General features: G+C 42.9%; 5 protein-coding genes across 8 annotated transcripts; 4 read left to right on the top strand and 1 right to left on the bottom strand.

The window, feature by feature from the left end:
- The first annotated feature begins 17,107 nt into the window (after window positions 1-17,107).
- Window positions 17,108-19,383, top strand: LOC121398053 (E3 ubiquitin/ISG15 ligase TRIM25-like). Its single transcript, XM_041576601.1, has one exon. The coding sequence runs from the start codon at window positions 17,123-17,125 to the stop codon at window positions 18,881-18,883; it is 1,761 nt and encodes a 586-aa protein (XP_041432535.1). The 5' UTR covers window positions 17,108-17,122; the 3' UTR covers window positions 18,884-19,383.
- Window positions 19,384-24,066: 4,683 nt separating this feature from the next.
- Window positions 24,067-25,997, top strand: LOC121398047 (E3 ubiquitin/ISG15 ligase TRIM25-like). The gene has a single exon (XM_041576582.1). It carries the CDS (start codon window positions 24,096-24,098, stop codon window positions 25,824-25,826), a length of 1,731 nt encoding a protein of 576 aa, XP_041432516.1. The 5' UTR covers window positions 24,067-24,095; the 3' UTR covers window positions 25,827-25,997.
- A 2,027-nt stretch (window positions 25,998-28,024) lies between these two features.
- On the top strand, window positions 28,025-32,145 carry LOC108703760 (gastrula zinc finger protein XlCGF57.1-like). Of its 2 annotated transcripts, none has more exons than XM_018240057.2 (2): window positions 28,025-28,167; window positions 30,163-32,145. In XM_018240057.2, exon 2 carries the CDS (start codon window positions 30,274-30,276, stop codon window positions 31,873-31,875), a length of 1,602 nt encoding a protein of 533 aa, XP_018095546.1. In that variant the 5' UTR covers window positions 28,025-28,167; window positions 30,163-30,273; the 3' UTR covers window positions 31,876-32,145. The 2 variants fall into 2 exon arrangements, with proteins under 2 accessions (XP_018095546.1, XP_018095547.1); XM_018240058.2 differs by lacking the exon at window positions 28,025-28,167 and adding an exon at window positions 28,171-28,310.
- A 2,663-nt stretch (window positions 32,146-34,808) lies between these two features.
- Window positions 34,809-37,773, bottom strand: LOC108703771 (gastrula zinc finger protein XlCGF26.1-like). Of its 3 annotated transcripts, none has more exons than XM_018240074.2 (2): window positions 37,661-37,773; window positions 34,809-36,862 (listed from the first exon to the last, which is right to left on the bottom strand). In XM_018240074.2, exons 1-2 carry the CDS (start codon window positions 37,694-37,696, stop codon window positions 35,696-35,698), a joined length of 1,203 nt encoding a protein of 400 aa, XP_018095563.1. In that variant the 5' UTR covers window positions 37,697-37,773; the 3' UTR covers window positions 34,809-35,695. The 3 variants fall into 3 exon arrangements, with proteins under 3 accessions (XP_018095563.1, XP_018095565.1, XP_018095566.1); XM_018240076.2 differs by lacking the exon at window positions 37,661-37,773 and adding an exon at window positions 37,294-37,532 and having other exon boundaries at window positions 34,810-36,862; XM_018240077.2 differs by lacking the exon at window positions 37,661-37,773 and adding an exon at window positions 37,008-37,272 and having other exon boundaries at window positions 34,810-36,862.
- Window positions 37,774-61,421: 23,648 nt separating this feature from the next.
- Window positions 61,422-64,384, top strand: LOC108703806 (zymogen granule membrane protein 16). Its single transcript, XM_018240122.2, has 4 exons — window positions 61,422-61,471; window positions 61,753-61,796; window positions 62,373-62,505; window positions 63,845-64,384. The coding sequence occupies exons 2-4, from the start codon at window positions 61,754-61,756 to the stop codon at window positions 64,161-64,163; spliced, it is 495 nt and encodes a 164-aa protein (XP_018095611.2). The 5' UTR covers window positions 61,422-61,471; window position 61,753; the 3' UTR covers window positions 64,164-64,384.
- The last annotated feature ends 7,150 nt before the right edge of the window (window positions 64,385-71,534 follow it).

The raw sequence follows: 71,534 nt of genomic DNA, 5'->3' as shown, positions 1-71,534 counted from the left end.
AGGGGATTAGTCTGAATTTGAGGTTTAAACAATGCAGGGGCTAGTTAAGATCTGTAGTGATACCATTTAAAGTTTATACATGGTAAGCAGACACAGCAGGCAGGTGGGGGCCACACAAGGGGGTCAGGCCGCCAGTGGTACAGCCCTGCTCTATAGCATTGAAATCTTTCTCCCTTGCACCTGAGTGAGGGAGGGGGGTTGTGGGCAGGAGTGCCTATGCACCCAGGCCTTGTAAAAAAAATTCTGGCTGGGGGCCTGGCTTGCTGTTGTTACACCCCTGATCATAATTTTGTAACTAAATCATTGTTTTTGAAAATGCATGCACTTCCATAGATACCAGAGAATGTGCTGTAATCAATTCCCTCACTTTTGTACAAAATCCAAAATAAGCAATAGCCGTTGGACAGTAGTGATAAGAGAATTATTTCTCCAGGCATGGATTTGTGGTTAAAGTCTGCATTCCGCCATCTGCAAAAAAAATTTTATGAAACTGCTGCAAAAATCCGCCACGACATAGAACTCGCCAAAACAAAATTTTTGCAGAGATTTTAATGCATTGATTGCCCGTTGATTTTAATGCATTTGGACAAAAAACTCACAGAGACAAAAAAGTGCATTTAATGCATTTGGAGTGACAAAAATTATCACGTGCGGAAAAAATCTTTTTTGACTTCAATACATTTCGCAAATGTTTTGCTGTTTTGCAAGCCATTTATAGGAAACTGCTGTTGACACCAAAATCTTGGATTGTGATCAAGAATAATTTTGTTCTGTAAAACCCCAACTTGATTCAGTTTCACTTCAGTTTCTGCTTTCAAACATTTTGAAGGGATATTATTTCTGTAACTGCTCACATGCAAGGCTGGAACTCCTTCAGGCCAACCACTGTTACATATTATTGCTTTGTGGCCTTTTGCAGCCTTGAGAAATGTATGTAGCACTAGACTGATAACATCTTAGCTTTTGTCTTGAGTCATACCGGCCTCACCGGAAGATATGTAACCACAATATAACAGCTAATCTAGCTTTTCTCTTGAGACATGCCAGCCTCACCGGAAGATATGTTACTACAATATAACAGCTAAGTTTTTTTGCTGAAGAACTAGGAGAACTCTGTAAATTAGGCTTCAATAACTAGTACCAGTAGAACACCGGTTACACTGGACTCTCTCACCCAGAGTGGGCCTTCGCACAGTGGAAGAGGAAGGTAATGGTGTTGTTCAACTACACCTCCCATGCTGCTATGCAGAAAAGACAGAGGGCGCCAGAGGTTCTTGAAAATAACAGAACAAAAAGGGTTTATTGAACATCCACAGGGCTTACTCACATCACAGTGGTTCAGAGACAACACATCACATACAGATACAAGGCCTCCTAAGGCCATATAAAAAATATTTAAATACAATAATCCCCTGTCTAAAAAAAGAAAAACAGGGTTTTTTGTTACAAAGTTATGATCATAAAATTGGTAAGCCGCCATACCACGTCAAGGTAAACCCCATACGACGGTCCCTAACCTGTTTACCTGTGATCAAAATTTAAAACCTTGGTTTCAATCTGGACTAGATCCTCCCCCACCACCTGCTTATGCGGCTTTTGAAGGGGAGACTGGCCAGACCAACGCCCATTTAAAAAAAAAAAAAAAAAAATGTGATTGTGAAGAGACTATAATGAAGGCAAAGTAAAGTTGTATATATAAGTGCACACTTGTGTGTGTATGTGTGTGAGTATAAGTATGAGTACAGGTGTGAGTATAGATTTAGAGGGAGATGAAAAAGGAAAAGCTAAATGTGGAGTGTAATAGGTGTAATGTAATGTGTGTGGTAAGGTATTGGTAAGGCGAGAAAGCGAGGAAATTGCAGGCTCCCAGTTTCCAGGAAGATGGACAGAAACTACCCTCCCACCACCTTTACCGACCCGCTGGTTCCTGCGTTCCCCGCAGCCTGGGCCTATGAACGGAGCGCCGCCGGGACCCAGGTAAGAGCAGGCGCACAGCAAAGTCCTACGACTGGGGCCTTTTCTTTCTAAACAAGCTAACAGTACAGGGAGCGGCTTAAAAGAGTGCGGTGGTAGCAACAACCACTACAGGCCAGGGATCCTCCCTCACTTGCAGGCCTGAGCAACCCTCCAGGTGTTCCCTGTCACTCAACCCGTGTATGTGCCAGTTATTGTTGCACTTGTACCTGCTTCCCTATGTTGTGCAGTTCCTAAAGTGCAGCTGGAAGTCTACAGGTTGGACACCCTGGCTCTGCATTAACATATGTAATCAGCCTTGTCATTATTGTGTGGGGAGTGTGTGTATATAGTATATGTGTGTGTCTTTGTATGATGGTGTGGGTAGAGAGTTTGTGTGTGTATATAGTATATGTGTGGGGAGTTTGTGTGTATAGTATGTGTGTGTGATTATTTTGTGGGAAGAGTGTGTGTGTTAAGTATATGTGTGTCTATGTGTGTATAATTGCTAGTGGAAAGTATATTTTGTCTCAGCTGAAAAATATCTGTAATATAAATCCACTGGGGGGGGACAAATTTTCAGTGATTTAGTTTGCGCTGTAGTGATTGTAGCATAAAGGGTCTTAGTTGTGTCTAGGCTTATACTCGAGTCAATACGTTTTCCCAGTTTTCGTAAGTAAAATTAGGTACGTCGGCTTATACTCGGGTCGTCTTATACACGAGTATATACGGTAATTGGCTTATCCAGATAATACTAAGTGGGGTTAGACATGACAGGCTATATCGAATCTGAGATTTAAACCTTCTGGTCCCCAGTGTGAAAATCCAGAATGCTTCTCTATGGAGAAGCTTCTCCATTAGATTACCCCCTCTATAGGCAGGCTCAATTTTTTCTATGCCCTGAATATTCAGATATTTTATGTCTCCATCGCTACAATCAAAAAAATGTCTAGACACTACTGTGGAGTTACTCCGGGAAACTATATGATTTATGTGCTCCCTCATTCTGCTCTTTAAATTTCTCGATGTACAGCCAACATATTGTATACCACATTTTGAGCAACTTAGTAGATAAATGACAAATTTTGTATTGCAATTTATGAAATGATTCATTTTAAATGATTTTCCTGTGCTGTTGCTTACAAAATCCTTAGAGACCAGTATCCTTAAATGTCTTGAATAAGAAAATGACACATTGTTTATAACAAAATTGTTTAATTGTGTATCTGTTGCTTCTGATAACAATACAAACACAGAGGGGCAGATTTACTAAGGGTCGAACATCGAGGGTTAATTAACCCTCGATATTCGACTAGGAACTAAAATCGTTCGACTTCGAATATCGAAGTCGAACGATTTAGCGCAAATCCTGCGATCGAACGATTGAAGGATTTTAATACAACGATCGAAGGAATATCCTTCGATCAAAAAATCACAGGCAAGCCTATGGGGACCTTCCCCATAGGCTAACATTGAGTTCGGTAGCTTTTAGCTCCCGAACTAGGGGGTCGAAGTTTTTCTTAAAGAGACAGTACTTCGACTATCGAATGGTCGAATAGTCGAACGATTTTTAGTTCGAATCGTTCGATTCGTAGTCGAAGTCGTAGTCGAAGGTCGAAGTAGCCCATTCGATGGTCGAAGTAGCCCAAAAAACACTTCGAAATTCAAAGTTTTTTTAATTCGAATCCTTCACTCGAGCTTTGTAAATGTGCCCCAGAGTGTTTGGAAAACACCACTGTCTTGCAGGAAAGTACATGGAAAAGAGTACATTTAAACTGCAAAATAGGTGTTGCAGAGGGATACTTGGCTCAGGTAGGGTTAATATTCCCTCTCAACCAGGTAATTAAGTGGCAGCTGAGAGAGGATCTACCTGGCAATGTAAAAGGGCTGTGTGAGCACAATTCAGGGCTCTCCAGGGAAGTGAGGGGCTGTGAGAGACAGAGCTGGGCAGAAGGAGCTTTTCTGCCAGCAAGAGAGTTCCAGAGGTTGGAGCCTAAATCCCTTGTGAGGAAAGAAAGAGGAAAGGACTGGCAGAGGCTGGTGAGTCTGAGTCCCAGGAGGGGAAGCCAGCAGGGCTGAGTGTGAAGCCCAAATACTTCAAAGTGCAAGAGGGTGAGAGTTTCCCTTGATGGTGAGCGACCAGAGGGGGGAAAACCCTGAATGTTTTGCAGTGTATTTACTAAACTGTACCCTGCATGTTCTACAGTGAAGTTGAACTGTAACCTGAACATTTTTCTGTTGCCTTTTTGTTGGGAATGTGCAGTGCTTAATAAAGCTGTGTTTATGAATACAGCCCTACCTGGGGTTAAGTTCTCCTCTCTGGAGGCAGGACAAACAATTAATGAATTCCTAAACTCCTCCTCTTCCTGTGTCTCCTTCCACCCTCAGTTTTTTGTTTGTCCTGCTCGGAGGTGGACACCTACATACATCCTCTTCGCATTTTTTTTTTTTTTTATTTACTTTTCATTTTATTTTTTTGGTTTATTCAGTGTGCTCTTATCTGACTTGAGCCCCCTTCTATGGTTGTGTGCTTTGTCAGTGTATTGAGCCCTGCTACACATATCTTCACAAGGTGAGCCCCCCTTTTATTGTGTGCTCCTTAATATTATGCGTGTTTAGAGCCCTACTGTATTGTGTGCTCCGCTTTTGTAGCGTTTACTGGCCAGTGTGAGCCCCATCCCTTCTTATGGGACAGGTGCGCTCCACTACATGCTAAGAAGCCAGTGTTTCCCTCGTGGAATTATTCAGAATGGCCAGCGGTTATTCCCCCGGCATCCTTACAGCCATTGCACAAGGAAGCGCAGCCAGAGTCTCCTTCTGCTGAAGGAAAGCCGCATTCATACCTGTAAGGAGAAGTGCCAGATATGCGACCTCCTTCTACGTCGCTTCCGCTCGCACTGATCTCTGTTAAGTACAGATTTCTACTCAGACCAAGTCCAAGTCTAAAGCAGCAGTGCCTATCCCTTCTGATTCTTCAGACTCAGAATCTTCTGACCATATTCTGAACATAATGATTCCAACTCTACTGATTCAGATTCTTCTGCATCAAATGAGGCCGTCTCTACTAAGCAACCTGACGATATAAAATTACTCCTCAAGTATCTTTGCGATACTTTAGAGATCAAAGAGACTCCTTTACCAGTATCTAAAGTAGACAAAGTGCTAGGTAACACACTCAAAAAAACCAGAGTTTTTCCCACTAGCAAATCCGTCACCCAAATCATATCTGATGAATGGTCAGAACCAGACAAAAGAAATACTGTCCCACAAAAGTTTCTCTCTAAATATCCAATTTCGGATGAACACAAATACTTTGGTGACAAATCACCTAAAGTTGATTCGGCCATAGTACGTCTATCCAGAAATACTACACTGCCATCTGAGGATGCTGGATTCTTCCGGGATCCCATGGATAAAAAGATTGAATCAGCTCTACGGAGGGATTTTATTCATCCAGCTGCAGTTTTACGCCCTGCTTCTGCTTCTCTCAGCGTAGCACGCACAGCAAAATTTTGGTGCCAAGAACTTAAAAAGTCTACGCTGGCTAAACATTCTGACACTTTGGCAGCTTTAGATAAACTCTCTCTTACCCTCTCTTTTCTCAGTGATGCTTCACTAGAAATCACAAAACTGGCTTCTAGAGCTTCAGCAGCATCTGTAACGGCTAGACGTGCTCTTTGGTTAAGACAATGGTCTGGGGATCCGCTTCCAAACACAAATTAGTATCCTTGAAGTTTGAAGGGACTCAATTGTTCGGTCCAGAACTCAAACAGATTATCGCAGAAGTGACAGGCGGAAAAGGGGCATTCCTTCTTTAAGGTAAAAGACCACACAAGACAATACACAAGCGTAACTACCATCATAGATCCTGGGGCTCTTACTCCAGGCAATCCAACCGGGGTAGACCTAGTTCCAACACCACCAACAAGAAATTCAAGCCATGGCAATCACAACAGAAGAATACAAGGAAAGGGTGACCGCCCAAGAATCAGGACTCCTGACTCAAGCGGAGTCGAGACTTTCAAGGTGGGTGGCAGACTACAACAGTTAGCAACCATCTGGCAAACCTCCATTTCCGATCCATGGGTCCTCAATATTGTTTCTTCAGGCCTAAAAATTTACTTCACCAAATTCCCACCAGCCTCCCGGTTTGTACCCTCAAAACAACCTTCAGATCCTATCAAGGCAGCAGCCACCATCTCAATTCTTCGAGACCTTCAGGAGAAAAGAGTGATAACATTGGTGCCTCCTACGGAGCACTTCCAAGGTTTTTATTCAAACCTCTTTTTGGTACCAAAGAAGGATGGTGGTTTCCATCCAGTACTGAACTTGCATCCACTCAACAAGTCGGTCAAGTACCAAAGGTTCAAAATGGAGACAGTTCGATCCATAACAGCAGCAATTCCAACAGGCGCATTCATGACGAAAGTAGACCTGAAAGATGCGTACTTACACATCTCCATACACCCAGATCACCACAAATATCTCAGATTCTTCCTAAACCAGCAACACTTCCAGTTCCAAGCAATGCCCTTCGGCTTAACCTCAGCGCCACGAATATTTACAAAAGTCCTAGGAGCACTGGTGGCGGTAATTCGCTCATTGGGGATACACATCTATCCATATTTGGATGACATCCTCATTTTTGCAGAGTCCAATCAAAAAGCTCATCTAGCTACGCAACTTTGCATTCAACATCTGACACAGCATGGCTGGATAATAAATTATCAAAAAAGCATTCTCACTCCAACTCAAATTCTCCCGTTCTTAGGTTTAGTGGTCAACGCCACTCTTCAAAGCCTTTTCCTTCCAGGGGAGAAGATTCATCATATTCAGTCAGTGATAAGGTCACTACAGACAAAATCGGCAACGGCTTTCGCCATACTGCAACTCCTAGGTCTCATGGCATCGACCATAGACGCAGTTCCATTCGCAAAGTTCCACATGAGACCATTGCAAAGAGAATTTCTTTGTCAGTGGAACAAGGATCATCAGGATCTTTCTCAGACAATGTCATTATCCAGGACGGTATTATCCAGTCTCCACTGGTGGTCCGAGGAAGTCAATCTCTCCAAGGGCAAGCCTTGGCATTTACCAGCTCCGGTGGTTATATCCACGGATGCCAGCCTCAAGGGCTGGGGAACGGCTTGGCAACACCGTTCTTGTCAGGGCCTGTGGAACCTGCAGGAGCAGAAATTTCACATAAACATTCTGGAAATCAGAGCTATATTCAATGCCCTCATCCATTGGTCACAACTGCTAAGAAACACCCATGTCCTAATACAATCGGACAACAGTACCGCTGTAGCATACCTAAACAAACAGGGGGGTACAAGGAGCGCGACAGCACTGTCAGAAATATCAAAGATCATTACATGGTCCGAAACACATTCTACCACTATAACAGCCATTTACATCCCAGGTCTACAAAATTGGCAGGCGGACTATCTCAGCCGCAACACATTGGACCCTGGCGAATCGCAGCTCAAGAAATCAGTATTCCAACTCATCGTCAACAAGTGGGGAACCCCCTGCGTGGATATCATGGCATCCAGACACAATTGCCAAGTACCAAGATTCTTCTCCAGGATCAGGGACCCAATGGCAGAGGCTGTAGACGGGTTAGCTACTCCTTGGGTCTTCAAGATGGGTTATGCCTTTCGACCATTGCTGATGTTGCAGCGGACACTCATGAAGATTCATCAAGAAAGCCTACCTGTCATACTAGTAGCACCGCACTGGCCAGCTCGCTGTTGGTTCACGGAGGTGGTAGCAATGCTAACAGATCATCCATTTCGATTACCTGTCACACCAGACCTACTGTCACAAGGTCCCACCTGGTATCCAGATGTCCACAGGCTGAGTTTAACGGCTTTTCTCTTGAATCCAGTATCTGGAGCCAGAAGGGATTTCCGCAATCAGTGATAGATACGTTGCTTTCTGCAAGGCGACCAACTACTACTGCCAAAGCTTATCACAGAATCTGGCGTATCTTCAACTCGTGGTGTGTGAATAATTTAGTTTGGAGGAATTGTACATCTCCTCACATTCTACAATTTCTACAAGAAGGATTCAATAAACAGTTAAGCATACCATCACTCAAGGTACAAACGTCAGCACTAGCAGCACTATTTCAATATCAATGGGCTCTGCTTCCAGAGGTGAAATTGTTCTTTCAGGGTTTATACCGTCTCAAACCACCAACGAAAACACCTATTCCTCCTTGGGATTTGAATTTAGTTTTGGAGGCGCTTAAGTCTGCTACTTTTGAACCCATTGATTCTGTGGAAGTTAAATTTTTGACTCTCAAAACAGTTTTTCTTCTAGCGGTGGCTTCCGCCAGGAGAGTATCTGAATTAGCTTCCTTGTCGTGCAAATCTCCATGGCTCAAGTTTCATCCAGACAAAGCAGTTCTTCGTCCTAATTCGGCCTTCTTACCTAAGATGGTATCAGCCTTTCATGTCAACCAAGACATTGTCATTCCAGCCTTCCATGTTAGGGATTCTGATCAGTCAGATGAGATCACACATCCTTTGGATCCAGTCAGAGCTGGAACATCTGTAGACATACAGATCTATTCATCCTATTCGGGGGTCATAAAGCTGGTTCCCCTGCTTCATAAAGGACCATAGCTAGATGGATTGTGGACACAATTTCTCTATCTTATACACAGGCAGGAATGCCCCCCTATTCAGTTGAGGGCACATTCCACTAGAAAGGTCAGTATTTCATGGGCCTTCTTTGATGATGCTTCTTTAAAAACAATTTGCCAGGCAGCCACTTGGGCCTCACCTCACACATTTTCCAAGTTCTATAAGTTTGATTTGTTTAATGCAAGCCAATCAGATTTTGGCAGGAAGGTGCTACAAGTAGCAGTAGCACGTAGCTAGCTTCCTATAGTTCAAAATTTCAGTATTTTGTTACACATGTCAAGTTTTTTCTACCCTACCCTTTTTTAGGACGGCTTTGGGACATCCCCAGTCGTCCTGCACTGACAGGTAGGGCCGTATGCATAAAAGGAGATTTACTTACCTGGTAAAGCTCTTTTGCATAGGCCCGTACTGTCAGTGCAGCATCCCGCCCTTTTTTTGGTGTGGGTGTCGGTTGCTGACGCTCCTTAGCTAGTTAGGGAGTTAGTTCTATGTTTGCTGTGTGTCTCCATTCACAGACTTTACAACCAACTGAGGGTGGAAGGAGACACAGGAAGAGGAGGAGCTTCAGAATTCATTAATTGTTTGTCCTGCCTCCAGAGAGGAGAACTTAACCCCAGTCATCCTGCACTGACAGTACGAGCCTATGCAAAAGAGCTTTACCAGGTAAGTAGATCTCCTTTTTTGTCCTAAACCTTGGTGTCCCTCTCTCTAAGCTCCAAAATCCTACGCTACCTGCCTACCAAACGCTAATTCCCCCATAAAAGTGCATGTGCAGGCCAGTGGCATGTCACAATATACTTTGTATGAATTTGCAGGGTATACACAGAAGGAATCTCTTCAAATTGACTTTTTTTATGAACTAAACTTATTGACTTAATGAGGTTTGATTCACATGTATGACGTCATATCTAGGTGCCTTTTTTGAAATGGGATGGGCTATGTCTATAAATATGAACCCCAAACACTTGTAATTTATCCTTGATAAAGACCCAGGCATGGGCCAAAATGTTGGCTGCACAAGTCTGAATAAACACTAATTTTCTTCACTGAACATTGGAGTGCGGGTCCCTGTCTAATTGCTATATGCTTAAAATTTGACCCAGCACCCACAGTAACTTAAGACTGGATTAGAGTGTGAGCGTTTACCGGCTTGTGTAAAAGGAGAAGAACAGATAATCTAAAAGCATTGTGCAAATACTTTAGGGCAAAGTTATAAGTAGCTTTCAAAGGCAAAATGATGATAGATGTAAACAAATGTTTAATTTCTGGTGTTAGTATCTCTTTAATCTCTCTGCCTACAAGCTGAATTCAACGGAGGAGACGCTGCTACAGAAAGGCAAAGGATTCCGGCCCTCAGTGAGTTACATTCAGTTTCAACATGTTGTTGACAATTTAAAATTCTCTAGACAATTACATAGTAACATAGTAAGTAAGGTTGAAAAAAGACACACATCCATCAAGTTCAACCTTTTATTTTTTTTTTTTTTTTTATCTGCCTAACTACCAGTTGATCCAGAGGAAGGCAAAAGACCCATCTGAAGCCTCTCCAATTTGCCTCAGAGGGGAAAAGAATCCTTCCTGACTCCAAAATAACCCTGTATTCCCTCACTTGCTAAACACTATCCAACCCCTTCTTATACCTATCTAATGTATCAGCCTGTACCCCTGATTCACTTCCCAGCTCTCCCTGTAACACCCCTTTCCCTTCTCTAATCTCATTGGCTCCCTCCTGTCTGCTGGGAGGAGCTACTGGTGAATAAAGCATCCGACCCTTCCTTGTACCTATCTAATGTATCAGCCTGTACCCCTAATTCACTTCCCAGCTCTCCCTGTAACACCCCTTTCCCTCCTCTAATCTCATTGGCTCCCTCCTGTCTGCTGGGAGGAGCTACTGGTGAATAAAGCATCCGACCCTTCCTTGTACCTATCTAATGTATCAGCCTGTACCCCTAATTCACTTCCCAGCTCTCCCTGTAACACCCCTTTCCCTCCTCTTATCTCATTGGCTCCCTCCTGTCTGCTGGGAGGAGCTACTGGTGAATAAAGCATCCGACCCTTCCTTATACCTATCTAATGTATCAGCCTGTACCCCTGATTCACTTCCCAGCTCTCCCTGTAACACCCCTTTCCCTCCTCTAATCTCATTGGCTCCCTCCTGTCTGCTGGGAGGAGCTACTGGTGAATAAAGCATCCGACCCTTCCTTATACCTATCTAATGTATCAGCCTGTACCCCTGATTTCACTTCCCAGCTCTCCCTGTAACACCCCTTTCCCTCCTCTAATCTCATTGGCTCCCTCCTGTCTGCTGGGAGGAGCTACTGGTGAATAAAGCATCCGACCCTTCCTTATACCTATCTAATGTATCAGCCTGTACCACTGATTCACTTCCCAGCTCTCCCTGTAACAACCCCTTTCCCTCCTCTAATCTCATTGGCTCCCTCCTGTCTGCCTGGGAGGAGCTACTGGTGAATAAAGCATCCGACCCTTCCTTGTACCTATCTAATGTATCAGCCTGTACCACTGATTCAGGGAGACAATTCCACATCTTCACAGCTCTCACTGTAACAAACCCCTTCCCAATATTTAGCTGGAACCTCTTTTCTTCTAATCGGAATGGGTGACCTTGTGTCAGTTGGAAAGACCTACTGGTAAATAAATCATTAGAGAGATTATTATATGATCCCCTTATATATTTATACATAGTTATCATATCACCCCTTAAGCGCCTCTTCTCCAGCGTGAACATCCCCAATTTGGCCAGTCTTTCCTCATAGCTAAGATTTTCCCTTTACCAGCTTAGTTGCTCTTCTCCATAGGTGGATTCAATAAGGCTAAGGGAGGCTAAGCCTCCCCAAACCTGCCTGGCACCTTAAAACAAACTCACTCCGTTTCTGACTGCTGGTTGATACCTTTAACATCGTGGAAACCGGTTCTGTTGTAAACAGCTGCACTCTGATTGGATCTTATTCCTCATGGTTTCCCCAATCAGAATGCAGCTCTCTTGACTGACAGTAGAACTAGCCAATCAAGTCACAGATAAAGGTGGGGGTGGGGTGAGATTTGGATCATCAGAAGTCACTGCAGAAAGGACTGACAAGAAGGAACCTCACCAGAGGTGTAACTAATTTGCTACAGATTTCAGCTTACTCAAACAGGTACAGTACTAAACTGGAAAAGCTCTAAAGGCTTAAACACTATCTGGAATAAAATAGTTTCTTTTGTCAAAGTTTTTTTCTCTCAACTGCCACCTATAATATCCCTATCTCCCTTGCTCCAATCTTGAATTAACTCTTTCCCCATGAAAAGCAAATTGTGCATTTTATGTTTTTGCGCTTGTTTTTTTTTCCCTTACTTTGTTTATTTTAGTCAAAGGGGTGTTCACCTTGAAATTAACTGTCAGTATGTTATACAATGGCCAATTCTAAGCAATTTTTCAATAGGCCTTTATTATTTATTTTTAATAGCTTTTGAAATATTTGCCTTCTTCTTCTGACTCTTTCCAGCTTTTAAATGGTCACCCCATCTAAAAAAACAAATGCTCTCTAAGGCTACAAATGTATTGTTATTGCTACTTTGTATTATTCATCTTTCTATTCAGGCCTCTCCTATTTATATTCCAGTGTCTTATTCAAATCAGCGCATGGTTGCTAGGGAATTTGGACCCTGGCAACTAGATTGTTGAAACTACAAACTGGAGAGCTGCTGAATAAAAAGCTCAATAACTCAAAAACAACAAATAATAAAAAATGAAAACCAATTGCAAATTGGTTTAAGAATATCATTCTCTGCATCATACTAAAAGTTAATTCAAAAGTGAACAAAACCTTTTAAGTCTGTTAGTTAGTTAGTCAGACATTCTGAGACAAGTTTTAATTGTCTTTCATTTTTTTATTATTTGTGTAGCTTTTCAGTGTGCAATTTCAGCAATCTGGCCCATTTAATACAACTTATTTGCCCTTGATGCTGCTGACTGGCATTACTTGCTACAGACAAGTTTATTATCTACAAGGACTCCAAGCTCCGTCTCCATTATGGATTTGCCTAGTGCAGTCCCATTAAGGGTATAAGTGGCTATTTTTACATCCCATGACTTTACATTTATCAACATTGAATCTCATTTGCCACTTAGCTGCCCAGATTGCCAGTTTGTCAAGATCCTGTTGCAAGTGCCACATCCTGGATGGAATTAATTGGGCTGATAGTTTTGTCTCATCTGCAAACACTGATACATTACTTACAACACCCTCCCCTAAGTCATTAATGAACAAGTTAAATAAAAGTGGACCTAATACTGAGCCCTGAGGGACCCCACTAAGAACCTTACTCCAAGTAGAGAATGTCCCATTAACAACCACCCTCTGTACCCGATCCTGTAGCCAGTTTCCTATCCATGTGCAAACGACTTCATTAAGCCCAACAGACCTTAGTTTAGAAAGCAGTCGTTTGTGGGGCACAGTATCAAACGCTTTGGCAAAATCCAAATAGATCACATCTACTGCCCCCCCCACTGTCCAAAATCTTACTTACCTCATCATAAAAAGCAATCGAATTCGTCTGACATGACCTATCCTTCATAAAGCCATGCTGATTGCTGCTCATAATGACATTCACTAGGACAAAATTTTGAATGTGATCCCTTAACAAGCCTTCAAATAATTTGCCCACCACAGATGTCAAGTTTACTGGCCTATAATTGCCAGGCTGAGATCATAATCCCTTTTTAAATATTAGAATGACATCATCTTTTCTCCAATCCATAGGCACCATACCAGATGAAAGTGAATCTGAGAAAATTAGAAAATAGAGGCTGGTCTAAAACTGAACTAAGCTCTCTTAGAACCCGGGGGTGTATGTCATCAGGCCCTGGAGCCTTGTTTACATGAATTTTTATTAAAGCTTTATGAATCATATCCTGAGTCAGCCACTGACTAGATTGAGCTGAGCCATTAGTGCAGCTATAAAGTGAGCCTGTGAACTCAGACTCCTCTATTGTATATACTGAAGAAAAGAACTGTTTTAGCACATTTGCCTTTTCTGTATCTGTTACAACCATACTGGTACCATTATTTAATGGAGCAACACTCTCAACCCGCATCTTTTTACTATTAATATATTTAAAAAACTTTTTGGGGTTAGTTTTAGTCTCCACCGCAATTAACTCTTCATTTCCTTTCTTTACCTTCCGGATTGCTGATTTACATAATTTATTATAGTGTTTATATTCATTTAATGCAGCTTCTGTCCCAACAGACTTGTAGTTTTTAAATGCCTTTCTCTTCTTTCCTATTAACTTCTTTACTTCTGTATTAAGCCATTGTCAGGAACTTACCTGTCTTCAGCGCGATGCTGGTCTTCAGCACGTTCCATTGATGTCAAGAATTGTGCGTTGCGATACTGGCGCCGGGGATTCGTTTAGCACAGCTTATTGACGCAGGTGACCTTACTTCTTTCGGCACAGAGTTTCTCCCAGTGCTCGTACATCGTTTTTCCTGGCTCAGTGACTTCTGATTCTACCTGAACTTTGGTTTTGACTTTGCTATTGCCTATTTGACTACTCTCCTATATTAACCCTTGGAACCCTACTTGGACTTGATTTACTGTTGCCAAACTCTGCTTGCCATATTGATTACGCCTCCTGTGTTAACCCTTTGAACCCTGCTTGAACTTGATTACTTTTGAACTCTGCTTGCCACTGACTACGCTTTCGCCTTGACCCCTGATACTTCGCATGGACTTTTGACTATCACTGCCGACCCTGTTTGCCTAATTGACTCGCTCCAGACTCAATCTTGGGAACCTTCTTCCTGTGATCTTCCATTGTTAACTTGGACGCCTGTCTGACCTTTCTGTGTACTGAGTTAAGTGGCCAATCTTATCACCTGCGCTGATCGTCATATCTGCCGGCCACGCTGAAAACATCTGTCCGCGGCTGACACTAAGGTGCTTGCTGAAACTGGTATCCTGTGACTCTCTTCTCTGCTCACAGCTACTTCCACAGCTAATCATAATCTCCCTGTACTCCTTACAGCAACAAGACCCTCTACTCCACAGGTAGGTGGATCCTTCCAGGACTCTTAGGCTCCAATACTTACCTTCACTAGCCTCCCTCTGTACCTAATTGAAGGTGCACTGTTGGGGGGCTGTAAGGGGTGTCTTCCTCAATGCCAGTGGTCCTTCCTGGTTCAGTAAGTCTGACAATATGTCCAAGCCATATCAACGGGAACCACTTGAGGAAGCTAGTATTCTAGAGACTTTGTCCCAGCAAATGGCAGCCCTGATGCAAGCTGTGCAAGATTTACAAGGTTATCTGTCCACCTTGTAATCCAAAATCAGAAGTTAAAGCAGTGTGAGCAATTGTGCACAGACATAAAGGTGAATTAGCATGAGTTTAAATGCAGCATTCGGTTGTGTTAGGCGTGTAAACCCTTTAAAACATCGAAACAATAGTTCATTAATCCCATATTCCCTTAAATAAATGACACTTCCAGACCTTCAGCCTCTTGAGAAAGCCACGCTTGTGGCCAAACGGTAACACAATTACAGATGTATTATTCCGGCATAAGAGCATATCAGTGCTTCATACTAAGGAGAAAAATGACAGAATAACAATGAATGCACAACTGCCTTATAGCTAAAACCTACTGTAGTTACATTACGTACAGGTATCTTCCAACTGTCCTGATTTTCACAGGACAGTCCCGAATTTGACAGCTCAGCCCACTGTGCCGGATCTGTTTTCAAATGTCCCACATTTCGCTTTGATCTCCTGCAATGAAGAGCCAGGAAAAGTAACAAAGTCGCCAACTAAATGAGATAAGGAGACTTCAGCAAAGCCCAGAATACAGAATGCCTGTACTTAGAAACAATTTGTAACTAATTATAACAAGTCTCTTGGGGGAACTAAAACTTTCAGCTGAATGAGGAATTACACCTCTGTAAATAAGGCATTAAAGACGACTCTAAGACCCCTAGAACTGTCTTTCCACAGCCTGCCAAATGAAAGTGTGTAAAAGAGGTCTGGTATAAACATTTTCACAGCACTATGTGCAGCAGATCTTTAACTCTCTTTTGTCAGATGCTGAGTGGTATACATTAGATATTGGCTGTATAACTAAGATTCTGTGTATCTGGCATAGTGAATGTCTCTCCACAGCCAGTGCTGGGAATTCCCTCTGGCCCTGCTCCACTGCAGATCTCTTCAGGCATGTGCAATAAAGACGTCTCCAGCCAACCCAGTAAATTAGAGGGTGGATTGTCTGTTTTGTAAATTTGTGCTTCAGGGGTGTGAAACACAGGGAGGGGTGTTATTCTGGGGAATTATTTCCGTCTTTAACATCATGACTTTCATCTTTCCACCATCTTTCTTCTTTTGATCAGAGTTGTTTGTGTACTTTAATACCCATTTCACACCAGAGAGAATGGCACTGTGCTGAGGAATATTGTGGTGGCACCTTTAATCAATAATGTAGTTGCTCTATGTGAGTCAGAAAAACCCTCCCAAACCGTAACCCTACCTCCTCCATGCTAAACTGTTGCATTAAAGGAAAGATTATATGTAAAGAACAAGAGTGTGCCAGTGCATTAAACTCTCTTCAATATATAAGGAAATTAAGTCTGCAAAACCCCAACTAGTCCCACCCATCTGTTCTACTTGCTGCTGCCTCCTTTCCCAGGCTGTGCAGGGGAGCCGGTGGCACTGAGCTCACTGCACTGTAGGAACCAATCAGCAGCCAGCAGGACCTTATAGGGAACTTGTGTGACTGCAGGGCTGTTATTGGCTGTCCCCAACCTATTGTGCTTCTGAAAGGGACCATTAAGACACACCCATCCTTCATTTGAAACAAGGACCATAGCACATGTATCCTACATGTCTCCTTTAATATTGTCTATTTCAAAATACTTGTTTTATTTAGATACAAACTGAGGTTCAGCTCAGGGATCAGACTGTGAGTTTTATTGGGTAAAATGCAGGTAGAGAGGATAGGAGCTCCAATAAAGGAGTCATTCTTACAAGTAGCAATACTATTTATTCCCAATTTAAATCAAGCACCATATAGTATTAATCGCTGCCTACATGACAAAGATGTGTCCCCTTTAAAAGGAAATAGATCTGTATTGCTTGAAAACCCAACCTGATGCCAATGAGATCTTCTAAATATTTCCTATATGCCCCTATCAGTTACCCAGCAGTGCATCCCTCAGCTCTTCCTCAGGAGTGATACTGAGCTTGGAGCAAATGTAAATAGTGCCTTAGCCTATCAGGAACAAGAGTACGAGGCAGAGCTGGATGCACTTTCAGGTCCAACAGGGGTACAGAATGAGGGAGCTGCAGGGAGTCAATGGTTCATTTTGAAAGAAATTGTTGGTACCAAGTAGATTTTCTAAGCCATACTGACATGTTATGATCTTTAATTGGTTTGTATCACTTTAAAGTCACAGAGTCACACCCAGCCCTCTAATCTTTATTTGCTCTCTCACTAAAGAATTTAGTTTCATTTCTTCTTCTCCTTCCCAGGATGGCGGCTGTTGATGTGAGAGAAGAGCTGAGCTGCTCCATCTGCCTGAGTATTTATACTGACCCTGTAATGCTGCCGTGTGGCCATAACTTCTGCCAGGACTGCATTGGGAAGGTGCTGGATACCCAGGAGGGATCTGGGGGTTACACCTGCCCTGAATGCAGAGAGGAGTATCAGGAGCGCCCTGCCCTGCACAGGAACAGGACTCTGGGTAACATAGCAGAGAAATTCCTTCCTACTCAGCCTGAGCCGGGGGAGACTGAGATCCTCTGCACTTACTGTGACTCTCCTGTACCTGCTGTTAAATCCTGTGAGCAGTGTGAGACCTCCCTGTGTGATACTCACTTACACAAGCACAACAAGTCTGTACAACACACCTTAACTGAGCCCACCTGTTCCTTTATGGACAAAAAATGCTCCTCCCACAGTGAATTCCTGAGGTATTACTGCTGTGAGGATGATGTCTGTGTCTGTGTGTCCTGCTGTCTGACCGGAGAACACAGGGGCCACAGGGTGGAGCTGCTGAGTGAGGCCTCTGAGAAGAAGAAAGAGAAACTGGGGAAAGTTCTGGGAAAACTGAGCCAAAAGAAAGAGAAGACTAAGAGAAGAGTCCAGAGACTACAGGAGCACAGGAGAGAAGTGGAAGAAAAAGCAGCTGGAGAGACAGAGAGAGTCACTGACCTGTTTAAGGAAATCAGGGAACAGCTGGAAGCCCTAGAGAAGCGACTCCTGAGTGACATCTCCAGCCAGAAAGAGGAGATTTCCCTTCAACTCTCTGATCAAATCAAACAGCTGGAAATAATGAAGGACGAGTTGTCCCAGAAGATCCGTCACATTGAGGAGCTGAGCAACATGGCAGATCCACTCACTGTCCTACAGGAACGGGAATCACATGGAGCTGCATTCTGTGGGACTGAGGATACAAACTGTCATTTTGAGGTTACTGTGGGTGAGGAAGATGATTTTGATGTTACTGTGGGTGAGGAAGATGATGATAATGTTGATGAGGAGTCTGATGTTGAGGTAGAGGAAAACTATTCTGACAAGGAAAACACTGACTATGAAGCAGAGGGAAAATGTGATAAAGAAGATAAAGGTGAGGAGACAGATAATGAGGATAGAGAGAGAGATGATATAAAGGTCCCTGATACAGGGAATCTGAATAAAGGACTGATCTCAGAGACATTACTCACAGGCTTAGCTGCCATTGTGACTGGGGTAAAGGGAAGAATCTATGGGCAGGAGGCTACAGACCTGTTACTGGATATAAATACGGCCTATAGACGTGTTGCTTTATCAGAGGACAGGAAAACAGCAACTTGGTCAGAGACTGACATTTGTTACCCCAACACACCAGAGAGGTTTATAGAATATTCCCAAGTGTTAAGCAGCAGGAGTTTCCCATCTGGGCGACATTACTGGGAAGTGGAGGGAAGTAAATTTGGGAAATGGGATATTGGGGTGGCCTATCCCAGTATAGAGAGAGAAGGAGATGAATCAGGTATAGGGAATAATATTCATTCCTGGAGTTTGTCCAAATATTGTGATGAATTTACAATGTTACATAACTCTGTTAAAACTCCTGTATCTCCCACCTGTGAGAAATTCAGAATCTCACTGGACTATGAGGCCGGACTTCTGTCCTTCTATGAACTGAGTGAGCCAATCAGACACTTACACACCTTCACTGCCTCCTTCACTGAACCCCTGTACCCTGCATTCTATGTGTATGACAAGGGCTGGGTGAGAATCTGCAACTGATCCCACTGATCTCTCCCCAGCACAGACACTGTCAGTCTCATTCTCTTCTCCCTATAGATTATTTGTACTGGAAATCTTAAAATAAATGACAATCAGGACAGAATAGGGACACAGGTTTTGTGCATAAAGCTTCAACAGTGCCATTTAAATGGGGAATACTCTGATTATAATTTGTTTAGGGAATTACATATCACAGCAGAACAGTGTAAGGCTATCATTCTTGTGTAGAGACGTCCCCTTCAGTCCCTTTATATAATTATTTAGAAATAGATCGGCACCTATGTGAAATTTTTTTTTTAATGAATCACCACGAAGTACAGAATTCTCATGGGATTATAATTGTGATACTTTTACACACTTGTTAAATTGGCATCATGTTACTTTTTCAGTGGTGTGATCTGATTACACACATGTTCAGCCAAAGTCTCTCATATATATACATGTATGTAATACAGACCATTTCCTAATGTTTTTGGCACAAATAAACACTTTCAAACCAATCAGAGTGCTGTAATGTGATTATTCTGGACACACCATTTCCCAGGCACAGGGCGACTGCAGCAAGTCAGTTCTATATGATTTTGATGTCAGGGATCATATACACAAATCATTTTCTCATTTATATTGACACAGATATTTGAATAATCGTATTGGTTGCAACACCATATGTGATTGCCTGAGCTCTACCTTAATCAGATCATATTAGATGGATTTAAAAATACACAAAACTGTCTTTAACAAAGAATGACACAGATAAGCAGCAGAATTCCGTCTCTGTATTCATATCATTGCTACTCATAATAACATGTTGAAGTTTTAGTCTTGTTTTATGTTAAAGGAGATATATAGGATATGTTTATTAAAAAAAACTAATTTTGTAGGCAATAATGAATAATATATGGTATTTCACGATAGAATGAAATTCCCCCATAATTTAGGTATTTTTAGAAACTGCATACCTCTAGGTTTGTACTCTAAATGTAGCTGCCGTCATACAGATCACCCTGCAACGCAATAATATTTTTTTTTCTGAAACACCATCACAGCAACAAAGTCAGAAGTGAATTTGACAAAAATAAAAATATTCGAATGAACCCAAATATGAACAAACAAGTTCTCTTGAGTAAAACAATACCCCTCATGTATGGGTGGTCCTAAAGATGTGGCCTCCAAACACCCCAAAACAGGGGCAATACATAAGGACAATTTTAGCTGGAAAGTTTGGGGCAGTGCTCTAAGTGCACACCTTGCAGTTCTTGCCTCTAAACACCCCCTTACCTGTGAAATACCCCCCACACACTATCTATTCCTTGAAAGGGCACACTTACAGATATTTAGCCTCACCTTCCATGCTTTTCTACATGCAGATCTGTGGGTGCAGTTCTCCGTAGAAGTTTGCGGTTTGACCTGAAATAGAAAAAAAAGTTTAAAAGTTATATTTCTCCCCATAATTCTCTCAGCCTGAAACACTACTTTTTTAAGCACAATTCTTCTATATCTAAATGAGTATAATGTACTGGTACATTCTTATTTTTTACACAAAATGTCTCCTATAAGATCACACCTTGCAGATTTTCCCCCCATTACCTATGAAACACCCCACAAATTGAACATACACACCTTAATTTTTGTAGAAGTGCTGTCCTTGCCTTCGTATTTGCATAATTCTGGAGGCTATTCCTCACAGAATTACATGGTTACAGATTCAACATTAGATTTCTCTCCAATTTCCCAAAGAAATGTTGTTTCATCTGTACTCATGTCCTCGGACAGTGCTGCTTTTTCTTAGTTTTTTTTGGGGGGGTACTTCTAGAACTCTAAATAGAATATCTGCACATTTATGGAAAACATATTTCAAATATTCATACTGGTAACCCAAACCAACCCAACTTAGTAGGCCATACCCCCAATGCATATTCTATTTGTGACATGAGCAAACAAAAACCATAGCTGTGCCAGCCTCTGTTCTACACAAAGCTGAATGCCTATACCAAGAACAAAATATATATAGCCCAGAAATAGAGAGAGCCTCAGTAACAGCACAGAAAGTTGAGCTGTTGAGTTTTCCGAGCAAGTATCCTATTTTGCTCCAAAAGAGGCATAATAAAGTAGTAAAGTAAAGAATTAAGTGGCTATAGAGGAAGCTGATCCTAACCCTAAACCTAGTCTAAAGGTTTGAAATGCCAACTGTTCCCATCTACCAGTAAACCATAACTTTATTTGCATAACTGCAAACCCTGAATGTGCCAAGATCATTTTACAAAAAAAGCTGAGGCCCTTACTAACCAAGATTCTAGGGAGACCTAATATACTAGTAAAACTTGGAAATGTTTCTCAGAAATACTGCATTAACAACTGCACGAAAGGGGGTGCTTATGAGGTGTCAGTAAAAAAATGTTTGAGGCATCAGAAAGATGAAATCAGCAGAAAGATGAAATTATCTCATGAAGATAGACAACACTGTAGTGGTATCCCAGTAGGACTTTTATGAGACCCATTGCTAAAGTGAGGCCCACAAACCTCTTCATCATGTTAACATCTGTGGGATGCCACACATGTGCTCAAGCATATCTGGATAGGAGATTTTGGGGAAAATTTTGCTCGGTATACAAATTGATATAGAGGACCATATCCTGTAGGATGGCCTCAGACAAAAATAATCGGGACAAAATTCCTGGTGTCCATTGCAGTAAATAAGAGGATTTCAGGGGGAAAATTACCAGGAGGCCCACACACAAGCTCTCCTCCAGTTGCAGCATCGGCCCTATCACCCTTTTCTTGTTCTTCAACACCCTGATCAACCTGATCATACACATCCTGCTCAAGCTCCATGGGCTCCTCAAGGGCAGTAATGGTGCTACAACTACCCAGTGATTCATCAGTAGAAGAGTCACTCCCTCCCCTTCCCCCTCAGCGTCTCTCTTCCCTCCCCATCCTGCTCCTCTTCTGATACCCCCTCACCTTCTGCTTCCCCCTTCGTGTCTCCCTCCCCTTCCCCCTCAGCATCTCTCTTCCCAGGTAGCGCTACTATTTCCCAAAAGTACCTCTTCCTTTGGAATTTAGCAGCAGCTCCCACATAGCAGGTAAATACACAAGACTTGTCTTCGCTTTGGGGCCCCATGCTTGTATCTGTGCCAGTATCCTCCTTTGGGTGGCTCACTCACCAGGGTGCTCTCAGAGGCAATCACACCGGAGATTATAGGCAGCTCTGCAACAGGATCAATCTCACCAGTGGCACCTTTCTCCTTCTGAGTCTCTAGCAGTTTGGCAGGGATCACTCTAGGCTCAATCTGTACCTCCATAGATTCCACAGATTTAACAGCTTCTCTGTACTTGACAGTCTTACAGCTACTTGTGCTGGCTCTGTTCAGCTCTCTGGGAGACCCCGTACATTTGGCTCCAAAGTTATGCACACCCTCTCTCCCAAGGATGCACTGGGGTGCCCAGCAAATTGGATCACTCTCCTGGATGATGTCACAGGCAGAAAAATAGTGAAAAGATTCATTTTTTCCCCTACAGAGACATATAGGATAAATGAAAAAACAATAATTTTGAAGGAAGTTATAAGTAATATTTGTTGTTGCTTTTACATGGTGCTAAAAATTAATATCTTAAATAATAAAGGAGACATATAGGATAAATGAAAAACCCCTAATTTTGTAGGCAATTATAAGTAATATGTAGGGGCACATTTACTAATCTCGAGTGAAGGATTCGAATGAAAAAAAACTTCGAATTTCAAAGTATTTTTTTGGGTACTTGGACCATCGAATAGGCTACTACGACCTTCAACCTCAATTCGAACGATTTGAACTAAAAATTGTTCGACTGTTCGACCATTCTATAGTCGAAGTACTGTCTCTTTAAAAAATACTTCGACTACATACTTCGGCAGTTTAAACCTACTGAGGTACAATGTTAGCCTATGGGGACCCTGCAGTCACACAAGCACAGACAGGCTTCAGTTCCCTATCAGGTCCTGCTAGCTGCTGATTGGTTCCTGTCCTACAGTGCAGTGAGGTGAGTGCACAGCCTGGGAATTTAGGGAGCAGCAAGTGGAAGAGAAGGGAGGGATTATTAGGGTTTTCGCAGAAATATTCAATAAATCAGCCAGAAACACTACTTTTTTAAGCACAATTCTTCTATATCTAAATGAGTATAATGCACTGGTACATTCTTATATTTTTACACAAAATGTCTCCTTTAAAATGTTGTGTTTCTGGTTACTTTATTGTAAATTTCTGCAAAATCCCTACTAGTCCTGCCCATCTGTTCCACTTGCTGCTGCCTCCTTTCCCAGGCTGTGCAGGGGAACGGGCAGCTTTCAGCTCACTGCACTGTAGGAACCAATCAGCAGCTAGCAGGACCTGATAGGGAACTGAAGCCTGTCTGTGCTTGTGTGACTGCAGGGCTGTGATTGGTTGTCCCCCCTCCTACTGTGATTCTGGCAGGGACCATTAGGTCACGCCCTCCTCTCATTTGAAACAAGGACCATAGCACATCTATCCTATATGTCTCCTTTAATATTGTCTATTTAAAAAAACTTGTTTTATTTAGATACAAAGGGAGGTGCAGCTCAGAGTTTTATTGGATAAAATGCAGGTAGACAGTTATTGGTAACAAGCCACAGAACAGAGAGGATCTATAGGAGCTCCAATAAATGAGCTATTCTTATAAGTAGCAATCCTATTTATTCCCAATTTAAATCGAGAACCATATAGTATTAATCATTTATCGATCGATTAAAAGAAAAAGATGTGTCCCCTTTCAAAGGAAATGGATCAATGTTGCTTGAGAAACCAACCTGACCTAACATCTTCTAAATATCCATTATATTTCCTTATCAGTTACCCAGCAGTGCATCCCTCAGCTCTTCCTCAGGAGTGATACTGAGCTTGGAGCAAAACCCAATAGGCTGGAGGGCAGATGTAAATAGTGCCTTAGCCTATCAGGAACAAGAATATGAGGCAGAGCTGGAAGCACTTTCAGGTCCAACAGGGGTACAGAATGAGGGAGCTGCAGGGAGTCAATGGTTCATTTTGAAAGAAATTGTTGGTACCAAGTAGATTTTCTAAGCCATATTGACATGTTCTTGTTATGATCTTTAATTGGTTTGTATCACTTTAAAGTCACAGAGTCACACCCTGCCCTCTAATCTTTATTTGCTCTCTCACTAAAGAATTTAGTTTCGTTTCTTCTTCTACTTCCCAGGATGGCGGCTGTTGATGTGAGAGAAGAGTTGAGCTGCTCCATCTGCCTGAGTATTTATACTGACCCTGTAATGCTGCCGTGTGGCCATAACTTCTGCCAGGACTGCATTGGGAAGGTGCTGGATACCCAGGAGGGATCTGGGAGTTACACCTGCCCTGAATGCAGAGAGGAGTATCAGGAGCGCCCTGCCCTGCACAGGAACAGGACTCTGGGTAACATAGCAGAGAAATTCCTTCCTACTCAGCCTGAGCCGGGGGAGACTGAGATCCTCTGCACTTACTGTGACTCTCCTGTACCTGCTGTTAAATCCTGTGAGCAGTGTGAGACCTCCCTGTGTGATACTCACTTACACAAGCACAACAAGTCCATACAACACACCTTAACTGAGCCCACCTGTTCCTTTAACAACAGAAAATGCTCCATCCACAGTGAATTCCTGAGGTATTACTGCTGTGAGGATGATGTCTGTGTCTGTGGGTCATGCTGTCTGGCCGGAGAACACAGGGGCCACAGGGTGGAGCTGCTGAGTGAGGCCTCTGAGAAGAAGAAAGAGAAACTGAGGAAAGTTCTGGGGAAACTGAGCCAAAAGAAAGAGAAGACTAAGAGAAGAGTCCAGAGACTGCAGGAGCACAGGAGAGAAGTGGCAGAAAAAGCAGCCGGTGAGACAGAGAGAGTCACTGACCTGTTTAAGGAAATCAGGGAACAGCTGGAAGCCCTAGAGAAGCGACTCCTGAGCGACATCTCCAGCCAGAAAGAGAAGCTCTCCCTTCAACTCTCTGATCAAATCAAACAGCTGGAAATAATGAAGGACGAGTTGTCCCAGAAGATCCGTCACATTGAGGAGCTGAGCAACATGGCAGATCCACTCACTGTCCTACAGGAACGGGAATCACATGGAGCTGCATTCTGTGGGACTGAGGATACAAACTGTCATTTTGATGTTAATGTGGGTGAGGAAGATGATGATAATGTTGATGAGGAGTCTGATGTTGAGGTAGAGGAAAACTATTCTGACAAGGAAAACACTGACTATGAAGCAGAGGGAAAATGTGATAAAGAAGATAAAGGTGAGGAGGCAGATAATGAGGATAGAGAGAGAGATGATATAAAGGTCCCTGATACAGGGAATCTGAATAAAGGACTGATCTCCGAGACATTACTCACAGGCTTAGCTGCCATTGTGACTGGGGTAAAGGGAAGAATCTATGGGCAGGAGGCTACAGACCTGTTACTGGATATAAATACGGCCCATAGATGTGTTGCTTTATCAGAGGACAGGAAAACAGCAACTTGGTCAGAGACTGACATTTGTTACCCCAACACACCAGAGAGGTTTATAGAATATTCCCAAGTGTTAAGCAGCAGGAGTTTCCCATCTGGGCGACATTACTGGGAAGTCGAGGGCAGTAAATCGGGGGATTGGGATATAGGGGTGGCCTATCCCAGTATAAAGAGAGAAGGAGATGAATCAGGTATAGGGAATAATATTCATTCCTGGAGTTTGTCCAAATGTGGTGATGCATTTACAATGTTACATAACTCTGTTAAAACTCCTGTATCCCCCACCTGTGAGAAATTCAGAATCTCACTGGACTATGAGGCCGGACTTCTGTCCTTCTATGAACTGAGTAAACCAATCAGACACTTACACACCTTCACTGCCTCCTTCACTGAACCCCTGTACCCTGCATTCTATGTGTATGACAAGGGCTGGGTGAGAATCTGCAACTGATCCCACTGATCTCTCCCCAGCACAGACACTGTCAGTCTCATTCTCTTCTCCCTATAGATTATTTGTACTGGAAATCTTAAAATAAATGACAATCAGGACAGAACAGGGACACTGGTTTTGTGCATATAGCTGAGTGATTATTATTTGTTTAGGGAATTACATATGACAGCAGAACATATATATATATATATATATATATATATATATATATATATATATATATATATATTTAGAAATAGATCACCTATGTGAAATTTTTTTTTAATGAATCACCACGAAGTACAGAATTCTCATGGGATTATAATTGTGATACTTTTATACACTTGTTAAATTGGAATCATGTGACTTTTTCAGATCTGATTACACACATGTTCAGCCAAAGTCTCTCATATATATATACATGTATGTAATACAGACCATTTCCTCATGTTTTTGGCACAAATAAACACTTTCACACCAATCAGAGTGCTGTAGTGCGATTATTCTGGACAGGCCATTTCCCAGGCACAGGACGACTAACGGTCCCTGCCAGAAGCACAGTAGGAGGGGGACAGCCAATCACAGCCCTGCAGTCACACAAGCACAGACAGGCTTCAGTTCCCTATCAGGTCCTGCTAGCTGCTGATTGGTTCCTGTCCTACGTTACACTGAGCTGAGAGCCTCCAGCTCCCCTGCAGCCTGGGAAAGGGGGGCAGCAGCAAGTGGAACATCAAGTGCACCAGAATGGGGGACCTGATGTCCATCCCCGTGTCCTGGTTACACAATTAAATGGTGAAGAGAACGGGGGAATGTGGGGAGAGCAGTGACATGTAGGAAGTGCTGAATGAAAAGTGAAAGTAATTGCCTAAGGCATAGAGGAGGGGCAGACAATATTTGATTGACAGCTGAGATATTTAAATGAGTTTACAGCAGCTATGATGCTTTAATAAAAAAAAAGAATTTGGATTTCATGTTTAATTTGAAAAGGACATTTATTATACAGATTTTTATGTCTAGGTGATAGGTCCCCTTTAATTAAAGGGATACTGTCATGGAAAACATGTTTTTTTCATAACGCACCAGTAAATAGTGCTACTCCAGCACACTTCTGCACTGAAATCCATTTCTCAAAAGAGCAAATAGATTTTTTTATATCCAATTTTGAAATCTGACATGGGGCTAGACATTTTGGCAATTTCCCAGCTGCCCCTGGTCATGTGACTTGTGCCTGCACTTTAGGAGAGAAATGCTTTCTGGCAGGCTGCTGTTTTTCCTTCTCAATGTAACTGAATGTGTCTCAGTGGGACATGGGATTTTACTATTGAGTGTTGTTCTTAGATCTACCAGGCAGCTGTTATCTTGTGTTAGGGAGCTGTTATCTGGTTACCTTCCCATTGTTCTTTTGTTTGGCTGCTGAGGGGGGAGGAGGTGATATCAATCCAACTTGCAGTACAGCAGTAAAGAGTGATTGAAGTTTATCAGAGTACAAGTCACATGACTTGGGGCAGCTGGGAAATTGACAATATGTCTAGCCCCATGTCAGATGCTCTTTTGAGAAATGGATTTCAGTGCAGAATTCTGCTGGAGCAGCACTATTAACTGATTCATTTTGAAAAAAAAAAAATGTTCCCATGACAGTATCCCTTTAAGTACAATAGTATCTCTGCGTCTTTGGGCAGCTTAGCCGGTCGCACCTCAGTATTTATAGACGTCACAGAGGGGACAGCGAGCTCAGGAATATAAAGTAAGTGCCTACTGGAGGCACATGTGGGACATTGTAAGGTCACGGGTGGGTTCAGGGTAAAGTTCGGCCTGGAGAAGTTTGTGTGGAAATTGGCCCAAACCCACTTGACCTGCAGGTTTCAGTCCAGCCCATAAATCATGAAGTGCATCCCCCATGGCATTCCTCCCTGTAACTCTGAGAATATTCCTGCTTTCCTTCTGGCCCCTATATATTCCCTGCACCCCTGGAAATGATACCCCACTGTCTATAGACCATACAACTGAGATATCCCCCTCACCTCTGGAGATTTTACTTCCCTCCTCCTCCCCTATTGGATTTTGCCCTTATATTATACATTTGCCGCTCTCTCTCTCTGCTATTCCTGCAATAACTCCCTGTATCTCTGGAACCTATATGGCTCTCTCTTTATACCAGTTTCCCAGGACAGGTATGTTGCTGCCGCCTTTCGGGCTTCTATATAAATGGCGCGAAATAAAGGCGCATGCGCAGTACGTCGGGGCACGGAGCGCTCTGTCAGCGGAAGTAATGAAGCGCCTACTGTTGTACCGGAAGTTCCCGCTTAATAGTCGCTATGAGGAGAAATGGCGCTGTTTGGGGTACAGTGTGGGTGCAGCATCGGTGAGTGAACCCCGGTAGGAAAGAACAATAGAGGCTCAGTCCAGTGTATGACAGACCCGATGCCCGGGGGACTGATGGCGGGAGCGGGTTCTATGTGGCCCCTATGTCTTGTATTGCGCTGCCCCAGCACCACAGAGAGATCAGTGAGTGGATTCCAACTGTGGGGAATGAGGGGAGTTCTCTGAGCCCTTAATATTTACACAATCATTACATACTTGCCAATACTGGTGGTAGGGCTGAACTGAACCCCACACACCCCCAGTTACAGGGTTATCAGCTCCCCCCCATGTTCCTACTGTAGCAGCACATGTATGTAATGTAATGAGTTTGTGTGTGAGAACATGTATGTAATGAGTGTGTGTGAGAACATGTATGTAATGTGTGTGAGAACATGTATGTAATGAGTGTGTGTGTGAGAACATGTATGTAATTTAATGAGCATGTGTGTGTGTGTGAGAACATGTATGTAATGTAATGAGTGTGTGAGAACATGTATGTAATTTAATGAGTGTGTGTGTGTGTGAGAACATGTATTTAATATAATGTGTGTGCGAGAGAACATGTATGTAATGTGTGTGTGTGAGAGAACATGTATGTAATGTAATGAGTGTGTGTGTGTGTGTGTGTGTGTGTGTGTGCCTGTGAGAACATGTATGTAATGTAATGAGTATGTGCCTGTGAGAACATGTATGTAATGTAATGAGTATGTGCCTGTGAGAACATGTATGTAATGTAATGAATGTGTGTGAGAACATGTATGTAATGTAATGGGTGTGAGTATGTGTTTGAGAACATGTATGTAATGAGTGTGTGTGTGTTTGAGCTTCTGTCAGTGTCACTTGTGGCCAAACCCTAATCATCAAATACTAATAAAAGTACATCATTCCAGTGCCAGGGGCCCTCCTCCCATAGGAATGTGTATTGGATGGAGGAGACTATGAAATACAAGCCCCCTCTCCTCTAGGGTTACCACCTTTTCTGGAAAAAAATACCGACCTTCCTATATATTTATCTTTATTCCCTATTAATAACATTGGGATCACTGGCCTTCCTATATATTTATCTTTATTCCCTATTAATAACATTGGGATCACTGACCTTCCTATATATTTATCTTTATTCCCTATTAATAACATTGGGATCACTGGCCTTTCCTATATATTTATCTTTATTCCTATTAATAACATTGGGATCACTGACCTTCCTATATATTTATCTTTATTCCCTATTAATAACATTGGGATCACTGGCCTTCCTATATATTTATCTTTATTCCCTATTAATTAACATTGGGATCACTGACCTTCCTATATATTATCTTTATTCCTATTAATAACATTGGGATCACTGACCTTCCTATATATTTATCTTTATTCCCTATTAATAACATTGGGATCACTGACCTTCCTATATATTTATCTTTATTCCCTATTAATAACATTGGGATCACTGACCTTCCTATATATTTATCTTTATTCCCTATTAATAACATTGGGATCACTGACCTTCCTATATATTTATCTTTATTCCCTATTAATAACATTGGGATCACTGACCTTCCTATATATTTATTTTTATTCCCTATTAATAACATTGGGATCACTGACCTTCCTATATATTTATCTTTATTCCCTATTAATAACATTGGGATCACTGGCCTTCCTATATATTTATCTTTATTCCCTATTAATAACATTGGGATCACTGACCTTCCTATATATTTATCTTTATTCCCTATTAATAACATTGGGATCACTGACCTTCCTATATATTTATCTTTATTCCTTATTAATAACATTGGGATCACTGACCTTCCTATGTATTTATTTATTTCCCTATTAATAACATTGGGATCGGCCATCATTTTTACCGACCAGGCCTGTACAATACCGACCAGGTGGCAACCGTACTCTCCTCCCTCTTTACTTTGCCTTCTCTTTTTAATTCCTTGGTTTGGTGTCCGATTTGTATCCTATTTTATTTCTGTCCTGACAGGCTCAACCCCCTGGGCTTATCCTTTGTTTGAAATGCAGCGGCTGTTGATAAAGAAGCTCTGCCAGTTATCCACACTGATCTATCCCCCTCACTGACCGGGGCAAGGAGAAAATGGAGGGTGAAGAGTCAGAGTCTGATGATCATCTGCCGAATGAAATGGGGTCACTTTCTGTTCCTGCTGAGCCAGAGGGTGAGCCAGAAATACTCCAGATAAAAATAAAGGAAGAAGAATCAGAAGAGGAAGATGTGAGTACAATGAGCAGTCCAGCAGGTACCAGCAGGGAATCTCTAGACACTGCATGTGGAGAAGTAAAGCAGGATCAGATGGACTCTCAGCATTCCCTTACCACAAAAAATAGTGAGATCATTTATTTGTCTGTGGCTGAATCTGATACAGTAGAATTACAGATAAAAGAAGAAGCAGATTCTGAGTATAATGTGAATGCTGTGAAACAGGTGGAAGTTACTGAAGGACAGAATTCCCTTAATGATGGTGACTGGGAATTAGAAACATCCAGAGCTTGGCCCAGGCGTGACAACTCACCAGCGGTAAGAGTAAATAATTACTATAACACTGTGCAGACAAGGAGGGAACTGTTACTAAGTACTTGTAACCTAGGGTGTGAGTCAAACATGGACTTTAAAGTTCGCTCAGCAACACCAGAGTTGCCTGACTTTGTCTGTCGTGAGAAGAGCGTTAATGACAATAGTGATCTTCTCAAGCACATCTGTGACTACTGTGACAGGAGTAAGGACTTTATTCATAAGAACTCTTGGCCAGAGGAGAAATCATTTATCTGTAGTCACTGTGGGAAGAGCTTTAGTAGTAAGCATTACTTCCAAATGCATCAGCTGGTCCACACGGGGGAGAAACCATTCACATGCACCGAATGCGGCAAAGGCTTCTCTCAGAAGAGCAACTTACAGAGTCACCGGAAAGTTCACACGAGAGAGAGGCCGTGTGCATGTACAGAATGTGGCAAGACCTTCGCTCAGAAAGCCAACCTGCAGAGCCACCAGACCATTCACACAGGACACAAACCGTTCTCGTGTACAGATTGTGGGAAAGGTTTCTCCAAAAAAAGCCAACTCAGCATACACAAGGCGATTCACACTGGGGAGAAACCTTTCACATGTACTGAATGTGGGAAAGGCTTCTCTTTGAAAACCATACTAAATATACACCAAACAGTGCACACAAGGGAGAAACCTTTTACGTGCACAGAATGTGGGAAAAGCTTCTCTCAGAAAATTCACCTTTACACACATCTGAAGATTCACACCGGGGAGAAACCATTCACATGTACAATATGTGGGAAGAGCTTCTCCCTAAAGAGCCGTCTTTATCGGCACCAGAAACTCCACGAAGGGGAGAAACCATATGCCTGTGTGGAATGTGGGAAATGTTTCTCTCAAAAGACTCACCTTTACAACCACCAGACTGTTCATACAGGGGAGAAACAATTCACTTGCACAAAATGTGGAAAGAGCTTCATAAAAAAGAGTACTCTCACGACACACCTGCGAATTCACACAGGGGAGAAGCCTTATAAATGCACAGAGTGTGGGAAGAGCTTCTCTCAAAAGAGCATGCTTCATAGGCACCGGACCACTCACACAGGGGAGAAACCTTTCTCTTGCACCGAATGTGGCAAGAACTTCTCTGCAAAGAGCAGCCTCAAGAGTCACCTGACTACTTACTCAGAGAAGTGAATAGATGGGAAATCTGTATCTCACAGAAACATCCCACCAGGGAAAACCTTTAAAGAAGCCAAAAAAGGAATAACCTGTGTTTTATGTGTATTTATTCCTACTTTGAAGCTTGAGTCCCATACATAGTAGAAATGATTAGTGACAATTAGATAATATTAAGTGTTACTTACAGACACTGCTGCAACACGAAGGGGCAGTTTATTAAATTTGGAGACAGACGTCACCGGTGATGTTGCCCTTAGCAACCATACTATTGTTTTTTTAAGGAGACCTATAGGATAAATGAAAAAACCCTAATTGTGTAGGCAATTATTAGTAATATATGGTGTTGCTTTTACTTGGTGCTAAAAATTTATATTATCTTTTAAAATAGCCCCTTTATTGGAGCTCCCTATAGATGTTCTCTGGTCCCTGTCTGTGTTTCAAATGAGGGGTGGGCGTGTCCCTGCCAGAAGCACAGTAGGAAGGGGACAGCCAATCACAGCCCTGCAGTCACACAAGCACAGACAGGCTTCAGTTCCCTATCAGGTCCTGCTAGCTGCTGATTGGTTCCTGTCCTACAGTGCAGTGAGCTGAGTGCACAGCCTGGGAATTCAGGGAGCAGCAAGTGGAAGAGAAGGGAGGGATTATTAGGGGTTTTGCAGAAATATTCAATAAATCAGCCTGAAACACTACTTTTTTAAGCACAATTCTTCTATATCTAAATGAGTATAATGCGCTGGTACATTCTTATTTTTTACACAAAATGTCTCCTTTAATTTGTAGAAATCTATTTGCTGATCTCTGGTGATGTTTGTCTGCAGCATTTATAAATATGCCCCCTACATACTGCATTACTTACCATCTTAAAGGCTGGACATAAAACACATTTTCAATGTTGATTGAGTTTAGGATACCGTTTTGCCCTGAGAAAGATTTTATTGCCCAAGAACTTTCCTAAATACTCTGTTGGTCAGTTCTGTTCCCTACTGCCCCAGTGGAGGAGAAAACCTGGAGAAGGAGAAAGGCAGAATGACTGATGCTCCAGGGCTGGGATCAGTTTGGGTTCACATACACAGAGTAGGGGAGGCATAGGCTTTAGTCTTTACAGTACCTTCTGCATCACATCATTGTGCTTGTGATTTAAACCAGCTTTTATTAACATTACATTAATGTTCTAGATGTAAAGACAATGATGCTCTTAATAAAAATTAACTTTTGAAAAAGTCTGTCCTCTCCTTGTTATCTACAATAAGCAGCACTAGCAGCACCAGAGCCTGCAATAAGGGTTAATTGTGCTTTTAGCCTCTCTGACTTTGGAATGGGCTTACGGACTTACACAGGGAATACTTATGTTTCCAAGATGGAGAGCTGCAGAACACAAAATAAAATGATAACATTGATTTCATTAGCCCTATATCTGCAGGATCATTCTTTAACAGTTGGATATAGAAAACTTTTTAAGTCAAAGCCATGTTGCTGCAAACTTATATTCACCATTGCAAGGACCTGCCCTGGCACATGCAGTTGCTTAAAAACATACCAGAAAGAGAATACATGCCAGAGAGGGAAAACAATTGTTTGACATGGGAAAGGTTATTTACTAAAATCCAATTTTTTCTTATTATTTAAATACCCGATAAAATCAAATAAAAACCCAAATTGTACATTATTTTCTCCGTTTTGTACAGAACCGCTCAATTTTTTTGGGCTTTTTTCCCCGAAAAGCCCAGATTTTTATAGTTTTTGCCCAAAACCCCTGAAAAGGTCAGATTTTCGGGCTAATTCCAGCTCAGACCACAGCAACTTCTAAATAGGATAGGAGACATGTAGGATAAATGAAAAAACCCTAATTTTGTAGGCAATTATAAGTAATATATGGTGTTGCTTTTACATGGGGCTAAACATTAACATTATCTTTAAAAATAGCCCCTTTATTGGAGCTCCCTATAGATGTTCTCTGGTCCCTGTCTGTGTTTCAAATGAGGGGTGGGCGTGTCCTAACGGTCCCTGCCAGAAGCACAGTAGGAGGGGGACAGCCAATCACAGCCCTGCAGTCACACAAGCACAGACAGGCTTCAGTTCCCTATCAGGTCCTGCTAGCTGCTGATTGGTTCCTGTCCTACAGTGCAGTGAGCTGAGTGCACAGCCTGGGAATTCAGGGAGCAGCAAGTGGAAGAGAAGGGAGGGATTATTAGGGTTTTCGCAGAAATATTCAATAAATCAGCCTGAAACACTACTTTTTTAAGCACAATTCTTCTATATCTAAATGAGTATAATGCACTGGTACATTCTTGTTTTTTACACAAAATGTCTCCTTTAACTAATTGTGATGGCTGTCAAAATGCCATTACCATCTTTGGATCAAACCCAATTCAGCCAGACCTGCAATTAGAGCTTTAAAACCCATCAGTGCCCCTTCCCAAGTATTAGAGATTGCAGAGCCACCTATGGTGGTTTTCTTGCAATTGATTGGGAAAAGATACCAAGAAGATAACACAGGTGGGAGTGAAAATGAGCAGAGGAAACAACACAGTCGTTATGAGAACAATACAAACCAGCTTTATTTGCTAGCCGACTACAATCAGACAATAAATGATGAAATAACTTGCAGATCAGACAGTTAAGGGGGTTGTTCACCACTCCGTTAACTATACGTATGATGTAGAGAGTGATATTCCGAGACAATTTGCAATTGGTTTTCATGTTTTATTATTTGTGGTCTTTGAGTTATTTAGATTTTTATTCAGCAGCTCTCCAGTTTGCAGTTTCAGCAATCTGGTTACTAGGGTACAGATTACCCTAGCAACCATGCATTGGTTTGAATGAGAGACTAGGATATGAATAGGAGAGGCCTGCATAGAAAGAGGAGTAATTAAAAGTAGCAATAACAATACATTTGTAGCCTTACAGGGCATTTGTTTTTAGATGGGGTCAGTGACCTCCATTTGAAAGCTGGAAAGTGTCAGAAAAAGCAGCAAAAAAATTCAAAAACTATAACAAAATATGAAAACCCATTGAAAAGTAGCTAAACATTGGCCATTGTATAACATACTAAAAGTTAGGTGAACCACCCCTTTAAGGCTATATCATAACAGGGGGGATGGTATAACACGGTGATAGGATATTTAGCTTCTCTGTACCAAACAGTGCTCATTAGGGACACATATATAAGGTATAGAAAGTATAGAGAAGTAGCAGATAGAGTACATGTAGCACATTGGATGAGGTGGCACCATCTCAGCCACAAAATGAAAGTGCCCCGATGTACATTTGGCAAACAAAGTCTGAAGTTGCAAAATGTATATGAAAAATGATGATAAAGAGGTTAAGTGCCCTTTAAATGCAGTATAGGAGGCTGTAGGAGGACCCAACATGACAAAATCCTCACCAGGGGCATCAAGTGTTTTTGTGCAACACTCTCTAGAAATGTTGTGCTTAATAATCTCCTGACAGTTCCACTTATACATGATAAGCGGGTCCCGGGAACAGGCTTAAACATCACGTATTAATCCTTAAATACGGAATTAGTGGATGGCCTGGCATGTGTTCATCAGAGAGTTGTAGTTAAACAATCAGAGGCTTCTACTTGCCCCACATACCTGCCATTACTGTGTAGCCTCAGATGTAAATGTAAAGTCTGCCTCAAGAACCTCTAGAGCAGTTATAATCCAAGACCTCCGAGGCCATTCATTGGCTGAACCCTGTCGTACAATACTTCTGTGCTGCAGAGAATCCTCTCTCCTGCCCTTGTGTATATACAGTATATACAGTATATACAGTATATATATATATATATATATATATATATGAGTTGTTGTGGTACCTGCACGGTGTATATTTAGACAGAACCATGGCCCATGTCTGGTACAAAGGGAAGGTACCTTCTAATGTGAATCGTCTGGTGAACGTGCAGGTTGCTCTTTGAAGAGAAGCTCTTCCCGCAGTCGGGGCAGGTGAATGGTTTCTCCCCGGTGTGAACCTTATGGTGTTTGGAAAGGTTCGTCTTCTGAGAGAAGCTCTTCCCACATTCTATGCAGGTGAAAGGCTTCTCCCCTGTGTGGACTTTATGGTGGTTGTTCAGGTGAATCTTCCTGGCAAAGCTTTTGCCGCATTCTGTACATATATATGGTTTCTCCCCCGTGTGAACTTTGCGGTGGGTGTAAAGGTGACTTCTCCGGGCAAAGGTTTTCCCGCATTCTTTACAGGAGAAGGGCCGCTCCCCCGTGTGTACCTGCAGGTGTATGCGCAGTAACCTTTTCGCAGCGAAGCCCTTCCCACAGTCCGTGCATGTGAATGGTCTCTCCCCATTGTGAATGGCCAGATGTATTTTTAATTTTTGCTGGTTACGGAAATTCTTTCCACATGAAGGGCAAATAAGAGGTTCCTTATCGGTGGGATTTCTCTTATGGCTTTTAGTTACATTTGCCAGGGAGGTGCAGACTGGGCCTGACTCCGCCTCCGAGTCACTCCGTGATGGGCTCAAGAGTTCCCTGTCTCTGACCAAAGTCTCAGAGGAATCACTAGCTGAGCTTTGGGATCTTAGAGTATGTAACTGCCAATGTTCCTCATCCTTCCCATCAGCCACTGCAGCCATGGTGCCTTCATAGTCCTCTTCCTTAATAATCCCCTGCAAAGTTTCTTGATCAGTCTGTGCCATAATCTGATACTCGTTACAGACTGACCAGTCATTCTCCAGTTTCACTTTTCTAGATACAATCTCTAGAGTTTCCCCGTCATATTCCGAGTCTGATTCTTCTTTCTCTATCTTTATCTGTAAAATTTCCGCTTCGTCCTCAGCGATGTCAGCCCCGCAATATGAATCTGGTTCCTGCTTTATCACGGGCAGAAGATTGTTGTAGTCTGGCTTTTCATCCTTTGGTTTCTTGTCTGACCTCCTTGTGTCATTCAGTGATGAGAAGGGATCCATGTTGGTAAAGGGCGGGGCTCTATCTCTCTGGGAATCCGCATTCGCTGTATTGGCGTGCAATCCAAAAAAAAGACTGACCTGTCACAGAAGAAAGTAGGACATACTTGTAAGCGGAGGAATATAATTTCCCCATAGGTTCTTTTGAAAACAAAGATTTAAAGGATAACTAGCATTTGCAAAGGAATAATTCCTACTTAAACACACATCACAGTTGTGCTATTACCTTTGCTCAGAGATACAAGATAAGAGATTATATGCACTGAATTAATAGATACGTCTGGTACCCAACAGCCATTTTTATATGTCCCCGATCCACCCATGGGAACTGCTAGGGGCGGGGCTATGTCTGTCACTTCCACTGAGCTCCTGGGGCTCCACCCACAAGACAGGGATTGGCTGGAATCCTACAGAGCAAAGGGCACCTCGTAACAGGAGCTGAGAGTGAAATCCTTCATTGGATCAGGTGGAACCCTCAATATGTGCCTATAAAATAGCAGTATAAAACCAACCCCATGTTTCCCTTCACAGGACCCTGAGATGTGTCATAAATAAGTGAGTAAATGTCCGGCTGGAGAAGGAGCAACACAAGAGAGAAGAGAACGACAGCAGCAGTTTCCTACACACCAGCCTCTCAGCCAAAGCCTTAGCTCACTCTGCTGCAGCCGGCACTCACACTAACCTACTACTCACACTGACCTACTAACCCCGCCCACAGCCAATCAGAGATCATTGCAGGCCCCGCCCTGTGTGTGACAGAAAAGGCGCCTCTAGGCCTAAATAAAACCCCGGAAATCACCCGCCGCACCTGCACATCTACCAGTTGGCAATAATACAGCCCGGACAAGTCAGAACTACAGCTCCCAGCGGACAGTTTACCTGCACAGGTTCTACTGCTGCTGCGCGGGAGTTCATCGGGTCACGTGACTCACTTCAGTCTCACGATCTTTCCGGCAGCGTTTATACCGCCCGGAAGCGTTGCTACAGACGCTTTATTGTAACACGCATGCGCCGTAAGGTTGGCGGAAGTTGTGATACAGACTTGCTCCCCAGCGCTCCGACTGATTGTTTCCCCTCTAAGGCTTAGGGAGGTGAATTTGGTGGCACCAGGGACGCTTTGCAACTCGGTTCCCTTTGGATGCAGCAATAGGTGGATGTGTGTAATGACAGCGCCCTTTTTGCTCCTCCTATTTACATAAGTGACCCCAGAGTATTCATCTCACCCAACATGCTGCTCGGCATTAAAGGAGACATTTGTGTAAAAAATAAGAATGTACCAGCGCATTATACTCATTTAGATATAGAAGAATTGTGCTTAAAAAAGTAGTGTTTCAGGCTGATTTATTGAATATTTCTGCAAAACCCCTAATAATCCCTCCCTTCTCTTCCACTTGCTGCTCCCTGAATTCCCAGGCTGTGCACTCAGCTCACTGCACTGTAGGACAGGAACCAATCAGCAGCTAGCAGGACCTGATAGGGAACTGAAGCCTGTCTGTGCTTGTGTGACTGCAGGGCTGTGATTGGCTGTCCCCCTCCTACTGTGCTTCTGGCAGGGACCGTTAGGACACGCCCACCCCTCATGTGAAACACAGACAGGGACCAGAGAACATCTATAGGGAGCTCCAATAAAGGGGCTATTTTTAAAGATAATATTAATTTTTAGCCCCATGTAAACACAACACCATATATTACTTGTAATTGCCTACAAAATTAAGGGCTTTTTCATTTATCCTATATGTCTCCTTTAAAGTCCATGCCAAGGGCTGTATTTAGATGTAGTGCACCCTATCAGACATCATCCTGCCCCTGGCACATGCCCAGATAGACCCACTATGCTGCTTATGAGCCACAACTTCAAGTTTCCCCCAAAGTTCTTTCACAATATTTATCGGGGGGGGTTAGAGCTTTATTTATTTATTTTTTATAGGCACCTGAAGGCGTCCATCTTAGGCACAGGACCTTGGATGCCTATATGGTGAATATGGCCCTACCCATGCCTGTAATTTTCTTGAAGACTTCATATCAATAGCACTCACCTATTATCCTTTATGTAATAATCAAAAATGGCTTTTTATAAAGTTATAAAAGTTGGTAGGTTATTACATCCTTTTGGCCTTTATAGATATAACAATTATCATGTTATACTGTATCATTATACCCCAATTCTAAGAATTTAAGTAAGCAATTAAATTACCTCTGTGAGTTCACAACCCAACATGAGTTATCATAGCACATCCTTCTGACATGGTAAGTTGACCCCCCATCATCTAGTGGAGAGACCTTTATGGTTCAAGCATCTCTCGTTGTCCAGCAGTTGTTTAATGTTCCCCTTTCCTCAAAACATGTTTACAGATATATGAGAATAAATTATGACCCAGCTAGGGTTCCATGAACATCTCGGATAGTGAATAAGAGTTAAGCTCAAGTGGCTTTTTTCATTTAATGAGAAGCTGTCAATCATTTCTCAACCCAACTGGCCTTCATGATGAGCCAGGAAATAGGTAGGACTTAGATATGGAATGTGTTTCATATGAGGGGTGGGCGATAAAGCCAGTGTTGACCACTCCCCTTTTTAAACCACACCCATGTTACCACAAGACTGTCTCCACATTAATGGTGGTATCACACCAAAAAAACAAATGTTTGGTGTCCTAACTGTCCCTGGCAGAAGCACAGTAGGAGGGGGACAGCCAATCACAGCCCTGCAGTCACACAAGCACAGACAGGCTTCAGTTCCCTATCAGGTCCTGCTAGCTGCTGATTGGTTCCTGTCCTACAGTGCAGTGAGCTGAGTGCACAGCCTGGGAATTCAGGGAGCAGCAAGTGGAAGAGAAGGGAGGGATTATTAGGGTTTTTGCAGAAATATTCAATAAATCAGCCTGAAACACTACTTTTTTAAGCACAATTCTTCTACATCTAAATGAGTATAATGCACTGGTACATTCTTATTTTTTACACAAAGTGTAAAGGTAAATACAGTCCTATCCATTGTGATTATTTTTAGCAAGGGTGTTTTTAGGGGTATACTGTACCTTTAAGGACTGGAATCTCATTATGGATATTGCAGAACTACACTTGGGTTCAAGAGATTACTTGAAAAAATGAAGTGGTGTGTTTTTCCAAGTATGGGGAGGGGCTTGAGTGCTTTGAAGATTCTTATGCCAACAATGAATCTGTTTTAATCACACTTGAAAGAAGACATATAGGATAAATGAAAAAAAAAAACCCTAATTGTGTAGGCAATTATAAGTAATATATGGTGTTGCTTTTACATGGGGCTAAACATTAATATTATCTTTAAAAATAGCCCCTTTATTGGAGCTCCCTATAGATGTTCTCTGGTCCCTGTCTGTGTTTCACATGAGGGGTGGGCGTGTCCCTGCCAGAAGCACAGTAGGAGGGGGACAGCCAATCACAGCCCTGCAGTCACACAAGCACAGACAGGCTTCAGTTCCCTATCAGGTCCTGCTAGCTGCTGATTGGTTCCTGTCCTACAGTGCAGTGAGCTGAGTGCACAGCCTGGGAATTCAGGGAGCAGCAAGTGGAAGAGAAGGGAGGGATTATTAGAGTTTTTGCAGAAATATTCAATAAATCAGCCTGAAACACTACTTTTTTAAGCACAATTCTTCTATATCTAAATGAGTATAATGCACTGGTACATTCTTATTTTTTACACAAAATGTCTCCTCTAAAAGAAAAAGGCTGCAGTCAATTTGGGATTTGGACAAATCTTTTTGTTGTGCCATTTTTGCACAATTTCATTTTGGCTGAACCCAAGCCTCCAGAATACTACTGCTCTGTATGTCGACAATATTATTTTCTATTCAGGACTTTTCTATTCATCATTCAGATACAATTTGAATTGTTATCATCGCATAATTTAATAATCAGGAGACAGCCAGGGCCGGACTGGGACTAAATAGCAGCCCCGGCAAAAATATCGAAGCAGCCCACACATATATGCGTGCTCTTGTTTTACTTATACACACACAACTTTTATATATGTATATATAGATATCCTTATCATTTACAGTAGGGGGTACATTGTCCCTTATAATACACAAGGGGTACTCAGAGTTCCCTGTATAACTCAGCCTGCAGCCTTGTGCCTTTATATGGTCACAGAACAACCCGTCAGTGACTTCTAATATCCTTATCATTTACAGTAGGGGGTACATTATCCCTTATAATACATGAGTGATACTCAGAGTTCCCTGTATAACTCAGCCTGCAGCCTTGTGTCTTTATATGGTCACAGAACAACCCCTCAGTGACTTCTAATATCCTTATCATTTACAGTAGGGGGTACATTATCCCTTATAATACATGAGTGATACTCAGAGTTCCCTGTATAACTCAGCCTGCAATCTTGTGCCTTTATATGGCCACAGAACAACCCCTCAGTGACTTCTAATATCCTTATCATTTACAGTAGGGGGTACATTATCCCTTATAATACATGAGTGATACTCAGAGTTCCCTGTATAACTCAGCCTGCAGCCTTGTGCCTTTATATGGCCACAGAAACCCTCGGTGACTTCTAATATCCTTATTTACAGTAGGGGGTACTTTTTACTGTGTACTGTGTAAAAGCTCTTAAAGTTAACAGGAGCTGCATCTTTGCTGCCCCTGGTAACTAGTGGGGTGCTTCCGCCTGAGGGGAGTTTCTCAACTCACCTCATTGGTGCAGCACCCCTGTCTTCACCCACCAGTGCCTTAATACACTGGGTATAAAAGGCTGATAAAGGCACTAAATCTCTATAGTGTATTTATCAGTGTGTGTGTATATATATATATACCCCTGTAAGCATATGCAGAGGGTGATTTTTTTTTTTTTATTTGGGTAGTCTAAAGTTAACAGACAAACTGAAAAGTTATCAACTAATGGGTATGCAGGCTAAATGGTTGTAATTACTGCATAAGTCAGCCATTCACATGTCAGTACATATGTTTTCATTATTGTGCTTCAGCACATTAATGAAAAAGCAGGATTTTTTTTTTTTTTTTTTTTTTTTTTTTTATTAACAGTTTTTGAATTTACAGCAATTTGAAGAAGAAGAAAGGGAACGGAAGAAAGAGGAAGAAGAAGAAGAAGATTTGGAGAACTGGTCTCGTTCGCGATAATGCATGTGAGTAAATTGTCACTTAGGTAGTTTTAAACAAGTTGGGAAAAGGTAGTCTCATATATAGTTATCCGTTCTACCTCAGCCTGTATCTGAAGTTTGTTGGGTAAGCTGGTCGTCTTCCAGTTTCTCACTAGTAGGGATCTACTAGCTAGCAAGAGACGCACAATTTTCAACTTTGTAGCTTTGTCTCTCGATTCCGTCTCGTATCCCAAAAGAGCCAATGCTGGGTGTAGACTTCCTTTATCTCCCGTTATGTCTATTAGGATGGAAGTTACTTCCTCCCAGAATTTTTGTGCTATTGGGCATGTCCACCATATGTGCCATAAGGATCCTTCTCCTAAGTGACATCTCCAACATTGGTTTGGTATATTGCGATAGGCTTTCGAAATTTTATCAGGTGTCATGTACCATCTGTACATAATTTTGACAGTGAGTTCGTGATGATTTAGTGCTCTTGAGTATTTCGAGGTTTGTAGGAACAATTGTCTCCAAACTTGCGTATTAAGTGGGATATTTAGCTCAGCCTGCCACTTTTCCATTGCCGGTAAAGGTTTGTCTTGGTCAGCCAATTGGAATAGGCTATATATGGATTTCGCACCTTTCCTTTTTTCCTTGGGTGCCCAGCATTTGATATCAAAGAGGGTTGGTTGTTGTAAACCATGCCATTGGTTTGAGTGAACATAGTGCCTTAGTCGGATATACGTATACAGTTGTGTATTCGGTATTTTAAATTTGTTTTGCAACACAGAGAAAGTAACTAGACCATCCTGGTCATATAAGTCACCCATTTTTGTGATGCCTGCACTTCGCCATAGAGTTAGGCACAGATCTGGAATAGCTCCTTCCAGTATATGGATCGGCATAAAAGCAGTTGGGGGGTTAGTTATGAGCCGGTTAGACTTGGTTGTGTACCAAGTTTGTAGCGTTGCCTGAATAGTGTGCGGCAGCGTGTTCATAGTTGCTTTCTGGTGCTTGGTCATCGACCAGACGTGGTCTGTAGCTTTATGTCCCATGTTTGAAAGGTATATCCACCTCTCCATGTCCACCCATTGTTTGGTTCCGGGTGGTAGATGCCAGTCCGTCAATTGATCAAGGATTATCGCTTTGTAGTATTGGTGCAGATTAGGGCACGCCAGCCCAGCTTTCCTTTTGCTAGTATACATGATGGTTTTTGAAATCCTCGGCTTCTTCTGGTTCCATATAAACGAGAAAAGTACTCGTTGAATCTGATGGAAGAAAGACCTGCATAGGGGAATAGGTAATGTCCTGAACTTATATAGGATTCTGGGAACAAGAAGCATTTTTATTGCGTTGATCCTTCCCAGCCAGGAGATATAGGTAGTTTTCCAGCTCTGGAGTGTCATTTGAATGTCTCTTAACAGCTCCGCATAGTTCTGTTGATATAAATGAGAAGGATCTGCCGTGATCTTTGAGCCTAGGTAGTTGATTCCCGTATGTTGCCAATCAAGTTTATAGTCCTTTTGGAGTAACTCAACCTCCGCTTTTGACATGAGTATTGGTAAAGCCTGCGTTTTCGTGGTGTTGAGCTTGTAGTAGGATAGAGAGCCAAATTGTTCGGTCAAAACAAATAATCCCTGCAAAGCAATACTTGGGTTAGCCACAGTTAATGCAATATCGTCAGCGAACAATAATATTTTATGTTCTTGGGGGCCAATTGTAATACCTCTAATATCTTGTAATTGTCTGATCGCTTGGGCTAGTGGTTCGATACTTAACACATAAATAATAGGCGAAAGCGGGCACCCCTGTCTAGTCCCGTTTGACAGAGAGAAGGGGTCTGACAGAAAGCCATTTACTGTGACCTGAGCTGTCGGGGCAGAATATAAGGCCATAATTGCAGTGATTAATGTGGTGGGGAGGTCAAACTTTTCTAGGACTTTCCTGAGGTATAGCCAGTTCACTCTGTCAAACGCTTTTTCCGCGTCTAACGCCAACACCAGTGATGGTAATCTTCTACTGTGCATTTGATGTAGTAAGGTAATGAGCCTTCTAGTGTTATCATGAATATGACGACCTTGTATGAAACCCGTTTGGTCATTATTGATAATTCTTGCTAATATCGGTTGGAGTCGTTTCGCTAGAATCGCTGCATAGATTTTTATGTCACCATTTAATAGCGATATAGGCCTATAATTAGAGCACTGCGATTCGTCTTTTCCTGGTTTGGGGATTGTTGAAATATAAGCTTTAAGCATTTCTTGGGGAAAGGACCCTTGTGTGGCTGCCGCGTTTAAAGCTCTTGTAAGATAGGGGGCTATAACATTACTAAATCTTTTATAATACAGGTTTGTATACCCGTCAGGGCCCGGGGCTTTGTTTTTTGGCATGTTCCTAATCACTTCCAAGACTTCCACAATCGTAATTGGTTTGGTTAGGGGTGGCAGAGCTTCAACAGGGACTATCGGCAAATGTAGCTTGTTGAGGAAGTTGTTTATATCTTCCTCTACGGGCAGTTTTATGAGAGGTTCGTCCTTAAGATTATACAAGTTGCTGTAAAATTTAGCGAACGTGTCGGCTATATCCTTAGGATTAATTCTAGTTTTGTGGGAGGCATCTTGTATTTTCCCAATTCTATGCTGTAAGGTTTGTTGAACAAGTTGTTTTTTTAAGATAGCCGAGGCTCTATTCCCCATAATATAGGTCGCACTCTTAAGTTTCGTAAGCTGCGCTTGACATCTACCCAGAATAAGGAGGTTTACCTCCTCTTTAAGTTTGCTCAACTCCGCTAGTATAGCTTTTGATGGGGCTATACGTTTTTTTTGTTCAAGGACGTTAATTTTCAATAAGAGCTGTTCCTGTTTTTTCCTCGCTTGTCTAGTCTTGTATGACGCTATGCGTGGGGTGCTGTACTCGCCATATGTCATACAGATTATACTGCTCTAAGAGCCTAGTAAATTTTTGGGACTTTTTGATAACTACCTTACCATAACTTTTGGGTAGGGACTCTACCTGAGGGGATCGGTCCAACTGTGGGTCGGGTATGTTATTGAAGTCGCCTCCAATTATGACTGTCCCTTGCTTAAAGTTATGAAGTTGCTCTAAAGCTTGCATCAAAAATACAGTTTGTTCTGTATCTGGGGCGTACAGGTTGACCAAGGTGTATAGCTGTTGATTAACGTTACAAATAACAATAAGACATCTGCCACTGGAGTCAGCCAGGTGCCGCACACTTGTTATGTTTAGTGACTTTTTTACCACTATGGCTACGCCTCTCTTTTTGGAAGTTGAGGACGCCGCTGCCAGCATCTTATAGTGTCTATTTTCTAGTTTGTTTTGATCTTTGGTCCTAAAGTGGGTTTCTTGGATCCAAATTAGGTCCGCTTGTTGTCGTTTGCATTCCGCCAGCATTAACAATCGTTTGCGAGGGGTATTGAGGCCCCTAGCATTGATACTCATACATTTAAGAACCATTGTGGCACTGTAAACTGCTAAGTGGGCCGTACCCGGCTGACTCCCCAGTTAACAATACATATACAATCATATACAGTGTACCAGTCTCCAAAGAAGGATAGAGAAAGTGGGAAGGAAGAAAAGTAGCATAAACAAAACATATATACAGTATAGCCAAGTATATTGGCTGCTCTCTACCTGCATGCATGCCCTGGCTAGGCCAAAAGTTCAGCAGTTAGAGATTGTAGAGGGGGGTGTTTGGATCCGATGTAGATAGATCCATGTGTCTCCTTTCCGGTGTCAGGAGATGTGTGTTAGATAAATGACCAGGGTAAGCTTCCCTTGCTTATGGTTGGACTTTGTGCCAATCCTGTTCAACTTGCATAGAACCTTTGGAGGGTGGTGGTGCTTGCTGTGTATCCGTGTAAATCTTCCATTGTTTAAGAGCTGCTGTGCCCTCCGCCACTGTAGCAATGATTTTTGTAGTATTTTGCCAGTGGACTATTAGCTTAGTTGGATAGCCCCATTTGTATTGTATCTCATGGTGGCGTAAGATTTGCGTAATTGCTGCCAGTTCACGCCTTTTGGCCATGGTAGCTGTCGACAGGTCAGCATATATTTGGATATTGTCGTATGGAGCTAGGAGTGTCTTGTGCTGCCTAGCGTAGTGCATCAAGGCTTCTTTGACGTGGAAAAAATGAATTCTCAGGATAGTGTCCCTAGGAGCACTGCTAGGGGCGTTTTTTGCCTTAGGGATCCTGTGAATCCTGTCTATGATTAGCTGATCCGCTGGAGTGTCCGGTAGCGCCGCTTTAATGAGGTCTAAAGCATATTGGCGTAGCTGGGGTGGAAGGGTTTCCTCAGGTATACCCCTGAGTCTCACATTATTCCGCCTTGAGCGGTCCTCAATATCAGCTATCTTATTCTGAATTTTTTCCAGCTCTGCGTCATGTAAATTAACTGCATCCGCCATAGTATTGTGCACTTCCACAAGGTCTGCCATTTTATTTTCAAGGCGATCAGTGCGTTCACCTAGTTCCTGCAAATCCCTTCTCAGGTCCTGCACTGTGCGCTTGGTGTCCGCGCATATATCTTCCCTGAGCTGTGTAAGCATGGCTTTTAAGTCTGCCTGTGTTATGCTCTGACCAGAATCACCGTACTTATCTGGCTGTTGTGCCGTTTCAGCTCCCGCGTGTGCAGGTGAAGACGCGCTGGAAGAGGAGCGGGCGCCATCTTGGCTGCTGCTTTTCTGAGAGGCCTTCGGCTGGGACCCGTAGAAGTCCGTGAGCTGCAGCGGTTGCTGCTTAGTTCTCCTCCTGGACATCGCAGCAACGTCTGTCGGTAAGTATGCGGTTGAATTCCGCCCTGGATCTGCTTATTGCTGCTCTTTTTGTGACACCGGACACGGAGCTCCACAAAGACGCGTGTAGCTACATGCACGCGCAAGCCACGCCCCCCCAAAAAGCAGGATTTTTTAAATACATTTTTTGTTCAGTCCCCCATGAGCACAATGCTGTTAATTTTTATGTAAAGGTAAAAAATATTCCAAAGCATACATGTAAAATACTGTGTAAAAAATCAATATATGTTGGCAAAAAACATATATGGTGCCTAAATATATAAATGCTTGGTATTCACTGCTTCTAATACCTTACGTGCAAAAACCATCATGCTACCCCAGACTTTGCTTTGTGAACTTGTGATCACTGCTCCAGTTTTATTGCAGCTCTGGCAAAGAAGGATCAGTGGCCTGTGCAGGAGTCCTGTGTAAATCTTTCTCATCAAAGTTCTCTCGGAATCTAAGAGATCTGGTCTGTTACACCAGCCGCCAAGTCTGTGAACAGGCTATTGTCAATATAGACACAACAAGAACGAAGACTCGGAGAGGGAGAAATATTTATTGCAAGCACAGGTCACTGATGCATTTGGTAAAGACTGCTTAAAGGAAGGGACATACCAACGTGATGGCTCATTGAATGCTTGCAAAGAACGAAGCGATCAGCAGTTGCTCCTGTGTGTCCGTGCTCCCAGCGTAAAATGAGTTCGCAACAGCCCCTCCCTCTGGATCAGGGAACTAGTCAGTAATGCCGCATGTTACAGGATTTATGAATTATTTATTTAGTTCACAAGGGTTTTTTTTTGGAGTGGCAACGTGGTCCACTTTGGGGGCGGGCCCAGCTGTGGAAAAAAAAAATTTGTGCAAAAATGGAGCGCATAATCAAAGCACTAGCAAAGTGTTAATTAGGCAGCGTGCGGCCCACTTAAACACAGGGCAGATCGGCCCCTCGGGCAATTGCCCGATAGGACAGATTACCAGTCCGGGCCTGGAGACAGCCCTGGTAGTTGGTGGAATCCTAGAAGCTAGCTTGGCCGTTCCCCGGTTCTACCAGTGATAAACGCTGTTTCTTTATATGAAGGCATCTCACAAGAGCTGGACGTGTACATGGAGTTTCTCTGTGTGAACTTTGTCGTGTCTGTCTAGGCCAGTGGTCCCCAACCAGTAGCTCGTGAGCAACATGTTGCTCCCCAACCCCTTGTATGTTGCTCTCAGTGGCCTTAAAGCAGGAGCTTATTTTTGTATTCCGGGCTTGGAGGCAAGTTTTAGTTGTATAAAAACCAGGTGCACTTCCAAACAGAGTCTCAATGTAGGCTGACAATCCACATAGGGGCTACTAAATGGCCAATCACAGCACTTATTTGGTACCCCAAGAACATTTTTCATGCTTGTGTTGCTCGCCAACTCCTTTTACTTCTGAATGTTGCTCACGGCTTCAAAAGGTTGGGGATCCCTGGTCTAGGCTATGCTTTAAAGAAAACCTCTTCCCGCACACTGTACAGGCAAAGGGTTTCTCCCTTGTATGAACGGTCTGGTGACTCTGAAGCCAGCATTTTATAGAGAAGCTTTTGGCACATACTGTACATGTAAAATGTTTCTCACACGTGTGGACCCTTTGGTGCCTAACAAGGCTATTCTTTAGGGAAAAGCTTTTCCCACATTCTTTGCATGTGCAAGGGGTCTGCCTTGTGTGCACTATTATATGTGTTTGGAGTCGGCCCTTCTTAGAGAAACCTTTGCCACATTCTGTACATATAAATGGTCTCTCTCCCGTGTGTACTTTCTGGTGTTCCTGAAGTCGGATTTTTTCAGTGAAGCATTTCCCACATTCTGAGCATGTAAATGGTTTCTCTCCTGTGTGAATTTTCAGGTGTGTGAGGAGAGTCTTCGTTTTGCAAAATCTTTTCTCGCACTCGCACTCATGCAAAAGGTTTATCCTTGGGGTGATGTTTCTGTTGGTACTACAGGCAGCTCTTTAGGGAAATATCTTTTTCACACTCTGAATATGGATCTGATTTTTCCTCTGTCTGTTCTTGCAGATGACTCTCTTGAGAGAAGTTATTGCCACCTTCTCTACTTCTATATTGTTCCTCTGCTATAGGAGCTACCTGGTGCAAGTCAAGTTTTCGCTTTGCAGAGAAGCATTTCCCACATTCTGTGCAGGTGAATGGTTTCTCCCCTGTGTGAATTCTATAGTGATGTTGAAGTTCATTTTTTTCTAGAAAATAACTTTCCACACTCTGCATCTGAAAGGTTTCTCTGCTGTGTGGACCATCTGGTGAGCTTGTAAGGGGCCCTCCGGTGGATTTAAAGGCCAAGTACACCAAATTTGAACTTGAAGAGAAATAGTTTTATTTCAACAGCTTACAAGGGTACTCACACAGCAAATGGTCAGAACTCCTCCAATGACACATGTAAACTTTAATAGGAAGCTTCCAAGACCTCCAGGGTCCACAAACCCAACCAAGGTCTTTGTGCACCACCTAATCGGTCAGGTAGTCCATCACACGACCTGTGACTCTCCACCTCACCCCAACCAGGACTTTTACCTTGTGCCACCTCCCTCCTTCAGCCAGGTTGACACTGCTTTGGTGCCCCTCTGACCTTTCCAGGTAGGATTTTCTTTGACCTTCTGCTTGGGTTGTCCGCTAGACCCTGCCTACACACTTGGTCCCTCACTGTGGTTGAACCACGGCTTCTAAGCCTCTAATGCTCCTGGTTGGGGTGACAGCTACCCATTCTCTCTTAGCTACCAACTAGCTAACTCATGTAACTAGTACTTTTATACTAATGCCTTGTAACTGTCTACCTCTAAACTACCCGACGACACCTTGGGTGTGTCTCCCCTTTAAATGCTTTCCCCATTAACATTAACTACCCATTTCCTAAACATGTGCTTCCCCAACTTTTGTACATGTGCCTATCAACTCTCTAACACATGGAACCATTCCCAAACCCAACTGTAATACAACACTGCCACCCAGTGGTGACACTTAAACATTACATACAAACTTTTCAAACTAATTTCAACCACATATCCAATCAACATTTCAACATTCACACAACTTACATAATTTACATGCAAATTCACATTCAATACTCGATCACCCTCTTACAAACTTGAAGATTGCCCATTTGAGAGAATGTTTTCCCACATTTTGTGCAGGTGAATGGTTTCTCTCCTGTATGAATGGCATGGTGCCTGCGAAGGATACTCTTGTGTGAGAAGCTTTTCCCACATTCTGTACATTTGAATGGTTTCTCCCCTGTGAGAACAAACTGATGTTTTTGCAAGTTATGTTTCCTCCCAAAGCACTTTCCACAATGATTACAAATAAAAGTTGTCTCTCCACAGTGACTTATTTTATTGAAATATTTTGTTTTCCTTCCACATTTGTGGGAAAGCCCTATTCACAGAAAAGCATTTTCCACATTTAAAACACATTTTGGATCTTGCCGAGCAATCCTCATAACTTGCATCTACATTTTGTTTACCAGCAATATCCAAATAATGAGGGGAACTGCCGTTATCTGGCACTGAAGAGCTCGGACATCCAAAATGGGTTTCACGTATTTGTGAGCCCCAGTTTCTCTCATTGTTATGACTGTTCCCATCAGCATAGTCTAACGTTTCCTCCTCCTCTATCTTTAGCTTCAATATCTTCTGTTTCATCGTCTGGGAAATCAGTTTCAGTCTTTATTGTGGACAGTCCAACTCAGAAAATGTAACTGCTGTGCATTCAGGTGGTCTTCAGTATTTGCTACTCCATCCTCTATTTCAGGGCTGTCCAACTGGCGGCCCACCACCCCCCTTATGTGGCCCTCCACATCAAAGTCGGCCTGCTGTGTCTGTTTACCATGTGTAACATTTAAAAAGTATCACTAAAGAATTTAACTTGCCCCTGCATTTTTTAAACCTCAAATTCAGACTAATCCCCTGTATTGTTCACACTTGTGACACCTCTATTGTTTATTTCCTAAAGCCCCTGTACTGTTCTACCTGAGACCCCTCTATTGTTTATTTCCTAAAGCCCCTGTACTGTTCTACCTGAGACCCCTCTATTGTTTATATCCTAAAGCCCCTGTACTGTTCTACCTGAGACCCCTCTATTGTTTATATCCTAAAGCCCCTGTACTGTTCTACCTGAGACCCCTCTATTGTTTCTATCCTAAAGCCCCTGTACTGTTCTACCTGAGACCCCTCTATTGTTTCTATCCTAAAGCCCCTGTACTGTTCTACCTGAGACCCCTCTATTGTTTATATCCTAAAGCCCCTGTACTGTTCTACCTGAGACCCCTCTATTGTTTATATCCTAAAGCCCCTGTACTGTTCTACCTGAGACCCCTCTATTGTTTATATCCTAAAGCCCCTGTATTGTTCTACCTGAGACCCCTCTATTGTTTCTATCCTAAAGCCCCTGTACTGTTCTACCTGAGACCCCTCTATTGTTTATATCCTAAAGCCCCTGTATTGTTCTACCTGAGACCCCTCTATTGTTTCTATCCTAAAGCCCCTGTACTGTTCTACCTGAGACCCCTCTATTGTTTATATCCTAAAGCCCCTGTACTGTTCTACCTGAGACCCCTCTATTGTTTCTATCCTAAAGCCCCTGTACTGTTCTACCTGAGACCCCTCTATTGTTTATATCCTAAAGCCCCTGTACTGTTCTACCTGAGACCCAGACTGAAACTGCCACATTGTTCTCCTGTTCACACTTTATACAAAATGCTAATGGGGCCCCAGCACTGTGTCACTGTATGTAGTACATATTAGACTGAGAGCTTTCCCTGTCTCCTGCTCTGTTCTGCCTTCCCTCCCTGTGTGTGCCATACTCTGGTATTTGTTCTGGGGGTTTGTTAGCAATTGGAAATTATTGTTAGTGGCCCCTAAAGTGTTTAATCATATGCTGGGGTACTGTATTATACACAGGGGAGGAGGAGGCATATGGATTTATGTCTTATATGACTTAGCTTTTTTCACATATGAGTGACATCCCTGCCAGGACAGGCACAAGGTAGTTCGGCCCCTAGACAAGAGCTTCAATCAGTGCCCCCCTGTCCTGCATTACCATTTCCCTCCTTACCATGATGGTTTTTAAATAAAGAGAGCAAGAATGTGTACAACACTTTCATTTATATTACTGCCCCCTGTACCTGTACCAGCAAGCTCAGCAGCCCTCCATCATACAGCCCTCCTGCAGCCATCATATTGCCCCCAATCTTTACCTGTGTCATCAGCAGCCAAAAATAAATTTGATCATATTGCCCCCCAGTATTTATGTACCTGTGCCAGCGCCCAGCAGCAACAGCAAATATATGGGCCCCAAATCTGTACGTGGCTGTGCCAGCAGGAGGCTTCACACTTTCAGTAATATAAAGAAAGTCTTGAGTTCAGTGTAACTGTGCAAGTCTGAGAGCAGCGAGAGTCACACCAAGCAGCCCCCCAGCTCTCTGCCTCTCTCTGTCACCCAACATATCAGTGTTGCATTGACGCGTATACGCACATCGCACTGCACTGCACAGAAGGAGATATTACTTGTCGGCAAGAGGGAGAAGGCTTGAAAAAAAATGAAAAAATTTAAAAATGAAAAAAAATCCCCTTTTATGTGCGCCCCTCAATGATGGCGCCCTAGACAGCTGCCTACTCTGCCAACCCCTAGTTCCAGCCCTGATCCCTGCAGTGACCAACCATTTGGGTTTTTGGTGTGCTATAAATGTGGGCATGGTCTTGTGGTAACATGGGTGTGGTTTAAAGTGGGTGTGGTCTAAAAACAGGGAGTGGCTAACACTGGCTTCCGTTATCGGCCCTCCACCATTTAGATTAGAAAAATTCTGGCCCTCGGTACCATAGAAGTTGGACAGCACTGCTCTAGTTTTGTTTGTACTATTTCTGCTTCAGATTCAGCAGCACACAATGAATGTGTTTCAGGTTTTACCTTGGACAAGTGATTGCTAGAGTCCCATTCTTCTTTCTTTAATTTTATATCTCTGGGTACAGGTTTCAGGGTTTCTTCATTAATGAGCACCGGCCATGCTGCAACTGCCACCAGTTGATCTTCACAGATTCTATATGTGAACTCATTTCACTATTTATTGTGATCAGATCATTCTTTGATTTCTCCTCTACCCTCATTTTCTCAATCCATACAGACAACAGACAGGGAAGCAAAGTCCATATGGTGTCAGTAGATTCCTGGATCCTAATATCAGAATGGGCTTTTAATCCATCACAAGGAGACCCCTGTCATGGTAGAAAGCAGAATATCTGATAATTTGCAGTAGTGTCAATTGATTAATTAATTATCAGTGTAAAAGAAAATGACTTCTCATCCACACCCAACATACCATTGCAGATTGCTCCATTTTGGTTGTACAATTTATAACTCGTTCAGTGTAAGATAGAATTGACACATATCCACTTACTGTATATATACTCATTTCTGCTTGCTCATTGCATATAAACCAAGTGTATATATATATTTTTTCATTTCTTGCTATAGTTTTCTGTTACATTCAAGATCCCATGTTCATTTAATTTTACACTTCATGATTGCCTGCTCTTTAGATGATATGAAAGCTTCTCCATACTTTACTGTTGTTAGAAAATCTGCTGCAGCTCATGTTCAGTTATAATGATTGTTATAAGTAAATCATATGAACGCCTGATTGTGGACATCAAAGAACAACTATAGGAAACCATATAGAATTTTTCTGTCCTACATAGTGGAGGACCGATAATTGAAGCCAGTGTTGACCACTCCCCTTTTTAAACCACGCCCATGTTACCACAAGACTGTCTCCACATTAATGGTGGTATCACACCAAAAAAACAAATGTTTGGTGTCCTAACGGTCCCTGCCAGAAGCACAGTAGGAGGGGGACAGCCAATCACAGCCCTGCAGTCACACAAGCACAGACAGGCTTCAGTTCCCTATCAGGTCCTGCTAGCTGCTGATTGGTTCCTGTCCTACAGTGCAGTGAGCTGAGTGCACAGCCTGGGAATTCAGGGAGCAGCAAGTGGAAGAGAAGGGAGGGATTATTAGGGGTTTTGCAGAAATATTCAATAAATCAGCCTGAAACACTACTTTTTTAAGCACAATTCTTCTATATCTAAATGAGTATAATGTACTGGTACATTCTTATTTTTTACACAATATGTTTCCTTTAAAAAGGGATATAACATAGCCCTGACTATAATATTGTTTCTGATAATACGAGCACATTCACAGGCTGTACTGAAATGTATGAATTAGTGATTCCCCTTGGATTGAGGTAGCTCAACACACAGGCAGGTGCAGGGTCGGACCCCCTTAAGAACAGGGGAAGGGGGGGGATGTGTTGCACAGGGCCAGATTTACATAGTTGGCGCCCCTAGGCCCACTACAGTTCGTCACTCCTGTCCCCTCCAGGGGAACAGGAGCAATGGGGATTGGCGCACAGCAAATTTAAAAAATGATTGTATCTCCAGCACATCTCCAGTGTTTTTGAACCAATGTGGGTGTGGTTGGGCAGCATGCCGCCCCCTAAAATCCTGCCGCCCTAGGCCCGGGCCTAGGTGGCCTTTCCACAAATCCGGGCCTGGTGTTGCAGCTGGGGGACCTGGAGGGGGCCCTGTGGCTGAAGACCTAGTGGGCCTAGAACCCTACAGTCCAACGCTGGGCAGTGGCAGGTGTCAGGGATAAACTGAAAGTGAATTCAGCCTTAAAGAGAGATTTCCATATTTAACAAACTGCAGAGGCAGAATGAACTTTCCCTGGCCTACAAAACCCATATGATCATAATTTCCCCATAATTAATTGGGAACAAATTAATCCCCTATTTCTCCCCCAATACCTCGTTCCGCCCCCTTTAGCCTGAACATTGTATGGGGACTCGTCTCTGAACCCTAAATATCAGTAGGTGCCGGGTACAGATTAGATGTACCAGCCTGTGTCAGTCTATGGATCCACAACCTTTGGGCCAATTATAAAATGTAATACCTGGGACCTGAGTTATTGAATAAGGAAAAATACTCCCCTTCGGTATATTAAAGGACAAGTTCAACCTGCCAAACTAGATGCTTTTCAAATATCTACAATCATGCCTAACCCAGTTATGTGAATCTGTTCAGCCCAGACCTAACTAAACCAGTCTCCTAATTTGACTCCCTACTGAACAGACCAAGCTCAATCCCCTTGTGTCAATTAATATATTTTTCATAGAGGTTGCCCATAAAAATTTGAAAAGATAAGGTCCCCTTGGACAGCTGAATATTTTCACTTTCTTTATCACTGCAGCCTTTATTCTCCTTCTTTTCAATGTCCAGCCTGAAGGATGATGTTCTTATTGTCCACTTGGGGGCAGCACATTACACAAAATACTGCTCTATAGCAACCTTAATGATTTATTCCTTAAATAACAGAAAATATTCAATGTAAATGTGTATGGGCTACACCGAGGAGTAGAATTAGGGTGGTTAATAGTAAATGAGTATTAGGAATGCTAATGTAGAAATATAATGTAGAACACAATTGTACATGAGTGAGTGGCCTACAGAAGGGGAGTCCTGGTTCTGCCTGGATCTGGGCCCAACATATCCCTGCAGTTTTGTATGGCCTTATATTTATATATTTTTGTATACAACCCAAGGTGCAGCAGGAAGGGTAATTATTACACCTGTACCAAGCGGATGATGATTTGGGGGATACACGGAAACACAACCAATAAGATACAAATAGATAAACCACCTTAATGACCCAATATCTCATGGTTCCCTGGCTTTTAGCATTAACTAATAATCTAAAATAAAGAGATGCAGCTTCATCTCTAATTGTACATTGGGAACCTCCTCATTAACATCCTATATTATCCCTACACTGTAATAATGATAAAGTCCTGTGCACATAATAATGTTTAGAGAGGGATTCATATATTAACATTACAGGAAATAGACATGCAATGAAGGGGAGAGACAGAATTCAGAATGGATCAAACTAATAATAAGATATTAGGCTTCCATTAGACCAGGTCCCCTATGATTAATTATAGTTATATAGATATATAAAGGGAGCAGCTTAGAGAATATTATTATGGACATATCTGGGGCTGATGTCATAATGGGTGTAGAACCTCATTGGCTGCTGAAGCTCTATCACTGGTCAGGTGATTGCAGTAGTGGCATTTGCAAGTGACAGTCACATGGTGAGGTCTTACACAAGCACATTCTGGTGTTTAGCAAAGAAACTAATTGGGAGGTTCCCTAAATCCCCCCACGTGTTGTTCCCCCGACGGTATCCTCATTTCACTTTTTTATTCACCATAAGCTTTTATTAAGGTCTTACTAATTCAGCCTTGGCCCCATCGTGTTTCTGGCTGGTGATTCCACTTGAAGAAAATTACTAACTTGCCAGACTGACTGACCAAATGTCTTTTCATGGGACCCTTAGATTGTAAGCTCACTGGGGCAGGGACTGATGGGAATGTGATAGGGACCTTAGATTGTAAGCTCACTGGGGCAGGGACTGATGGGAATGTGATAGGGACCTTAGATTGTAAGCTCACTGGGGCAGGAGCTGATTGGAGTGGTGTATATTACAGTTGGTTACTAATAACAGTCATAATTCTGTCTGTACCAGTAACTTAGGTATAATTGTGACACATTATTTGCCATCACATTAGTGATAATACACGTAGTGACAGTGGATCCATTAGTGGTAACTATAGGGCAGCACTAGTCACTGACCCCTTTATAAACACAACAGAAATGGCTTTTAACTAAGTCCCTTCCTGATATGTTAAAGGTGATGTCTGGGGAAAGAGATACAGATACGTCCTGAGCACTTCATTATCCACATAGACTGATTGCCCAGCCTGTAACCTTGTTATGAGCTAAGGGGGCCCAGTCTGAAGGTCAGTTAGGGGGAGATTTGGGGTGAGTGCTTATTTGTACCCTGGGTACCCCTGGAACTATAGCAGGGTGACTGTTACCCCAATGTTTCTATATATCTGTAACCTTGTTATGAGCTAAGGGGGCCCAGTCTGAAGGTCAGTTAGGGGGAGATTTGGGGTGAGTGCTTATTTGTGCCCTGGGTACCCCTGGAACTATAGCAGGGTGACACCCCAATGTTTCTATATATCTGTAACCTTGTTATGAGCTAAGGGGGCCCAGTCTGAAGGTCAGTTAGGGGGAGATTTGGGGTGAGTGCTTATTTGTGCCCTGTGTACCCCTGGAACTATAGCAGGGTGACACCCCAATGTTTCTATATATCTGTAACCTTGTTATGAGCTAAGGGGGCCCAGTCTGAAGGTCAGTTAGGGGGAGATTTGGGGTGAGTGTTTATTTGTACCCTGGGTACCCCTGGAACTATAGCAGGGTGACACCCCAATGTTTCTTTATATCTGTAACCTTGTTATGAGCTAAGGGGGCCCAGTCTGAAGGTCAGTTAGGGGGAGATTTGGGGTGAGTGTTTATTTGTACCCTGGGTACCCCTGGAACTATAGCAGGGTGACACCCCAATGTTTCTATATATCTGTAACCTTGTTATGAGCTAAGGGGGCCCAGTCTGAAGGTCAGTTAGGGGGAGATTTGGGGTGAGTGTTTATTTGTACCCTGGGTACCCCTGGAACTATAGCAGGGTGACACCCCAATGTTTCTATATATCTGTAACCTTGTTATGAGCTAAGGGGGCCCAGTCTGAAGGTCAGTTAGGGTGAGATTTGGGGTGAGTGTTTATTTGTACCCTGGGTACCCCTGGAACTATAGCAGGGTGACACCCCAATGTTTCTATATATCTGTAACCTTGTTATGAGCTAAGGGGGCCCAGTCTGAAGGTCAGTTAGGGGGAGATTTGGGGTGAGTGCTTATTTGTACCCCTGGAACTATAGCAGGGTGACTGTTACCCCAATGTTTCTATATATCTGTAACCTTGTTATGAGCTAAGGGGGCCCAGTCTGAAGGCCAGTTAGGGGGAGATTTGGGGTGAGTGATTATTTGTACCCTGGGTACCCCTGGAACTATAGCAGGGTGACACCCCAATGTTTCTATATATCTGTAACCTTGTTATGAGCTAAGGGGGCCCAGTCTGAAGGCCAGTTAGGGGGAGATTTGGGGTGAGTGCTTATTTGTACCCTGGGTACCCCTGGAACTATAGCAGGGTGACTGTTACCCCAATGTTTCTATATATCTGTAACCTTTACACATACAAACACACAAGGTGTAATTCCATGTCAGAGACAGCTGGCGGGTGCAGCACTAATGTGTGGGTGTCTCATCGCCTGTGCCACAGCTGTGTGTGTGTGTGTTTGTGAGTCACTGGGGGATTGTCGCTGTGTGTCAGTCATTGTACAAGTCTCAGGCTTGCCCCATGCTGTGTATGTGGGGGTGCATGTGTTTGAGGGGCACTGGACCTTTTCCCTAAATTCCCTCCCATCATTTCATGTAAAAGAGACATAATGTGTGAAAAACAAGAATATGCCAGTGCATTACGCTCTAAAGAGGATAATATGTGTGACGTTACATCCCATATTCTCGGGTACAAATCTTCTAAACTGATCCATGGAGAGCAATTATAATGAGTATTGGAGCCCCCCAGTGGAGGGAGTGGTAGTGGCCGATGAACTGTAAATCTGGTTAAAGGAACAGTAACACCAAACAATGAAAGTGTTTTAAAGGAGAACTAAAGCGCAACTAAGGAAATAGGTAGAAATGCTGTACATGACTACACAGCAGCTTGTTTATATAAACTATAGTAGTACTTATCTGTTATCTACTGTGTATCCTGTGCTTGAATGGCTGCCCCCATGGCTACACAGCAGCTTGTTTATATAATCTATAGTAGTACGTATCTGTTATCTACTGTGTATCCTGTGCTTGAATGACTGCCCCCATGGCTACACAGCAGCTTGTTTATATAAACTATAGTAGTACTTATCTGTTATCTACTGTGTATCCTGTGCTTGAATGGCTGCCCCCAAGGACTACACAGCAGCTTGTTTATATAAACTATAGTAGTATTTATCTGTTATCTACTGTGTATCCTGTGCTTGAATGGCTGCCCCCATGGCTACACAGCAGCTTGTTTATATAAACTATAGTAGTACTTATCTGTTATCTACTGTGTATCCTGTGCTTGAATGGCTGCCCCCATGGCTACACAGCAGCTTGTTTATATAAACTATAGTAGTACTTATCTGTTATCTACTGTGTATCCTGTGCTTGAATGGCTGCCCCCATGGCTACACAGCAGCTTGTTTATATAAACTATAGTAGTACTTCTCTGTTATCTACTGTGTATCCTGTGCTTGAATGGCTGCCCCCATGGCTACACAGCAGCTTGTTTATATAAACTATAGTAGTACTTATCTGTTATCTACTGTGTATCCTGTGCTTGAATGGCTGCCCCCAAGGACTACACAGCAGCTTGTTTATATAAACTATAGTAGTATTTATCTGTTATCTACTGTGTATCCTGTGCTTGAATGGCTGCCCCCATGGCTACACAGCAGCTTGTTTATATAAACTATAGTAGTACTTATCTGTTATCTACTGTGTATCCTGTGCTTGAATGGCTGCCCCCATGGCTACACAGCAGCTTCTTTATATAAACTATAGTAGTACTTATCTGTTATCTACTGTGTATCCTGTGCTTGAATGGTTGCACCCATGGCTACACAGCAGCTTGTTTATATAAACTATAGTAGTACTTATCTGTTATCTACTGTGTATCCTGTGCTTGAATGGCTGCCCCCATGGCTACACAGCAGCTTGTTTATATAAACTATAGTAGTACTTATCTGTTATCTACTGTGTATCCTGTGCTTGAATGACTGCCCCCATGGCTACACAACAGCTTGTTTATATAAACTATAGTAGTACTTATTTGTTATCTACTGTGTATCCTGTGCTTGAATGGCTGCCCCCATGGCTACACAGCAGCTTGTTTATATAAACTATAGTAGTACTTATTTGTTATCTACTGTGTATCCTGTGCTTGAATGGCTGCCCCCAAGGACTACACAGCAGCTTGTTTATATAAACTATAGTAGTACTTATTTGTTATCTACTGTGTATCCTGTGCTTGAATGGTTGCACCCATGGCTACACAGCAGCTTGTTTATATAAACTATAGTAGTACTTATCTGTTATCTACTGTGTATCCTGTGCTTGAATGGCTGCCCCCATGGCTACACAGCAGCTTGTTTATATAAACTATAGTAGTACTTATTTGTTATCTACTGTGTATCCTGTGCTTGAATGGCTGCCCCCATGGCTACACAGCAGCTTGTTTATATAAACTATAGTAGTACTTATCTGTTATCTACTGTGTATCCTGTGCTTGAATGGCTGCCCCCATGGCTACACAGCAGCTTGTTTATATAAACTATAGTAGTACTTATCTGTTATCTACTGTGTATCCTGTGCTTGAATGGCTGCCCCCATGGCTACACAGCAGCTTGTTTATATAAACTATAGTAGTACTTATCTGTTATCTACTGTGTATCCTGTGCTTGAATGACTGCCCCCATGGCTACACAACAGCTTGTTTATATAAACTATAGTAGTACTTATTTGTTATCTACTGTGTATCCTGTGCTTGAATGGCTGCCCCCATGGCTACACAGCAGCTTGTTTATATAAACTATAGTAGTACTTATTTGTTATCTACTGTGTATCCTGTGCTTGAATGGCTGCCCCCAAGGACTACACAGCAGCTTGTTTATATAAACTATAGTAGTACTTATTTGTTATCTACTGTGTATCCTGTGCTTGAATGGTTGCACCCATGGCTACACAGCAGCTTGTTTATATAAACTATAGTAGTACTTATCTGTTATCTACTGTGTATCCTGTGCTTGAATGGCTGCCCCCATGGCTACACAGCAGCTTGTTTATATAAACTATAGTAGTACTTATTTGTTATCTACTGTGTATCCTGTGCTTGAATGGCTGCCCCCATGGCTACACAGCAGCTTGTTTATATTGTTTAAAACACTTTAATTTTTGGTGTTTGGGGTACAATTTTGCGGTACTATTTTGGTGTTTGGGATACAATTACACAGACTATTTGCCTGCGACTATGCCGGATCCGATGCGCTGGGGCAAAATGCAGGTGTCAAGTTGGATGCGACAGAAAACAAGGTAACAAATACAAATGTCGGATGGTGTCGCAGAGTTCGCAACACGACTATCGGATGTAGACGCTGCATGCTGAATCTGCATCCAACAGTCGTGTTGCGACACCATCCGACATTTCTATTTCTTACCTTATTTTCCGTCGCATCCGACTTGACGCTTGCGTTGTGGCGCATCGCGGCGGATCTGGGACAATCGAGGGGAAATCGTCCGTGTAGTTTTACCCTAAAGCACGTGTTAACCCTTTAATAACAAGCACACTCAGATCCTAATTGCAGAATGTCTGTAGAGGGATTCGCCTCGTTGCCCCATGTTCACTGTGGGACTGACAGACGGGACAAGAAGGACAGAAGGACAGAGGCTTGTGGTTCTATTGGATACCTGGACTGCACATTCTACATGGCTCACAATGAAGGCTGTAGTTCAGCAACAGCTGAAGGGCTGAAGGTTACGTATAAAATTACAATATCTACCTGTCGCTCTCTTGCCAGCAGAGCTGATACTCATTTCTATATTAAGGCAAAGCAAACAGAGATAAGACCAGCGATTGCCCCTGACCCCATTTGCTCTCCCTTATCTGCTCCTGCCCCACAGCTGTGCTCTCGCTATTTGCTCAGAAGGAGGGTCCTGTGCAATAATCCAGCCCCCTGACCTATTAATATGGCTGAGAATTAATCATTCGTCCCAGAGGCCACATCTCCGAACAGGTAATGTTACTCTGAAGCGCCACCTGGGGGTCAGTTTGGGGGCTGCATGACAGTTTGGGGGGCTGGGTCTAACCCTGGGACAGTAGAGGGGGCTTATAATGATATATTCTGTTGTTCTGTTGCCTTTCTGGGTTCTGAAGTAGTTCCCATGAATATATGTAATGTTTTGCCTAATATTTAATGACTAGTGGGGCTTAGTGTAGGGTGTTATATAGAGTATGAGTATGGTGTATTATACATGGAGGAACATGGTAATTCTGTTCTACATCTCCCCCCCCCAGAATGCTGCTGTGGGTCCTGCTCAGCGTGTGCTGCCTGGTTACAGGTGAGACATTTCAGTAACCTCCCCAGACTACATATAGGGGACTATTATCGGCTATTTAGAGCAATGTCCAGTGCAGTAGTAGTGGCCACCATTATACATTCCAGGAAGAAGAAGTCATATTTGGAGGCTCACAAGTTAAAAACTGGCGCTGTAGGATTATTGCAGAGCGCGACGGAGAGGAAACCAGATAAACTGTTCCAAAATAACCTTCAAACCACTGGAAATGTGCAATGAAAGTGTGGGGTGTTTCTTAGAATTACACTTTTCTTCATTCGGCAAAATGCAGTTTTTAGTTTGAGTTCCCTTTTAATCTTTCAGCCGAATAAAAGAAGAGATTGTAACATCTTGTCTGTCCTTCAATAGTTATTGAATTTTTATAAGAGCTTTCATAGTCATTGGCTGCAGTACCGCATCTCACCAGTGTGAGTGTATGATCAGTGTCCCCTATAGGCTGCAGCAGAACAGCGCCACCCTCTTATCTGTATATGGAATAAGGTTTGGATGAAATGGCAGAGGGTTATCAGTAGATGTGTATGTCCTTCTGTAGAGTGTATTGCTCTCTCTCTGCTTCTCCAGCTCAGCAACGCAGCTCCTCCTACTCTGGAGAATATGGTGGTGGAGGCGGCAAGAGGTTCTCCCACTCTGGGAACCAGCTGAATGGACCAATCACGGCTTTTCGGATACGGGTGAACCGCAACTACATTGTGGGGTAAGTTATACAGATAAAGTTTTACTTCCTCTGTATTATGATCTGCCCCCACTGTCAGTAGTGCAACTGTCATATGAACACAGTGCTACGCAATATGTTGGCGCTATATAAATACATGTTAATAATAATAATAATAACACTGTCATATGAACCTTTTTCTCTCTTTCTGCCACCACTGCCACCATCTTGTCTGTGCCAAGTCCATACTACCACTATCTTGTCTGTGCCAAGTCTATAGTACCACTATCTTGTCTGTGCCATGTCTATAGTATCACCATATTGTCTGTGCCATGTCTATAGTATCACCATATTGTCTGTGCCATGTCTATAGTATCACCATATTGTCTGTGCCAAGTCTATAGTACCACTATCTTGTCTGTGCCATGTCTATAGTACCACTATCTTGTCTGTGCCATGTCTATAGTATCACCATATTGTCTGTGCCATGTCTATAGTATCACCATCTTGTCTGTGCCAAGTCCATACTACCACTATCTTGTCTGTGCCATGTCTATAGTATCACCATATTGTCTGTGCCATGTCTATAGTATCACCATATTGTCTGTGCCATGTCTATAGTATCACCATATTGTCTGTGCCAAGTCTATAGTACCACTATCTTGTCTGTGCCATGTCTATAGTATCACCATATTGTCTGTGCCATGTCTATAGTACCACTATCTTGTCTGTGCCATGTCTATAGTATCACTATCTTGTCTGTGCCATGTCTATAGTATCACCATATTGTCTGTGCCATGTCTATAGTACCACTATCTTGTCTGTGCCATGTCTATAGTACCACTATCTTGTCTGTGCCATGTCTATAGTATCACCATATTGTCTGTGCCATGTCTATAGTATCACCATATTGTCTGTGCCAAGTCTATAGTACCACTATCTTGTCTGTGCCATGTCTATAGTACCACTATCTTGTCTGTGCCATGTCTATAGTATCACCATATTTTCTGTGCCATGTCCATTCTTCCATGATTTTGTCTGTGAGACTAGGTTCTTACTAACAGCTTCTTACTCATGGTGCCACCATCTTGTCTTACCTCACCTTCATTCTCTGTTTCCTATTAATGTCTTGGCTCCACTGATTGCTCAGGCTGGTGCCACCATACGTGATTTTTACTATTCATATATATATATTGTTTCATTTTGGCTGATTTGTTGTCTCATGAGCTGCTTGTCTGAACTGCCACCAACTTCTTTCCTTGTGTGTCCTGCTGCCTCTTGTCTTCTGCTTGTCTGGGGGATCGTATGTGTCTGGCTTGGGTTTGACTGGGCTCACCATGGCTATGAATTCTAATGATCACATGCCAATGTTCTGTTGCAGGCTGCAGGCACAATATGGCACCACCTGGAGCGACTATAAAGGGGGCAAACTTGGAGATCTTGAAGAAGTCTTCTTGCACCCAGGAGAGCACATCATCCAGGTCTCAGGCAAATATTCCTCCTACCTGCGCCTTCTAGAGTTTGTCACAAATAAGGGTCGCTACCTCAGATTTGGGAAAGACTATGGAACCAGTTTCAACGCGGTGCCTCTCTACCCCAACACCGTCCTGCGTTTCTTCAGCGGGAGCTCCGGATCTGTCATTGATGCTATTGGCTTCCACTGGGACTACCCCAACAGCGGCTGCACTCACTGCAACTAGTGATCCTGTGAAGCTCGCCCCCTACCTGCAGGACTTTGTATCTCTTATATAAATCACTTTACATTCACCTGTATCAGCGCCCCCTGCTGTGCAACACACACATTACACTGCAATGAACCCCATAAAATTCCTTCCAGACCCCAAGCAACCAGCCTCTAAAAGCCTTATCCTGAAATGAATGTAACTAACCCTAAATGCTTGCAATTAAATCTTTATCCCGAGTGTTGTGTTGCTTCCTTTCTGTGTAAAATCTGCTAACTGGGCAAAATTTCACATTTTCATTTTAACATTTGATTATATGAAATGATTTCTTTGTTTAATGGCTATTAATGAAGACCTATAGAGAATGTGCACTGAAGTGACACAACCACAAGGTGGCAGCATCTCACTGACTCATCTATGTTTTCCACAAATTTTGAATTTTGCAGTTATAGAATGAGTTCCACCACAGCAGCTGGTTAGCTGTTCCATGTACATGTTGCCTTTCTGTCTTTCTTCTTCCACTTCTTTGTGGTTGGACTCAAATACCCAACATCCCCTATAGCTATTTCATTCCCACCTGCACACACTACTCCTGGTGTAACAGAAGAAATTTGTAGGTAAGACATTTTATTTCAGTCTTATTATTCACTGATCCCTGACTGTTCTGTCACAATCATACAATGAATTCTCCTCAGAAAGTATTTGAAGGTGGGAATCAAGAACATCTGCAGAAAAACTGCTAAAGGTTTATTGTGTATCCTCACATCATGTTTTGGCGAGCATTAGCCCTTACTCAAGTGTGACCCGTCAGTTGTGTGATCTGTCCAGATTTGACTGCTAGTTTAATTGGCCTGAGCATCTGTATCTTCCATTTTGTCCTACTGTCTCCATCTTTCCCTTCTGTCTCCTATTGCCCTACTGCCTCCATCTTGCCCTGGTGTCTCCATCTTGCCCTGCTGTCTCCATATTGCCCTATTGTCTCCATATTGCCCTACTGTCTCCATCTTGCGCTACTGCCTCCATCTTGCTCTTCTGTCTCCATCTTGCCCTGCTGTCTCAGTCTTGCCCTGCTGTTTCCATATTGCCCTATTGTCCCCATATTGCCCTATTGTCTCCATCTTGCCCTACTGTCTCCATCTTGCCCTACTGTCTCCATCTTGTCCTACTGTCTCCATCTTGCCCTGCTGTTTCCATCTTGCCCTGCTCTCTCCATATTGCCTTACTTTCTCCATATTTCCCTACTGTTTCCATCTTGTCCTATTGTCTCCATCCTGCGCTGGTGTGTTCATTTGCTCTACTGAGTCAATCCTGCCCTTTTATTCTAGCTTTCACTCAGTCTACCTACAACTTTTGTTCTGCATGGCACCAATATGTGCTCAGCCTCCAGCAGCCATAGGATCCTCCATAGACAAGTCTCGATGTATCTGGGGGACAATACCCAGAGCCCTATTTCTCCTTATCCATGTCTGCACATTGGATGGCTTTGAGGAAAAACACAGGCCAGTATGGTTTATAAGTAACTCAACTTGGCACAAACAGCCACATTGGCAAACCCTGCTGGAAGGTGGTCAGCGATTTCCTATCTGAGCCGGTGGGAGCCTGGCACCTGCCTTACAGACGGGGGTGGGAAAACCCTGAGCAGGAAAATGTGCTACTGTAGCTACACAGTATGTGTACTTGCAATTCTATGTGCCCTTGTATGTGTCCCATTGTATGTACTGTACATGTGTGTATAGGAGTGTTTATGAGTGTGGTGTTAGCATATGTATAAATGTGCTGTATTTATGATTTTGCCCAATTCATAAAGCTGTGTTGGTGTCACCAGTCACTGTCACTAGGAATATTTCTCCAGAGAGCCAGAGGCCAAGAAGAGTCTCTCACTGAGCAAAGCTACATATCTTCTGAAATAACAATGATTTGGGGACCTGATTCCAGGCTATGCACATAAAATCTATATCTTTAACTTCAAGAAGGAATCAAGTTATGGAGATGTGAGAGACTTGAGTTGGAAAATCCTTGTCATCCTCCCAACCATCCACCTCTTCTTCCTCCCTCCCACCAAGATTCCCTTTCTCTTCCTCTCTCCCATCCACTCCCTCTAGATCTTCTTCTCTCCCACCAAAATTCCCTTTCTCTTCCTCTCTCCCATCCACTCCCTCTAGATCTTCTTTTCTCCCACCAACATTCCCTTTCTCTTCCTCTCTCCCATCCACCCCTCTAGATCTTCTGCTCTCCCACCGATATTCCCTTTCTCTTCCTCTCTCCCATCCACCCCCTCTAGATCTTCTGCTCTCCCACCGATATTCCCTTTCTCTTCCTCTCTCCCATCCACCCCCTCTAGATCTTCTGCTCTCCCATCGATATTCCCTTTCTCTTCCTCTCTCCCATCCACTCCCTCTAGATCTTCTTCTCTCCCACCAAGATTCCCTTTCTCTTCCTCTCTCCCATCCACTCTCTCTAGATCTTCTTCTCTCCCACCAACATTCCCTTTCTCTCTCTGCCATCCACCCCCTCTAGATCTTTTTCTCTCCCACCAACATTCATTTTATAATCCTCCCAACCATCCACCTCTTCTTCTTCTTTCCTAACAACATTCCCTTTCTCTTCTTTTCTCCCTTCCACCCCCTCTAGATTGTCCTCTCTCCCACCAATGTTCTCTGACATTTACTGTTTAGCACATGCCTTTTTTATATCTCCCATTCTCTCACCCACCTTCCATATCTTCTCTCCCATCCTACCCACACTCTCTATATCTTCCTCTCTCCCTCCAATAATCATTATATTTTCCTCTGTCCCACCACCTTTTCTGTCTGTTCACCTCTTCTATGCCCTTTCTCTGACTCTCGCCTGTGATTCTTATCTCTGTGTTGCCCTCACACACCCACTTCCCCGTATCTCTTCTTACTCCCACCCGCCCTCTGTCTCTTCTTCTATTTTACTCACCTTCTCTTTCCCCCTCACATTCCCTGTATCTTCCTCATTTCAACTCTTCTCTATCTCTTATTCTATCTTGCTGATAAATATTCCTTTTTAGAAAATAAATAAAGGTTGAGAATGGAGAAGGACAAGCAGAAGTACAAGCCCAGCTGCAATGACATAAGTTCTTAGGGAAGATGTTGTTGGGTGCAGTTGGCTCTACATGTCACTCCCTACACAAGTCCAATTTCATTGCAAATATCTAAAAATAAGAGAACTGATATTAATATCTGATCTACAAACTACAAGAGAGATTTGCCATCTGACACGACTCCATGTTTTCATCCAGCAAGAAACAGTCAGATTTTATCTGATAAGAATTTACAGAATGAAGGATCAGATTTTGTAGCATCTCACAAAAATGACAAGATCACGTCCCAGATAAAATCTGACCCACAAAATCGAATCACAATCTCCAGTGTAGCTTCAGCCTTATTCCCAGTTATACCAGAGGGCTGGCTGGGGGGTGTTGGGGTTTTGCTGACCCAGATCAATCCACAGGTAGGAGTTTAGTCACACAATGAGCCGGCTCTGGTCCTTGATGGATGTGTTTCCATAGAAGCAGAGCAGCCTTGTTAGAGGGGATGAAAGATCCCCTAAGTCACTATAGAGAGCACAATGATTATTGACTTTCCTCCCTCCCCCTGAGCTTTGCCGGTGTTCTCCATCTTATTGCCGTGTCCTAATTCCTCTCTATAAAACTGGCCCATAAAATAAGCAGCAGCCAGAGAACCATCAATCGTTATCACTGTGGATTACTAAGGCCAATAAAGTACAAACAACACAGTAGAACATAAAAATAACAGCACCCAATTACATGAAGATTTTACTGGACAAATGCAGAGCTGTAAAGCAAAGAGTGAGGAAAACCCTGCGCCTGACTGATGTTCCCTTCAATCAATATCATGTCATTCCCAGCCAGTAGTCTCTTATTGTATTCATTGGTTGGACTCCAGGGGGCGCTGTTTGGTCTCACATATACTGTACCTCTCCAGCTCCCCCATAGAATAATCATACAGGAAAAGCCACAAACTGGATAGGAGTTTAAGTTAGCAACGTATTGAGAAACTCAGGATTATTATTTCCTAGTTTGTTTGCTTTTTATTTTATTAAAGGGGAAATCTAGTTGTAATCAAACTAGGATTTATGGACTCATTAGGGTCCTGCCCAAAGGTAAGTGAATTAACAGTACTTACTCAAATACAGAGCTCTGGTTCTCTCTGCTTCATGGCCTGCTCTCTGTCCCATGTTCAGCCAGGAAGTTCCCTCTGGGTAAGTGAATCAATCTTCCCCCAAGTATTTACCCAGGTACAGAACTCTGATTCTCTGTACTTCCTGCTCCTGGACTGCTCTCTTTCCCATGGTCAAACAGGAAGTGCACTCTGAGTAAACAAATTAATCTCCCCCCAAGTTCTTATCCAAGTACAGAGCTCTGGTTCTATGTACTTCCTGCTCCTGGACTGCTCTCTTTCCCATGGTCACACAGGAAGTGCATTTTTTGTAAGTGGATCAATTGTCCCCCAGTACTTACCCCAATCTTCCCCCAGTACTTACCCAGCTACAGAGCTCTGATTTTATGTACTTCCTGCTCCTGGGCTGCTCTCTTTCCCATGATCAAACAGGAAGTGCATTCTGTGTAAGTGAATCAATCTTCCCCCAGTACTTACCCAGGTACAGAGCTCTGATTTTATGTACTTCCTGCTCCTGGGCTGCTCTCTTTCCCATGGTCAGACAGGAAGTGCCTCTTGAATCAGTGAATCAATCTGCCAGGGCAAGAACTAAGGGTAAGCAGAAGATGCACATGCCTAGGGCCAAAACATGGGGAGGGGGCACATACCGCACCTTTTTTTTTGGCCAGTCTTCATGCATATGTGCTGCCTGGCCAGCTTGGGCAACCTCTGAAATCTGCTTTCAGTCCTTAGCCAAGTACAGAGTTCTGTTTCCATGCACATCATGCTTGGGCTGCTCTCTTTCCCATGGTCAAGCAGGAATCTACCCTTGGGAAAGTGAAAGCAATCCTCCCCTGCTCTGACTAGATCTCCAGGTGCAGCCCCCTAGAACTGATGAACCCCTAGGCAGGAGCCTTGTGCATTATGCAGCTCTGTGACATCAGCACTTGGGCAGAGGCTGTTGGGATTGAGGAGCAGAATATGTGGCCACTAGATTAGTACATAACACATGAAAGACATTACATATGACTGTTTGATGCAACCAAAAGCCTGTCGTTTCATTGATAACTGTTATGTATGAATGAATAAGATGTAATGGTCGGGGGGCAGGAATATAACGAGTGGCTAATGAGTATTGAGAGGAATATGGGGCTAATTAGTAGTCATGAGAGAGACTGGATGAGACATAAGACTCCCCCCCATAGGGCCGGCAATACACAGTGAGAGAGATGATTAGAGGGTCACAGTGGGGGACAGAAGAAGAGCAGAAGGGAAGAGAGGCTGTAGGAAGGTGTGAGTGGGGGCCCTGCGGGGAGTAAATAGCAGAGGAGGGGCCCAGGGAAGGATCATAAAGTGATAGAACATTACAAAACAAACACAAGCGCACGGGCTGGAAATATAATAATAATATATAGGGACAGTCACATAAAGATCCAGATTGCAAGCGGCACCAGCAACAGCTGTCACATAGGGCTGCCCCGTTTACTGCACTCTAACCCGCCCCGTTTACTGCACTCTATCCTGGGACGTGCTGCTTATTTATCATTCCTTTATTTGCCTGGGGCATTGGGTGTGGGGGCCATTCACTCTAGATTAGAGCCCACATACTGCCCTGCTTGGACTCAGACCCACTGTGCTGCCCACATAGAACTATATCAGCCATGGGGGGACAAAATGGAAGGTCAATAGTAGAAGACTGAGGAGACATGGGATGATCAGGGAACAGCGTGTTGCTCGGGGTCACCTCTAGCTGCCACCGGATTGGACAGGCGTCATGTTATAATGATCCATGTATGTTCTTGATGGTATGACCCATGTATTTCTCGTATGTTTGTGACACATAGTATGATCCATGCATGGTTGTCTGTGCATAGTAGGATTCATGTTATTCATGGTGTGATGTATTTTCCTCAATGTGCCCAAGCTATGGTCCATGACACAGTGGCCCCAACATGTTTCGACACAGTGGCCCCGGCATTGTATAACACAGTGGCTCCGGCATTGTATAACACAGTGGCTCCGGCATTGTATAACACAGTGGCCCCGGCATTGTATAACACAGTGGCCCCGGCATTGTATAACATTGTGGCTAAAGCATTATTGCACAGTGCTCCAGCATTTCCTCATACTGTGGTACCTGCTTGAACCTGACCTGTTGTAATGAAGGGGACACAAGCACCTCAGGATCTTACAAACCCATGTCCCCACCACCTCCTCCTGCCTCTCCTCTCCATGTTATTATTGATAAACTGCTGGGAAACTGGAATTGACTGTGCTGCCATATCAGACACAGAAGGGGTCTTTCTCATGGACATAATACTGATGATTTGGGCCCTTCTAGAATCATGGCCGCTCCATTCATCCCTATTATAATCTCTGTGTGGTCTGATCCATGTCGAGTAAATTCCTGACTATGTGCATTTCATGAGCCGTGACTGTGCACACGCTACATTGCAGTTGTACAGAGGGAGCCTCACCTCTCATTATAGGGGCTGGATCCTGACATTAGCTCTATATATTGGATTACATGAACCCACTGACCCGCTCTGTATCTCTCATTATTACTCGCAGGAGCTGGGATTTTCTCTGAATCCCTGTGTGACCGATTGCTGCAAATATCACTCCGAATAAATGGCAGTTTTATTGAGCCTCAATGTAGCCTGTGACCTCCCTGTCCAGCCCTTATTATTAGGTTTTATATATAAATCACCAAAGCCGATCCATCTCCACACAGGAGAAAGGCAGCTGATCCCATAATAAGGGAGAATGATTCACCTATAGCGATGCCTTATATTCCATCTCAATTCAGGCACAATATAGGGTGGAGGGTATATTTGCCATTATTTATTGGTCTGGTGCCATTGTTTTATGGTGTGACTTTTGGAATGTTTGTTCTGTATCGTTGACTTGGGTTCTGTATCACTATTTCTAAAGGCGACATGTTGGAACTTGTGTTCAGTCAACTCCGTGACCTGCGGTGAGGTGAGGGCAATTAAAGGTTCCGTCACTTTTTATTTGAGTTCCGTAAGGTTTATCCTTCATTTAATATCAAGGAAATACTTACATAAAATACACTCACACCTGTGGGGTAAATACACAGGGATTGTGAGGGTATCCAGGCCCAGGGTCCCATCTACATTTTCCCACCATGGGTCAAATTTTCACCTTAATGGAGACACATAGATTAAGCAAAATCCCCCCTTATTTTGTAGGTAATAATGACTAATGTATAGAGTTCTTTTCA

Source organism: Xenopus laevis, chromosome 9_10L (genome assembly GCF_017654675.1).
Source record: "Xenopus laevis strain J_2021 chromosome 9_10L, Xenopus_laevis_v10.1, whole genome shotgun sequence".
NCBI lineage: Eukaryota > Metazoa > Chordata > Amphibia > Anura > Pipidae > Xenopus > Xenopus laevis.
Note: the sequence above shows the minus strand (reverse complement) of the source record. Positions and strands in the feature narration are given on the sequence as shown.

What these genes read in the sequence shown, in the direction of transcription:
- LOC108703806 (XM_018240122.2), top strand. Translation starts at nt 61,754, where the DNA reads ATGCTGCTGTGGGTCCTGCTCAGCGTGTGCTGCCTGGTTACAG. An exon ending in CGTGTGCTGCCTGGTTACAG is followed by an intron (nt 61,797 to 62,372) that starts GTGAGACATTTC and finishes CTGCTTCTCCAG; the next exon opens with CTCAGCAACGCAGCTCCTCC. An exon ending in AACCGCAACTACATTGTGGG is followed by an intron (nt 62,506 to 63,844) that starts GTAAGTTATACA and finishes GTTCTGTTGCAG; the next exon opens with GCTGCAGGCACAATATGGCA.
- LOC121398053 (XM_041576601.1), top strand. Translation starts at nt 17,123, where the DNA reads ATGGCGGCTGTTGATGTGAGAGAAGAGCTGAGCTGCTCCATCTGCCTG.
- LOC108703771 (XM_018240074.2), bottom strand. Translation starts at nt 37,696, where the DNA reads ATGAACTCCCGCGCAGCAGCAGTAGAACCTGTGCAG. An exon ending in CAGCAGTAGAACCTGTGCAG is followed by an intron (nt 36,863 to 37,660) that starts GTAAACTGTCCG and finishes CTTCTGTGACAG; the next exon opens with GTCAGTCTTTTTTTTGGATT.
- LOC108703760 (XM_018240057.2), top strand. Translation starts at nt 30,274, where the DNA reads ATGGAGGGTGAAGAGTCAGAGTCTGATGATCATCTGCCGAATGAAATG.
- LOC121398047 (XM_041576582.1), top strand. Translation starts at nt 24,096, where the DNA reads ATGGCGGCTGTTGATGTGAGAGAAGAGTTGAGCTGCTCCATCTGCCTG.